The sequence below is a fragment of the Schistocerca gregaria genome, chromosome 1 (genome assembly GCF_023897955.1).
Source record: "Schistocerca gregaria isolate iqSchGreg1 chromosome 1, iqSchGreg1.2, whole genome shotgun sequence".
NCBI lineage: Eukaryota > Metazoa > Arthropoda > Insecta > Orthoptera > Acrididae > Schistocerca > Schistocerca gregaria.
Window position 1 is genome coordinate 353,638,314 of NC_064920.1, and position 72,089 is coordinate 353,710,402.

A 72,089-nucleotide genomic window follows, 5' to 3' on the forward strand; every position below is an offset into this window, starting at 1 on the left:
GAATATACACAATCTCGAAAACGTAGCTCACAAAAATATTACTACAGTCTGTGGCGGCCGAGGCCACAATGTGAGCAACAGCCTATGATGGGAAAGCAATCTGGATGGTGAGGCTGAGGCGGCGGCTCAACAGGGGAGAGGTTGCTGGGTAGAGATGGGAGATGGTGAAGTGCTGTATGTGAGAGCATGCAGCAATGAGGTGGAGAGAGGGTAGGGCATATAGGTGCAGTTGTGAGGTAGGACGGAGGGCAAAGGATGGGGAGAAATGGAATAGAAGGCTGTGTCGTGTTGGAGAGGAAGCAGGGAAGGGTGTAGGTAGGCAAAGGACAATGACAGACTGAGGCCAGGAGAGTTACAAGAAACCAGGATATATTGCAGAGGGTTCCCACCAGTGCAGTTCAGGAAAGCTTATGTTGGTAGGAAGGATCTGATGGCATAGGCTGAGAAGCATTAATTAAACTGAACATGGTGTTTGGCAACGTGCTCAGCAACTGGGTCTTTAGCTATTTGTTGGGTGCAGTTTGATGGTGGCCATTCATGTGGACTGTTTGTTGGTTGTCATGCTCATGTAGAACAAAGCACATGTTGCTGGAGCTTCGCTTGCAGGTAATGTGACTGGTTTCACAGGTAGCCCTGTCTGACAAGGGTATTGTGTAATTTGGTGGACTACAGAATACCATTGAGAGGGATGAGGAGGATAGTGGATAGGACATTCCTCATTTTCAGGCACTACGAGAGGCAGTAAAAACCCTGGCAGAGAATATGATTCAGTTGCTCTCGTCCTATGTGTTACCAAGTTGTGGAGGGAACACTTCTCTGTGGCCAGACAGTGGGACTTCCGGAGCTGGTGGGTGACTGGAGACATAAACCAAGGGTGATCTGTTTCTGTACAAGGTTGGGAGAGTAATTACTATCTGTGAAGGCCTCAGTGAGATCCCTGGTTTGTTTCGAGAGGGACTTCTTGTCACTACAGGTGCAAACTACCCTCCTATATAAAAGATACCACCCATTTACTTCACTAACTCTCCACAGTTCCCATTCCTTACCTACACAGCCCTACTTGTCACTACTGATGCCACCTCGCTTTACAGTAAAATCCCTAATGCCCATGGCCTAGCCGCTACTTAACACTACCTTCTCCAATGCCTGACGGATTCCATTCCCTGTCTCTCCAGTCACTCACCATCTTCCAAAGTCCCATAGTCCAGCCACAGAGCATCATTCCCACATGAAGTACCACCCAGGACCAGAGCAACTGAATCAAATTCCCCATCAGGGTTTCAAATGCCTCTTGTGGTGCCCAGAAATCAGGAATGTTCTACCCACTATCCCCCCCCCCCCCCCCCCCCCGAGATACTCTGCTGTCCACCAAACCTACACAATATCCTTATCCATCCCTGCACAACACTCGGTCCCAATCCCTTACCTCATGATTCATATCCTTGTAAAAGATGTAGATGTAAGACCTATCTCATACATCCTCCCACCACCACTTATTCCAATCTGGTCGAAAGCATCACCTATACTATCAAAGGTATGGCTACCTGTGAAAACATTCATGTGATCTACGAGCTGAACACCAACCACTATGCTTCATTCTATATGGGGATGACAACCAACAAGCTGGCTGTCTGCATGGTCAGCTGCCAACACTGTGGCCAAGAAACAGCTCCACCTCCCAGTTGCTGAACGCTCTGCTCAACACAATGTTCTTTATTTTAGTGACTACTTCACAGCCTGTACCATCAAATACTTCTTACCACCACAAGCTTCTCTGAATTGTGCAGGTGGGAACTCTACCTGCAATATATTTTACGTAGTTATAAACTTCCTGGCTTCAGTCTTCATTAGTCATTGTCCTCCACCCACCCATCCCCTCCTTGTTCCCACTCTAGCATGACACCGACTTCAATTCCACTTGTCCCCTTCTCTGACCATTCCCCCATCTCTGTCTAACCTTGCAACTACACCTAGCTGCCCTGCCCTCTCTCCACTTCATCAATGTATGCTCCCACAAGCAGCAATTTACCACCACCCCATTACTACCCTGTTGTTCCTCCCCCTCGCAGCTTCCTCCTCACCCCCACTACTCAGATTGCATCTCCCATCTCGCGCCGCAGATGCTCACAACCTGGCCTCGGCAGCTAAAGACCGTGGTCATGTTTGTGTGAACTGTGTTTGCGTGAATATGTGTATGTTGTCTGTTACACGACAAGGCCTTCTGGCCAAAAGCTTGTGCGTTTAGTAGTCTTTTGTCGTGCCTGTTTGCGACTCAACATCTCCACTATATGGTGAATAGCAACCTATTCTTTTCTAATAGAGTCTGTATTCTAGTCAATATTGTCATAAGCTCTATCTAAACCTACAAGCAGCATAAATGCCGTCTAAGTTTAAGTTATAGGGGCAATACTACTTAGTGTGCTTCTCTGCAACCAAAATTTACCTTCCCCAAGATGGCCTTCTAACACTCTCCTAGAGATAATTTGTCAGTATGTCACCATCACGACCATTTAACTGTGGTTCAGTAGTACTCATACTGAATTCTGGAATTGTGACTATTATGTTGTTCATGACATTTGATGTTATTTAAATAGTTTCATATGTTGCCCACAAGCTCCAAAAGTTGTCATGGTTGGTTCTTTCACAGATTTTAATAATTCTGCAGGAACGTTGTGTGCGCCATGTTATATGTTGTAGCTAAGGTCTTTCTAGGCTTTGCCAAATTGTTATAGCAGTATTGCATCATTAATCTCCAAGTTTTAATGATAAATATTCTTAGGATAAATTTGTTTTTCAGTCACTTTAACTCTGAATTGTAGAATAAAAAGAACTTCACAATATTTCTTAATCAAATTTACACAATCCTGTCTGTCTTCCCGATGGGAAGCTGTAAGGCATATGTTTTCAAATATATTGGTTTATCTACAGTCTTAAGGGATGTCTTCAATTGTGTAAGTAATAGGAAGAGTAATGGTCTATAATGGGGCACATGAGCTGTCTGCTTGGCAGCTCGTGAGCAGGTCCATCGCAGTGAATGTGTGCATCTTGTCTATATCACAGACAAAGCTTCTGAGCTATGACAGCAGACTCAAGCAGCCATTTTAAACAAGTGCAGGAACTGTTCACAAATAATATTCTTGTAGAAGATTCCCAAATTTTCTGGTGTTAAATCCCTCCATCTCAGCACAATTAGGAAGTCATTGAGTTCCAATAGAATTTCAGGAGACACCAATCCTGTGTCCACTGAAAAAGTAGTCGCAAAAATGTTAAAAACAAATGCAAAGTGATACAAGTCATTAAACTCATTGTTGACGTTCTGTCAGAGTCTGTAGCACAGGAACAAATGTGTCAAAATGTTCAGTGCCTTCATTTCCAGATTTTTGCTACTTATAATTAGTCTAATGTCTGGAAAGCGCACAAACATTTTCTGGAAGTTGCTTTGTCATTAACAGAAATTTGCAGTGCAAATGTTTACTAATTATTGAAATATTTGACGCTGTTTTGTTTTAAGAGAAAATTACTGTTGTGTGTGCTTGGTCAGTGCAGTTACAAATGCAATATCTAAAACTCAGCTGAGTTTTCAAATCCTTACTGACTTTCCTTAATGTCTTTATGCATGTTGCAAACCCTTTTGAAAACAACATCTCTACTCAACCAGCGTACTTCAAAAAATGAAGCGCATCGAAATTCTCAGTCACATTCTTCCAGAAAAGATGTATACTGCTATTTCCTCAAACCGTACAATCTTGAACATTATTAAAATTACTTGCTGCCGACACTTCAAGTGTTGGAGCTTGTTTCCTCTGATGAGAGTGCTCAATGTCATACCTAACTGTTTGTCATTGTAAACTTGCCGCAACATTGTATGATTAGCACTTTGTGTGAAAGTGCTACTTTCACCACCATCATTGTGCTTGTTTTTGGCGTGGTTATTGTGTCTCATGAAATGAGAAAATGAGTACATGTAGCATTTTTGATCCACAACATCAACAATGAAAGCCACACAAGTAATTGTGTTTGAAGGACTATCACCCCAAGTCAAGTGCAACATGCAGGAATATTTTGAGAGGGAGGCAGTAAAAGGGGAGATCTTTCCTGCTGGTTTTCCATCTACTTGTGCAAACTGCAGCCACTGGTAAGGTTAGTTAACTGACTGTACTTCACATTGGGACACACAAATACAGGAATAGTGAAAGTGAAGCAGGACCGCCTTGCCTTTATATGCTGGGCACGAAGAGAAGTATTCAGAAACATGTAAGAAATCTTAATCCTTTTGTGCAAGACACAATTTCCTTTTGCACAAGATGCAATTCAGCATCACATATTCAATTATCACAGATATCAGCCTACATTAGGTAAGCTTCATATGACATTGTGCAAGGCCAAACTATTTGAAGGCAGCAAATCATGATTTTGATTGGTTCTGCAGAGCCTTGATTTTAAATACAGAAATATTTCAGACCATAAAATGTTGATGGAACAAACAGACGTAGCTGCTTGGTGATGCAGATTTTTGTGTGAAGCAGAAGTCATTAATTTCGAAGACACCAGATGGATCGACAAAACATGGGTGAACGCTCTTCACACTTTTACAAAAAGTTGGGCTGATGACAAATGGAGAAGGCATGGTATTTCCAATGGTAAAGGAGGTAGAATTATTCTTTTGCATGCTGGTACCAACCATGTACTTAACTACGGAATCATCATCTGGGGCCAAAATTCTGAATCAATTAAGATATTCAAACTGCAGAAGAAGATAGTCAGAACAATTATGTTCAAAAAACAAAGAGACCCTTGTAAACCATTATTTAAGAAACTAAATATTTTGCCCCTCCCATGCCAATACATACTAGAATTATTATTCTTAAACAAAAAAGTATCAACAAAATTAGCAAAAATATGGATTACCACAATTATGACAAGATCAAAAACCTCTCTAAGAATACTTACCCACTCAACTAAACTGTACAGTGATGGTGTCAAGTGTATGGGAATAAAATTATATAATCATCTTCCAACTTTTATACAAGAAATCCAAGAAATAAATAAATTCAAACAGACAGTGAAGTCTCTTTTAATAAAAGACTGTTTTTATACCATCCAGGAATATTTGGAATCAAAATTGTCTTAGTGCACGATAATGTATCAAAGCTGAATGTTGTTAAGTCAGTTTTGTCACATCATGCAACAATTCTCTGTAAAGCTGTAACTTTAAGTAACAATTTTGTAGGTAATGTAAAATAATCATTCTTCTGTGTTCTTGTTTACTGTTTTAGACTCCTGTAAACTGTATATTTGTATTGACTTATCCCATATCAGTTGTACAAGCCATTGTACTGATTTGATCTTACCATGAAGAAACGAATCACCAAACATTTGTAAATTGGTCCAAAAATACTTTTTTACAAAGTTCAGAAATTCTGTCAGTAATTATTCTCAACAACATAGCATCCAGTTGTAAAGGAAGACATTACTCAGTAGTTATGACAACATAAAGTTACTTCGGATAATACACTGAGAAAAGTAGGAATATTAAAACTTTCTTCATTTTATAAGCCACAATTCCTGACATATGTTATCGACAACGTAGATTATAAATAAGGACAGTCATAAGACTTTTACCTTATCAGTGCCACTTAAGCATTCTGAACTTATTTGGGCTCAAATAGTGGGAGAAGTTGCTTGTGAAAGTAATAAGTTTACTGTGAGTGAAATTGAGAAAGGAACTATTCATGTCCTGGAAAATATCACATAAATGGACTAGAGGACTTTCAATAATGAAGGTCTTTTTAAGATAGTGTCATGGAACTTATTATTGCTTCCAGTTGCTCACCCACTTTGGAAAGTTCCAGCAACTCAAATGTATGATACTTCCCATTTTAGGAAAAATGCAACTGCCTGCAGCTAGCAGTTGGTGGAACACACACACACACACACACACACACACACACACACAGGTGCGAAACAGTTTCCTTACTTCGAAACAGTAAGCTTTATTTCCACACACCTTGTCTGTGTTGCTATAACACGTAACCATGTGCCAACCAGAACTGCTCTTTCAGTGGTAACATGTCAGCTCTGACAGTGAATGTGAAGAAAGTAAAAGCTGGACATTATAGATTGATCTTAGTGTTGAAACTGAAATTTTTCTGCTTTGAGTTTGTTTGTAGAAGTTGGCTTTAATTGCTGTAAACAAAGCGAGTGTGATTAATAGTTGTGGCATAAGTTGAGGCTTCTGTTTTCTCAGGTACACTGCACATCATGATGTTGTGATTACATTAGGGCACAAGATTAATTTCAGGGCTACAAAAAGCATCACAGTTCAGTCATCGAACACTTAAAATCAGCTGTCAACAGAGCATTTTGCATTTCTGTCATACCTCTTAGCAACCACCATTCACTTTTATTCAGTATGTATGCAAACTGCTCTCCTTGAAAGAGGAATTAATTCAGAAAGAGAAATTTCCACTGGATATAAGACTGCTGTGGCAGTCACAAATCATTATTTCAAAAAATGCTCCATCACTGAAAGGACACACTACTTCTGTTATTTTGAGTGCTGTGTGATAGCACAGTTTCATTGCAGCAACATTATGCATTACACATATTTCTTTCTTAAAGGGGAAGTAAACTCAAGGGCAAAACCACATTATGCATTATCAAGAATAGTAATAATTTCAAGAAATGGCTTATGTAACTACATGAATATTTGCTTCTTTCTCTCTCTCTCGTCTTATCTCAGGAAGATTGGATTTCCTGTTTTCAATTATCGAACTGATGACTAATTTCTCGAGAAGCAGTTATAAATTTTGCTTCATATTATACCTATTCGACACCTTATAGTCTTATCACAAAAACACTGTGTGCCATTTTTAATTTAAAATCAAAGTATCTCCAAACCAATGGCTGAAGCATAAGAATTCATAAGATTTTCGTGTTGAGAATCTAAAATTATTTTGGGTCATGGCCATTTTCTTCCTAGTTATCACTTACTATCACCTTGGACAGAACTATATAGCAGAGTTTACAGTCCATTATAAATAGAGAGAAGAGACTTATTCTGTACTGTGGCAAGGGGTATGTTAGTGTACAATGACAGTAACACACACCATCCTGTTGTATCCACTTGGCCTCCTCTAGATGTAGATCTAAGAACCCACCGCAGCACGAATGAGTGTTTTTTTGTCTGGCGTAACAGAAGTCGTGCAGAGATGGAGCAGGTTCCACAGGATACAGAGCTATGTCAAACCTGCCTTCAGACTGAAGACCACAATGCATGGGAGTAAGAATAGGTGAGAGTGATAGATGTCTAACAACTCATACTCCATATTTCTCATCAATGGACTGTTTGATACAGCATTTCAACCGAGTTCTGAAATACGGGTTATCATTCTACACATTGAGTATTTCGAAAATTGGGTGCAAAATGCATTAAGATGTTTATTCAACATAATTTTGAACATCAACTATTCCAGTGACACAAGGTCAACAGGACACGAGTATAAGCGGTAGAGGGGGAACTCTGGCAGAGAGAGATAATGTGTGTGAGTGCGCGCGAGCCCAAGTGTGCATGAACTTGGGCAATCATGGAAGATGTTCAGTTGTCTCTAAATATATTTATCATTATTGTACACTGACCTAAAAGCCAATTATGCTGAATGCAAAAACTTTGCACTGTAGCCTTAATAAATTTAAGTACAATGCTCACTGCTGCAGATATTGAACAGTCTCAATTTATTTTTGAAAACATTTAATAAAATTCATTTGCTGGTACAAAAGCACAAAATACAAGTAGACAAATCTGATGGCTGCCACATAAGATGGAAATTTCAACTACCACAAAAAATAGTTCTAAAAAATATCAGTTCCAACAACACTGAAAATATTCAATTTGCAACAACAACTATCATCATGATCTGGTACTGCGATCAATTTTGTAATTTGGATACCAATAAATGCCTGAAGATTTCTGGTGTATGCTCACTCAATCTTCTACTGAAATGTATTAAGGTTACAACCAGTAACTGAAGTGATGTCGGAAGTTGACTCATAATGGGCTATGAGAAACAACATTTATTATTTGCAGAAACTGCTAATGGTATTGAGATGACAAACACATTGCCTGTTATCAGGGTATTAATGGTCAACAATTCCTTCTAAATACCTATTTGACATGACAATACACAAAATATTAACAGCTTCAAATCATTTTCTGCACAAATATGAATTGGAATTACAATTAACTAAGGTTATATTGGGACTTTTCAATGAAGTTAAATACTCAATGTGTATCATTCAACATTTAATTAGTTATTGTAGTCAGTCAGTAATGAGTATATACCATTCAAAGTTTAACATCACAACTGTACATTACAATAGAACTATGGCGCCACACAGCTGCCAAGTAAAATTAATAAGTACATAAAAATCTGTACTTTTGATGAGGCTTACTAATGAGTAAAAACTCCAAAATATCCATTCCAGCTAGCCAAGCATTCTGAAAACAAGAAAAGTAACTGTATTCAAAGCATCTGATGTTTATTATGTTCACAATGAAATACTCTATGATGCTTTTAAATTCACTTATAATACTGAACTTTAACAGTAGCTTACCTCTTCAAATATAACAACAAATAAGAAAATTTCATAAATTAAGGTTTTTCACAAACTACTCAACGATACTACAGAAAACACTCAAAATTACATAATTGTTTTTATTATTTCATTAGACCCATTATTACTTTAAAACCTGCATAGGGTCTCACTTGTTACACTCTATGCTACTATTATTACTATCATATGAATGGAGGAACTACAGAATAGACACTATGTGAATGAACTCAAATGATAACTGGAGTTTTCAATAAATGAAAAAAAGCAATGTAGATGATATCCAGAACTATAGTGTATGTGAAATCTGATGTGTATTGCAGGTCAACAAGTCCTGTTACATTCAGGTCAACAAACTATGAAATCTAACCCACTTTTCACAGAGTAAATTTAGAAAGAATTCAATAATTGTTAGATTACACCTTTAGCAATGAATGAAACACAAAGACCATGAATTATCTAAACTACTAGACAAGCCTGCTGATAGCATGTGATACATTCCTTGGATATATTACCTTTTTTTCCCTGTGGTGGAGGAAAGACCAATTTGCTGATTCACAACAAAACCTGTTTCACGTAGTTACGTACTACTTCCTTCACATTGCTTTTCTTCATCATTATATTAAATATTTCAAGCTACTGGAATACTTTATGGAAAGGGAAAATGATTAATACTCTTATCTTTATCTACGGAAGTACTGAAACAACTAAATATTTAAATAAAGTGAAATTGACCATAAAGGCGTGAACGAAAATGCTTCTCTACAGGGTCAGATTGAGGGGAGAATGGGGGTATTCAGGGAATCTGAGCAAGACTATAAAAAAACCTATTCCTGCCATCTTAATTCCATAACACATTCCCAGCCAGTGTAGAATTTTGTGATGAGTGACACACTGCTGTACTTATTTATGAGGGGGATCAATGATTGGTTGGTTGGTTCAGACAACAGAAAATCTATACGGAAATCAGACACGCACAGTAAAAGCACACTGCAGTGGCTAACTATCTGCATGCTGAATTAGCATGTAACACACAGTTAAACCAATTGTCAATGTTACAAAAAGAGGAAGGGTTACAGACAAAAATGAGTTACTAGCTTACTAATGACCCCTTTCTTTTTAAATACTGTGGAACTTCAATTTTACATTCTCCAATTTTACAGTTTTCACAATTTTTCACTATAAATTCATAGCCCCTGTGCAAAAACCATAACATAAATGCTAAAAATTCCATGGTTTTACATTAAGGGAATATTTCAGGCTGTTGTGGAGAGGGGAGATTTGAGAGAGGAAAAGACGGCGTAATCCATGATTGGCATAGCCAACACAACCTGCAACATTTAGCTTCATCACGTAATTATGATAAAACTACTGTTAGGTTGCAGTGGTAATGGTTAAACAAGACTGTTGACACCAAGTGTTTCAGACCTAGCTAGTATGAGATGAAAGGGCCCAAACACCACATTTTCTTGTGCCACTTACATCTTAGTCTCATCTTTTTGGACATATTTCCAGTGAGCTATATTGAGCAATAATATCAATTGTCAACATTTTAAATTCAAACACCGAATCTCTAAGAATATGCTTGGTCATAATCAAGTAAATGTCACCCAGTTCTGCCTAGTGAACTCTTACTGGCTGGTGACACCCAATAGCCACAGCAACACAGTACCACATGTAAAATGAGCTCACCTTCTGGATGTGTGGAGAGGAGGAATAGGCCTTGAGCGATGGGAGTGCAGGTAGGGGTGAAAGCATTTTGTGAAGCGCTGAAAATATACTTTCCATGCAGATGATGTGCTATGACATGTCACACAGAAACAGAACAAAGGTTTTGCGACACCACGTTTTAAAGAACTTCGTATTCTAAGCTGACATGATACAGTTGCAACAACTGCACAGACTAATCATGTAAATACACACAAAGCATGTAAATACTTTGAACCACACATTGTAGGTCGTAAAGATTAGCAGCAGTGATAGAGGGCATGAATTGAAATTGTAGCACCTGAGCTTGCTTTCAAATTTACATTTTACACAGTGTACAGAAATTCACTGAGCTGACTTCTAATAAGCTTGTGACGAACTGGAGAAGTAAACTCAGTTTTTCACATCTTTGTTTCTCCTATAAAGCCTAAAATAACACTGACAGTGGAGAGCATACGAAATGCGTCTCCTAAGAAAAGTATTAAAAAATAACAGCAATGGTGACAAAGTATTTCACTAAACATATGTCCGCATTTATGCTTATGGTTTAACAATTTCACTGCTGTGATATTTTTCATTTAATTCAACATGTTCATTATTCTTTGCTTTTTTCTGAATGAGCACAAAGGATGATCTCTCAAAAATCATGTTTTGAACTTAGCACATCAGAAATTAGTTCGATTACCTTGTACCCAGATACAAATTTCAATTTCTTGATGAGTTTTTACTTGCTGTTACACATCTGTGATTTTTTAAGAACTGATGAAACCACAAATTATTGTATAAACATTGTATTGTACATTTAATTTACTTCACTTTGACAGATTTGATACAAAGTATTGGAGAAGATTGGGATTTTTGATCATATATGCCAATTACATATGCTTTTCATCATTTTTTTTGGGGGGGGGGGGGGGGAGTGGAGGAGGGAGTACATTTTCCTCAATTCTGCATTTTTCTCAATTTTGCGTTTTTTAAGACTGGACCGCACGAAAATGTAAAATAGGGGTTTCACTTTACAACACTTTTACAGATACTGAATATTCTCCATCTTCCCTTTACATAATTCTCTCTGCTCTGAACCTCTCAATGTTATAAAATTCATTCTTTCTTATACAAAATATTTATTTCCAATGAAATATCCAACATTAAGGACACTGTAATTCATTACCTCTTTCACCTCCCTCTCTCTTTTACAATTCTGAAGTAAACATGAATCCCAGCACATATGTGTAGGCACTAAATTTAAAGACTATTTTCGAATTTTGGGGAAGTATGGTTACAACAGAATGGAGTATCACTGATGCCTACATACAGATGGTTAACAAGGTTATGGAAACCCAGGCATTAGCTCATAGCCTCTTTTGTAGTGAGGGGTGGGAGCAGCTTTGTCTTTCATTATATGACTTAACTGAGTTAGAAGACGGCAAGTATAGCTTATAAAATACTATTTAAAAAGTTTTACATAGTACTTACTGCTTGAGGATTGCTAATTATCATCAATTCCCTCAACCCTCTTCTTGTGGCGTCTAATTGCCTCCTGATGACGCTTTATTTGTTCTTCATGGAAACTTATCTCATCCTCAAGGTCTGATTTTAATTTTGAGAGTTGTTCTTTTTGCTGCAAAAAATTAATATGGTACACATACTAAATATGAAAAAGCAATTTAGCTAAGCAATACATCTGACTAGAAGACAGACTGGTTAAATTACACTCCTGGAAATGGAAAAAAAGAACACATTGACACCGGTGTGTCAGATCCACCATACTTGCTCCGGACACTGCGAGGGGGCAGTACAAGCAATGATCACGCACGGCACAGCGGACACACCAGGAACCGCGGTGTTGGCCGTCGAATGGCGCTAGCTGCGCAGCATTTGTGCACCGCCGCCGTCAGTGTCAGCCAGTTTGCCGTGGCATACGGAGCTCCATCGCAGTCTTTAACACTGGTAGCATGCCACGACAGCGTGGACGTGAACTGTATGTGCAGTTGACGGACTTTGAGAGAGGGCGTATAGTGGGCATGCGGGAGGCCGGGTGGACGTAGCGCCGAATTGCTCAACACGTGGGGCGTGAGGTCTCCACAGTACATCAATGTTGTCGCCAGTGATCGGCGGAAGGTGCACGTGCCCGTCGACCTGGGACCGGACCGCAGCGACGCACGGATGCACGCCAAGACCGTAGGATCCTACGCAGTGCCGTAGGGGACCGCACCGCCACTTCCCAGCAAATTAGGGACACTGTTGCTTCTGGGGTATCGGCGAGGACCATTCGCAACCGTCTCCATGAAGCTGGGCTACGGTCCCGCACACCGTTAGGCCGTCTTCCGCTCACGCCCCAACATTGTGCAGCCTGCCTCCAGTGGTGTCGCGACAGGCGTGATTGGAGGGACGAATGGAGACGTGTCGTCTTCAGCGATGAGAGTCGCTTCTGCCTTGATGCCAATGATGGTCGTATGCGTGTTTGGCGCCGTGCAGGTGAGCGCCACATTCAGGACTGCATATGACCGAGGCACACAGGGACAACACCCGGCATCATGGTGTGGGGAGCGATCTCCTACACTGGCCGTACACCTCTGGTGATCGTCGAGGGGACACTGAATAGTGCACGGTACATCCAAACCGTCATCGAACCCATCGTTCTACCATTCCTAGACCGGCAGGGGAACTTCCTGTTCCAACAGGACAATGCACGTCCGCATGTATCCCGTCCCACCCAACGTGCTCTAGAAGGTGTAAGTCAACTACCCTGGCCAGCAAGATATCCGGATCTGTCCCCCATTGAGCATGTTTGGGACTGGATGAAGCGTCGTCTCACGCGGTCTGCACGTCCAGCACGAACGCTGGTCCAACTGAGGCGCCAGGTGGAAATGGCATGGCAAGCCGTTCCACAGGACTACATCCAGCATCTCTATGATCGTCTCCATGGGAGAATAGCAGCCTGCATTGCTGCGAAAGGTGGATATACACTGTACTAGTGCCGACATTGTGCATGCTCTGCTGCCTGTGTCTATGTGCCTGTGGTTCTGTCAGTGTGATCATGTGATGTATCTGACCCCAGGAATGTGTCAATAAAGTTTCCCCTTCCTGGGACAATGAATTCACGGTGTTCTTATTTCAATTTCCAGGAGTGTATATGCCTCACAGATCACAGTTCCATATACTGAAGAAAACAATTTATATACTTAATATTTTATGATTATGAAAATGTACTGAGAGTACTGTGTTTAACTTCTGTGAACCCATGTCTCAACTGAGAACTTTGTAATTGTTGTTTTATGAATTTTAGGAAATACATGGTACATGCAAATTCAGTGAACACAAGGATGAGATTGTACACTACCTTCAACAGTGCTAGTTTTGCGATAAGCTGTGGTTAGTGTCTCAGTACGTTTCATACTATAAATCCAATGGTCAAGTTACTCAGTGATTTACCACCAGAAGGAGGTTCTTGCTCATTGGTCTGAAGATGACCACAGTTGTGGTCAAAACCGATCACCGGAATAAACAATTTGTGATCAAGATTGTTTTTGACAGTAAATATTAGTAATAACACTGATCACTGGTGCTCCCACATTGTATTCAAAAGTAATCTTTTATCTCATTCCTTTTTGACACCCACCCACTACAGGTGGTAGGTGGTTCTTACACCAACAGGAACACGTGCAGGTATGAGCACAACAACTCACCATAGTTTCATCGTTATGGCACAGAAACACACAGATGACCAAAAGACACATATTCATTTCTATGCATTAGATTATTAAAAAGAACATAAAATTTCCCAGAAGGTTAAAACTGTGTGCTGGGTCGAGTCTCAAACTCTGAATCTTGCCTTGCCCTAACACTGCTCTTATCAACTGAGGAACCAAAGCATTATTCAAGACCCACTCCTCACAGCTTTATTTCTACTAGAATCTCTCTCACTCTCAGAAGTTCTCCTGTATACCTTATGCGGCTAGCATTCTGGAAATAAGGACATTACAGAGAAATCGTTAGCTACAACGTATGGAATTGGCTCGAGGATGCATCAGGATAGCTCAGTTGGTAGACCAAGTCCTTCTATCTTTAGGCCAATTTTAGTGTTGTTTATTTTTGTTGCATTTATTGTCCAGGCTATGTTGACAATTAAAATACACTATTTCCATTAGCCATTAGCCTACCAGCTAAGTGCATGACTTGAAACCTAGGCTGTGGAACTAAATCCATGTATAACCATAGATTTTTCATTTTAAAATCTGCATTTTAACCTAGCCTTCCCTTCTCAACAATGAGAGACATCAGAAACAAAATGTGGTTTGGATTCCGCAATAAATGTTGGGTTCCCTTTCCTCATTTGGATACACACACCCAAGTCACTGAAGAGCCATGCAACACCAGACCATTGACCCATATGGACTTATTGTAGAAAAAAAAGTTAAATCAATCAAATCTAATAAATTAAGGAACAAATAACTTTAAAGTTGCTTTTTCACTGAATTCAAATAGGATCTGTATCCCCCTTCAGAGTATCAACACTGCACAGCCATGCCGAGGTTGAAATAAGAACTTAGTGCTATAAACACAAACTCATATGGGTCAAAAGTAAGCAGCCAATACTAAGATGCTACACAGTATGTGTCAGTGTTTCCTTCACCTCTATGTGAAGTATCTGTCTTCATGTTTTTCAAAAGTTTGCTATATCCAACTATAAAAATTCCTTTTACCATTACAATGTACCCACCTTCAAACTATTTCAGTTTGGAGTAGAGGTAACAATTTTATCTGCAGATGTCACACTTACAGACACTTGTTCAAGAAATCTAAAAAATCTTGGAGAGATCTTTTAAGTGGAATGTCAGTCAAATGGCAATTTTTTGTACTATGTAAGTTTAAACATGAAAACTTCCAAATACAGCACTTTAGCTTGAAAAACAGGTACGCTGATGTGGCACCTGCTCGATCATTGCTGAGCAAAGAACGTGTGACATCAGACAAACATGTTTCAGGCAGTACAAAACACAGGGAATGTTCATTTTGACATTTACTCAGTATTATTATTACTATTTTGTGAAATGAAAATTGTGGTGACAAAATGATCTGTTGGTCTGACTGGCCGACAGAAAAAGAGCCAAGCAAGTGTTTTACATTGATTTACATGTTTGCAAACAAAGTGATGCATTTGGTTACCTTCATATTTACTTTTGTGTACTACAAAAATATGTAGCTTAATTGAAGTATGGCACTAAAAAAGTCTCCCAAATGTGTAGTTTTTGCTACAATTCTTTGAACAAAAGGGGTGGAAAATACATGGTCGGCAGATAAAACAAACTGGTTGACAGTCACCATTAGAGCATCAGTACTTAGGCAGGAAATGAATGCACTTTTTAAAGCTACACATTTATCTCTGCCTTGAGAGGAAGCCAAGATCCATTGTTAACATTAGATAGTTACCAGTTATCACAATTAGTAAACTACTGCCTTCAGCTATAATTTTTTTACATGGATATTGGAAGAATAGAGAAGTTCATGACATTTAGTAATAACTGCCTTTCACTGCATGCTGGTAACAGATCAATTTACCTGAAATTTTTCTGTCCCTACACATGGTCAGACAGTTTAGTTGTGTTCTGCTCGCCAGTGAGAGACTATGAGAGAGGGGTAAGACTCATTTGATCTCATATAAACATCTCTTAATAATACCTTCACTATTTGGCTGCTCTGGGTGTGCAATGGTGGCATTCCCATCTTTATCTCGAGTCCTCATTCCTGGAGAAGTGCTGTGAGCAGGAGAATGCAAGTCCACACAATGGCATCCATACTCTATAATAATATTGTGTTGCTGGATGGTAATGATACTGGTCAGTACTTGTTATCCCAGCACTGAATAGGTAAATGACTTTCTGCACTGTGAACCATTTAACTGCTATCAAAAGCCAGGATAGTTTCCTGTGGCACACAAATGTGTTGTTTTCCTCTAGAAATTCATTGTAGCAGTAGTAGTTTTCCATGAATAGCAAAAATTCTGAAGATGCTGTGTCTCTAGCATTAGGTGCCCATGGTCTGACCACCACCAAATGCACAATATCATGTGCATTATCTTTAAGTACATATACACTGTTGAAGTCATGTACAGTACATCGAAGAGTGTAATTGCAAGAACATCAACTTCTTCCAAATATTACCATTTCAATTCTGCGAATATATCTGTTACACATTCATATGGTCTACAAAAAATGTTATGATTCTATCAGCTCATCCCTGAATACATCTGATGTCTGCTGTGCTGTCTTCTTGCAGGCTTCACGCAATGACACAATACTCCAGAAATGGCCACACAATAGTGTTGCACATAATTTCTTCACAGATGCACTGCACTTCCCAAGCAACTTCAAATACATCCAAATCTTACATTCACCTTCCTTATTAGTGGTTTTTTGACAGTACCATTCTTCTTGCTTGCTGGTATTATATGCAGGGTGTACGAAGTGCAGGAACACTTTCAATTATTTATTGGACAAGAACTACAGATTGTACAGATGTCACACATATTGCATTTTGAAGAGGAACTCTGTTTTTTTTCTTGTTTTCCCCCCCTTCTTCAAACATTCGATATGTGAAACACGAATGACCTGGCAAACATCAATACGGTAATCGAATTCTTGCCATACCAATCCCAGCACGGTATCATCGCCTGTGGCAGTCACTTCCAGTATTCTTTCCCAGAGCTCTGCTGCATCATGTGGTAAAGGTGGTACATACAACAGATCTTTAATGTGTCCCCACAGCAAAAAGTCACACGGAGTGAGATTTGGTGACTGGGAAGGCCATTTCATGGAACAGCTGTCCCCTTCTGTAGCATGGTCGATCCATTGACACAGCAGCTGCGTATTCAGGTACTCACAAACTTCACAATGAAAATTGGGTGGAGTCCTATCCTGCTGAAAGATGTACGAAGAGTCTGATTGCATTTGAGGCATCAGCCATTACTGCAACATGCCCAAGTAGAAATATCCAGTGACAGTGCTCTCGGCGAAGAAGAATGGCCCGTACAGCTTTTTGACATGAGAAGGCATAAAAAACATACCTCTGGAGAATCACACTCAAATTAAATGGATTCGTGTGGATGATTTTACCCCAGATTCAACAATTATGCCTGTTCACTTTACCATTAGTCTGAAAAGTGGTTTGTAGCTAAAAATTAAGCAATCAACAATCCTCATTCAGTTGTTGCAACTGTGAACAAAACTCAAAACACTTGTCTTTGTCATCATCATTGAGCTTCTGCACTAGCTCCAATTTGAATGTTTTCATAGACAGCTTCTGGCTTAGGGCTTTCCACACTGTCATTAGAGCGATTTTGCGTTCACACCGATTTCTTTGGACACCTTATGAATGTCTTGTATGCGCTCCACATTCACTTCACTCACACTGGGATGTCCGCTTCTCTTTGATGGGCACAAGCAACCTGTTGTAACAAATTTGTTATGCCACTGGTAAGTGGCCTTCTTTGTTGGTGGCTTCATACCGTACTTGGTTCTAATAATCCGTTTAACAGCTGCAGCAAACTTTTTTTTGCCAAACTTAACAACGCAGAAAGCTCGCTCCGCACCTGAGTTCGCCATGTTTGCGACTAGTCCTGACTATTGGCAAATTACCAAACTATGCTGCTGCAATATACATGGGGGGGAGGGGGGGGGGGGGGGGAACTACCAGGGTTTCTCTTCAAAATGGATGGAGTACACAAATTGCACCTTGATGTGTAGGAGAGGGAAGACATAGTGATAGGAAGGGCATCCGACCATGATCTACCACTAACATTGCCAAATCCATATCAACATTCTGACCGCAAGATGATACGTGAATACGACAGGAAAAAGAAGAAAGGCCATTGCTGAAGTGATATAAGACTGTGGATTCCTTCAGGGAGGAATGGGACGAGGTGTCCCCTTCAGCTGTAGTTACCTTGACAGTACGGAATTGATTAGAGGGCAGCATGTTCCATCTCAAGTCTGTCAAGAGAAGTGAGGTCTCATTCGAACCCGCAAATACACACCCAGGATCATAAAAAAGAATACTGGGCGAATAACTGCTTCTTGGTCCAAATGGTCCGCCCGCTCACTCCTTGAATACACAACTGTCTTAGGAAAAGAAACAACTGAGCAGGCTGCAAAACTAAGGTCAAATAGAAGGTCATGAATAGCAGATATCACACAGTGACAAGAGTAAATAATCAATAAGCTGGTGACTGCTTACTGAGTCACAATAAATTAAAACGCACTTGAGGAGGATATTTTTAATATAACTAAGGATTCCATCAATGGATATTAGCTCTGTAGTAAAAAGACTACATGCTCCCAGCAACAGATGTTGTTCCTGACAAGCGGGAGATGCCCTATTCATGATTTTAGAGCTTAAATGACGGGTGTAAATGACGACACCACCCTGATCTTTATGAACAACAGGAACAGACACCGAAAGGTAATAAGCATTACAAACTTTAGGTCCCTGAAATATACTGATCCAATTTCGTTGTCTGGGTACTACCCTAGGGGCACAGGAGAAAGGGTGCAGGGAAAACACAGGGAGCACATTCTGTGGTGGTTAGGCAGAGACTTCAGCAAAAAGGCTTGAGGTGCTTACCAACTAGTAATCTCACTGAGGGCAGGTTTCAGTGGTCAATACCCCATGTGTGCAAAAAGAATTTAATAATGCTGACAACAAAATTGCTGGGTAGTGACGGCACGAGTTGGCACCCCAAATACAGAAGAGAGAAGATGCCTGCTTCGGAATGAGAATGTCTACAGGATCAATCTAGAAAGTGTCAATGGATTGTCTTACTTATGATGATTGCCTAGGTCCAACAATTTGAAAGCTGAAGGTGCTGCTGAGACACATAATCACAGTCCAGTCGACACGAGGTCATTGCTTGGTAAATATGGAGGACAGCAGCCCAATTTGCACCCCAAGAGGTGTGGGCAAGGAAGTAGATAGTGTTAAGCTTCCACACACAGCTAGCCTTTAGTTAATGAATATGAGGCAGCACTGACAGCTTTTTACCAAAGAGGAATCTCAAAAATATGGACCGTGCAATAAAGTCCAAGTGCTGTAGAGGTATTCATGTAAAACTGTGCGTCAGGATGGACCGAGACATGATTATAAATGTTTGATTTGTGCTCTTGCAATAGAGAATTGGAAGCCATGGGAAAGAACCCACATGGAGACCCTTTGGATGATACCTTTGAGTTGGCATTCAGTGAAGACCACAGACAGAGCTATATCAAATACAAAAGTCATCAACGTACAGTGTGGGGAGAACAGTAGCCTGATAGTCACTAACTAATCTGAGAGGTGATGAAGGATGTAACAATCAGCACAGAGCCCTGCGGGATGCCATTTTCTTGGCCTCACAGAGTGCTGAGTGAGGTACCAATTCTAACCTGAAAAAAACCAAAGAGATAAAAACTGATGGATAAAAAGTATAGGGAGCCTAAAAGCTCCAGTCATAGAGGGTAAGCAAAACAGGCATGAAGGGGTGTTGTATGCCTTATGCAGGTCAGACAGCAATGAAGTATCGGCATTTAGAAAAGTGTCAGAATGCTGGAAACAACCTAACCATAGTGTTACTTAAACATCAGTTGATAGTATCTGTAGTATCATCACAATCTGTTGTCTGATTTAACTATCCATAGTCGTATCACTTATAATGTAATTCTTTTTTAATTGGCATGTGAATAATTGTTATCTTGTTGAGTGCAGATGAAAAGTAGATTACATATAGGTATTTAATCAACATCAAATATTGTGGCAGCTTAGCAAATTTATGCTGTTTATAAATTATGCTGTTAACAGAGTGGTCGCTGTGGGGGAAGGGGATGAGGGAGACAATTTTCTTGTTTTTCTTCCAATAATGACAACTCATGGGCATATACATCTTGTGCCGATCAGATGCTTATGGTAAAAACTACACATGTAAATAACATGGATTCGTGGTCGGGCATTATACAGATTGTCATCTTCGAATGTGAGAGCTGGGTTGCTTGTAGCAAGGAATAAAAATGTAAGAAAGACTTATAACAGTTAGAGAAGGGAAAAAATGACATTTTTAAAGATTAGTTAAGAGTTTGTAATTATACTGTATAAAGCATTTTAAAATAAACACAATTATTATCATTATTAATTAAATACAGCTGCTACTCTGTCTTCTGTTTCTGAGTCCTCATTGTACATCCAAGTGTTTTCAGTTGTACATGTTAATGTATAAGATATTTGAAAACAAAAAACACTGACACAATCCTAAAACCCCTGCATTACTTCTGCCCCCCCTTTCTTTTTTTTTTAGAAACACTATCATTCATATGTTGACTGCCTGTGTTGTGTTCAATCAGCAGCGCTTGCTCCTTCAAATACACACCAGCTCCTGTAGAATTGAAGATAGTTGAAGCACAACCTGTCAAGTGTCAATTTTTTGTATTTGTTTGGTGGCTGGACATAGTCATTAAAATATACAGCTGTGTTTACATGGTATCTGCTTTCACAGTATTTCAGTGCATACTCATAAATAATGCACGTGAAATGTGAATATCTCAATGGATATGAGACAAAACAAATCTCTTCTTGTCAAGAGTTGATGGTGAATGGAAACATTATGTAAACTCTTAATCCTATACATATACCTTGAGCTCATGCCCATTAATGCTGAAAATGGTTCCAGAATGAAATTTTAACTCTGCAGCCAAGTGTGTGCTGATATGAAGCTTCCTGCCTGATTAATACTGTGTGTCAGACCAAGACTAACTCTGGACCTCGCCCTTCGCGGGACGGTTCGTGAACTGTGCTTAAGTAGCTTGGTCAGTAGAGCACTTGCTTACAAAAGGCAAAGGTCCCGATTTCCAGTTTTCATCCGGCACAGAGTTTTAATCTGCCAAGAAGTTTCTGAAGCCGTTTGTTTAAAACTTGTGCAATGAGTGAATTAGTTCACCGTATTTTTTTTATTTTTTTGAGATGACATCATTGTGTGACCTGATTAATAATTTTTCAAGCATTACAAGGAAGAATTGTGCCTCTAAGGCTTGTAGCTCTTCTGTTAGAATAACTCTAAGAGCTTCTCAATTCTTTTGTTTGCAACACTTGCATTTTATCTAGCTCATAAGTTGATTCATCACATTTCAAGGCCAGTTCAAAAGTAAAGAAGGAATTTTATTCTCTTTATCCACAAATTATCGCTACCGATACCATTCCATACAGAACTATCGACCATCTAGGTTTAAAAAAATTTGTTTAGAGAGCAGATACAAGTTGCCAGATAAAACCACACTTAAATGTTCATTGATCTCATAAAAATATGAAGAGAGAAAAAATAAATTAGAAAAAGCCCTTACAGAAGGTAATTTTTTTAGTGTTACAAATGGACATGTGGAAAAGCAATGCAAATGGAGGTATACTGGCACTAGCTTGTCACTTAAGAGGATGATGCTCAATGTAACATTGACAAGTAATATGTTGGTCAAATTTTTATGAGAATTATGTTTTTGAAATATGAAAGTAATTTTTCAGGTTACAAGGATTGAAACAAATTTTTTTGACAATATTGTGCAAAATTTTTGGACATACTGGCAGGTGATTTTAAAATTACATCATTCAGATTTTATTAGAATACAACACCCGTGATAAGACAGTAGTAGCGGTTACAGAAAACGCTACAATTATGAAAATGCTGTCGAAATCCTAAGGACTTTCACCCTGTTTCGCCCACTGCATCAACTTAACAGTCTCTATGGAAAGCTAAAAAGAATTTTGGAAGTATGAAGCGAGTTTGCTATTGCAATCAATGAAAGTTCAAAAGCACTGCCTACCCTCACAGCAGAAAATTACTTAGCTATACAAGAGATAACAAGTCTCCTGAACCTTTTGAAGCAGCAGCAGCAGCAGCAGCAGCAGCAGCAGCAGCAGCAGCAGCAGCAGCAGCAGCAGCAGCAGCAGCAGCAACGGAGTCATATCACTGCTTCCTTAATTATACGTGGTACTGCTCCAAAGTTGTCAGACTTGGAAAGCTTGACAACTAATGAAGCACTACTTGTTCTGGATTCCTTGATTAAATCAGTCAATTAAAGAATGAAACCATTTGACTGATTGTTAATATGCTTGTGACATTATTAGATGCCAGGTCTAAAAAAACATGTTTCAGATCATTTCAAGAGGCAGAGACACTGCACAAGTACTTCAGAAAGAGTATGCTACTATAATCGTATCAACGCCAAGAATATTACAGGTAAACAGAAGCATCTGTGAGTAGTGCAAATACATCTACTGATATGTCTAACAGTTCAAAATATGATCTACTTTTTCTGCCCAATTAGCAACAGCGTAACATCGATGTCTTTACACCAGCCAGTGATTTCGTAATTGACCTAAGTCAATATTTTGAAAAATCTGTAATAGACAAACATGCTTGTGCATTAGAATATTGTGGAAAATCTAATAGTATGTTGCGTGTAATTTGACTTCAGTTCTTGCAGAGTGTGCTTTCCAAAAGGCAGCACAAATAATATCTGAAAAATGCAATAAACTAAAGGACAAGAATTTATATACCTAACTTTTTACAAAACAACATTTTCATATCTTTTATTATTGTATTTTAAACAATAAAAATTCTTAGAAAGCTATTTTTCATTTGAAACACATGTACACTAAAACCAATAGTTAATCAGAATATTGACAGTATTTAAGAATACTATTGATAATATCGCATGTGTCAACTATTGACGTTTAAGTAACACTACCTAACGAGGTCAATTGTGGATTGTCACTCCCAGAAGCCACACTTATAAGGGGGACAAAGTGCCCCATGATTTGAGAACCCAGAATAAAACTCAAGCTATGATCTTCCCAAGGAGTTTGCAGAGGCTAATCAGTCAGTAGCTATCGACAGACATTGGGTTTTTACTTGGCTTAAAGATTGGGGCAACGAAATCTCACCTTTGCAAAGGGAAGGCATCTTCGAGCCAATTATTGTTGAAGACCCTGAGTGGATGTGGCCTTTGCAAAACATTCACATGTTGACTCATCTGATTATGAAGAGTCTAAAGCAGTTTCCACTCAGCAAAAGGTTCATTACATAATTTGGCGGAGCTGTGGGGAGGGGGCGATGGCAGCAAGGAGTGAAAGGCAGTACATCCAACTCTTATGCATTATAAAGGTGGACGTATAACAAGAGGACACTGATGTCATCACAAGTGGGTCGCAAGTTGTTTAAGGAAGGGCAGATGCACTGGTACAAATTACAACATGGAGATCCACAAGAACTGTTCACTTTATTGACCTCTAAGATTGCAGAGCTTGGTCCACACCTGGATGACAAAGGGCATGTTCACAAGGAGTATAGGTAGTGCTCCTTGCATTCCTTCTACTGCCTTTACATGGCGTGTTCCAAAACTAAGGTCCAGTAACCAACATTTAACTGATGATAGGCCTGAACTAAGTGTGCACATGCAGTGCTTTCTACAAACTCTTTAGGAAGCTACAGCAGTCATTTGGCAGTCAGTGAGAGCAGATCACAATGGCCAAGACAATCTTAGATCCTGATAGTTGTGAATTGTGCAGTTCAATTAGATTTCTGGAGGCAAAACGATCTTTAGGTGCTGAAATACATCTTGAGTTATGTCTAATATATGAACCAGAAATAATGAGTGACAAACAAGTTTGAAGTTGGTGTTGAGAATTTCAAAATGGCTCCACGAATGTCCAAGATGAACAGCAGAGGGTGGGCCCAGTATTTAGACCAATGACATTGTTTATCAAATGAACCAAAAACTCCAAAGTAATTGACGACTGACAATTAGTGGTCTGGCTAATGAATTCGAAAATGTTGCTCAAACCTCAATTTACTTGATTTTCATGGAACAGGCTGAATACCACAAATTTTGTGTGATGCGGGTTCTGAAAGTGCTCACTGATCAGCACAATGAACAAACAATGCTTAGTGCATGCCAGTTTTGGAGTGCTATAGATAAGATAGAGATGATTTGTTTTCCAACAATGTTACGGGTGACAAGATGTGGATGCCATTACACCAACACAGAATCCAAACAAGAGTCAATGCAGTGATGCAATGCCAGTTCATGCACATCAAATTTATACAGTCTCCAGTCTCAAACTGAAAAATGATGGCTATTTTTTTTTTTGGGGTCAAAAATTATGTCCTTTTGATTGATTTCATGGACTGTGGATCAACAATTACAGCAGAAACACATTGTTAAATACCAACCAAATTGAGACATGCGATCCAAAATTGATGCCATGGGAAACTGTCGTCTGGCGCAATCGTCCTCCATGACAATGCACGCCCTCACACCACTGAAAAAAACCAAGGAGAACATTCAATATTTTTGTTGTTAACTTTTTGATCACCCTCCATACAGTCTCGGCCTTGCACCTAGTGACTATTTCTTCTTCTTGCATTTGAAAAAGTGGCTGGGTGGACAAAGATTTCAAAACGACAACGAACTCTAGACTGGTGTTACCAACTGGTTCAATTGCCATGCAGTAGACTTTTATGCACAAGAGTTAAATGTGTGTGAATTCCAAAGGGACCGAACTGCTGAGGTCATTGGTCCCTAGACTTACACACTACTTAAACTAACTTATGCTAAAAACAACACAAACACACCCATGCCTGAGGGAGGACTCGAACGTCTGGCGGGAGTGGCTGTGCAATACATCACATAGCACCTCTAACTGTGCAGAGGCACAGGAGTTAAAAAAGCTGGTGCAGTATTACAAAAAAAATGTATAGATGTGAATGACAATTATATGGAGTACAGTAGATATTTTTTTAGCACCTTAGTTTTGGAATACATCTCCTCAGCACAAAGCCCATTAAAAGTGATGACAGCGGTCAGTGAAGGATATAGTTTGAGATGTTGGTGGCCCTTCGACGATTCTGAGTAGCTGTAACAATGTCCTTGGTCCACTATGCACCAGCATGTGATGGGGGCTATTGAAAGAACAGCAGTTCTAGCGGAACAGGTTCTTGTGTGGGAGGCAGCTGACATCTTTCACAACCTCGCTGATGCAATCTGACTGGTGGTCGACATGGAAGAGGGAGTAGCAGAACCGCATGCCAACTGGCAGTTTGTCCTTTGGAGAGCAAAATGTGGTAATTTGTTCAATAAGTTCTGACAAGGAACTGACAATCACTGGAAAGTAGTCATCATCACGAAGATCATCATATAGTGACCATTGTAGTGAAACCGCAAGACTGAATGTAGAGACTGAAATATCAACAGCTGAAAAGGTGCCTTGAAGAACAGTGAGAGGGTAGGAGTACTGTCATTCAAAGACAGAGATCAAGATAGTGAAGAAGATTGTCAATCTGAAGGCCTCAACTATATGAAGTGGAATTTTATCACAGGAGGTAGTATGCACTGAAGTTTCCAAGAAAAAGGATGGGAAACAGTTGTTTGATTAACATAGTGATTCAAAGTTAAGGAAGTGCACAGTCTGGATGAAAATTAAAATTACAGATGTTGCTGGCTGGGGGTTTGCACAGTCACTCCTATTGCTTCCAATGTGATATGGGAGGGAATGTACTCGCGCACAACATCTGGGGAAACCAAAGTATGGACCCTCCTGATGCTCTTTTGGGGCCAATACAGTTTCAACATAATGCACAGTAACTTCAATGGAGCTGGGAGCTGTCACCAATGAAGTGTGTTCCTTAAGAGACCAACACAGATTTGAGAACAAGAGGAAACTATTGGAGTTTACAATTTTAGTAAGAGCTTATCCACTGTGAATGTAGGAATGGAAGAAGAGCAGGCTCCCTCAGCCAGTGACTGGTGTCTAGCCTCTGACCTGCAGATTTCCAGAGAGAGTTATTGAGATGGTGCCTTGTCACTGGTGAGATAGAGGAAAAACTGCTTCTCTAGATGGGTGCGAGGAGTGGTTCCCAAAGATGATGTCACAGGAACCATGAGAGGGGAGGCCCAAAACCCCAACAGTCAAGTTTATTCGTGTGGCTTTTGGATGTTGATGCAAAGGGGATAAATACACCAGGTACTGCTGATGATCTGGTCACAGTAGTTGTAAGTGTGGGTATTACTTGTACTGGATACAAACAATATTTTTTCCCAACTTCAAAATATGACACACTGTTTGTAACGTTCAGTTCCTGGATTCTGCATTCCTTGGGTAGGTTAAGTCAGTTGGAGGATTACAGAGGATGGCTCTTTCTGCAACTGACACAAAAGTGGTAGTGCACTTAGTGAATGAATATTCATGAGGTGGCTGGCTACAGCCTCCACAGATCAACTTGCCTGTACACCAGGATGACAAATGCCTGAAGTGCTGGCATTTAAAACACCACACGAGACGGAAAAACTGATCTTTTGCTTGCAGTCCATTCATTAGAAATCGAGTCACTATACTGTGTGCATATGGGTGGTCAAAATCTGTCTCTGATAAATATTCTTCCGGTTTTCACAATGAAAGTATTACTAATAAAAACCGCAACTTCTCTAAGATGTATTAGCTAATTCTTCTTGATCTCCCATTACATCTTTTTTGCACCCTAAAGACCACTTTCTGAATCACCAGTGTTTACTGCAGTGTTACAACTTTGAGAGATAGCTTCAATTTCTCAGTTCCATTGCAGATTTCATGTCCTATTCACAACTGACCAAAATCACATTTAGAATTCTAGTAACTACTAAAAATTTCTTAACTGCTTGTTAAAAATATTCAAATTGTTCAGCATTCCAAGATCCACCTCAGTAATAAATCAAAAGCACATTTTTAAGGATAGGCTTAGTAAAGCTGATAATACTCACTGCATACTACCATGTAAAAAAAAGCATTGTCCAAATCAGAAGTGTTTGCATACCTTCCTATAGAAATATTCTTCTTCCTTGCCTGCTTCCCTCTTTCCAAAAGCTCCTCCAGCTTCCCTGATAGCACCTCCACCACCCCCACCCTTTCCGGCACCACTGCCCAGGTCACCCAACTGACCACTGCCATTGCTGTACTGCAATTGACTACAACATAAAAATGAAAATCCTTCAGAAAAATACAACACAATCATACAAACAGCAAACCATACAAACAGAAAACCTTTCTACTAGAAAAAATTGTGTAAGAATGTACATGGTAGACAGTTTTTAATAAAGTTTTGTGCACTTACAGATTTTGGACAGTCTAATCACATGCTACAGTGACCACTTTTGTCAGTCTTTGTAATTAATACCGTCTCAGCAAAAATCTTATTCATGTGGAAATGCACCAGGAACATATTTAGGGCACAACTACCAGTTAGGGCTGCACTTCGCTTAAATATTTACCAAGTATTTAAGTGGCAGTATAAAATATTTTGGTAAAGTAGAGGCCATTAAAGTTGATTTAGACCAACTTTCCTCTATGTAGGAAATGACTTGCAACCATTTTTGTAAAGAAAAGTGATGGAAAATTCTTTGTTTGTAGTGAAAAATCTTTATAAAGAGTACTAAACTACCAATTGTGGCAAGCTGTGCGACTTTCAGACAAACAAAACAGCATTCCTCTCCAAACGATGGACAATTAAGCTTCACACTGTTGCTGAAAGTGCTGTACAGACAGCTAATTTTTACAATTATTGGTAGTCACGGGCCATCTGCACTTCTGCTAGCATATTCAAATATGCATCTTTGGATTACACCCCACAAACTGGAACATCTCTATTCCTGGAGGTACATTATTGGCAATTTCCAGTCTCCAACTGCTGCGCAAATGGTTGACGATAGACATGTAACAATACTATGCTGTCCTGGAGTAATTGTCCACACAATACATATCTCTCTTCTGACTGGCACACCTGTTTGACTTCATGGCTTCAATACAAGTGAGCGTTTTCTTATATGAACAAATCATCCTGTAGAGGAGATACTGTGTATTAATTTCTACCAAGTGGCAAGCACACACCTATCCTTCTCTATAAGATGGAGGGAAGAAGTTCACAGTTTAATGCTCCATGCGCCACAAACAAAAATGTCATTAGAGGTAGGGAACAAGCTCCGATGGGGGGGGGGGGGGGGGGGGGGGAATTGGCAGTATAATTTTCAAATGAACCATATAGGCATTTGTTTTCAGTAATTTATGGAAACCACAGAAAAACCAAATCTGGATGACCAGAAGCAGATTTGAACCACACCCCTTCCAAATAAGAGTCCAGTGTCTCAACAATACACCACCAGAACCTGTATTCTCCACGGAGACAAATTCTGCATTGTGTACATCTCAAGTCTGTGCATCTACCACAATCAATGTTTTAGGGGTCTTAGTACAAAGTTTGACTACAAACAAAAACACTGATGGCAAATTCTTTATCATTCTTGTCATGACCTTCAGACAAGCCAATTCAATATTTTTAATAAAACATAACTACACGCAAAACCTCACATTTGAGGAAGGTTGGCGTAACTCCTCTTCTAGGCCCAGTGAATGCTTCCACTTTTGCACAACAGATGTTACATAGAAAGTTTCTATCCTGGTACGTACAGTGGTTGTTGTGGTCTTCAGTCCTGAGACTGGTTTGATGCAGCTCTCCATGCTACTCTATCCTGTGCAAGCCTCTTCATCTCCCAGTACCTACCACAACCTACATCCTTCTGAATCTGCTTAGTGTAGTCATCTCTTGGTCTGCTTCTACGATTTTTACCCTCCACGCTGCCCTCCAATACTAAATTGATGATCCCTTGATGCCTCAGAACATGTCCTACCAACCGATCCCTTCTTCTAGTCAAGTTGTGCCACAAACTTCTCTTCTCCCCAATCCTATTCAATACTTCCTCATTAGTTATGTGATCTACCCATCTAATCTTCAGCATTCTTCTGTAGCACCACATTTCAAAAGCTTCTATTCTCTTCTTGTCCAAACTATTTATCGTCCATGTTTGACTTCCATACATGGCTACACTCCATACAAATACTTTCTCTTCAGAAACGCTTTCCTTGCCACTGCCAATCTACATTTTATATCCTCTCTACTTCGACCATCATCAGTTATTTTGCTCCCCAAATAGCAAAACTCCTTTACTACTTTAAGTGTCTCATTTCCCAATCTAATTACCTCAGCATCACCCGATTTAATTTGACTACATTCCATTATCCTCGTTTTGCGTTTGTTGATGTTCATCTTATATCCTCCTTTCAAGACACTATCCATTCCGTTCAACTGCTCTTCCAAGTCCTTTGCAGTCTCTGACAGAATTACAATGTCATCAGCGAACCTCAAAGTTTTTATTTCTTCTACGTACAGTGGTAAGGGAGAAAATTCAAGCGGTCAATTGTACAATAAATGTTCACTGAGGTACATTAACTTATATGGAAGGGGCACTGGGCTTAAGAACTCTTGTAATGGACCATTGTTGTTTTTCCTAAAAACAGGCCCTATGTGTTGACCCTATTCTTTTAACTGGAGTAGGTTCTCTTGCAGTTTCTGTGAGTACAGGTGGTTTCAATTCCGGCATTCAAAACAAAAAACCTATCTCTCCACTGGCCACAAGAAACTGACGTATCACCTATGTAATACCATAGAGGCAAAGTGTCCTGGCTCGTATTTGCTTCAGTGACCTTGGGTAGAAAGGCTGCTGCTCCAATGAAGAATGTAGGTAGGTTACGGGTTAAACACAGACAATGTACGAGTCTGAGCTGAGGTTTGGATATACCTAGTATGGTCACGATTTTTTTTTTTTTTTTTTTGCAGCAACATAAAATGAATAATGCAAACCAAAGGAAACCTGAATACTGACATATCAAGAATAATAACTGCTAGTACTGAATGAGAGTGCACAAGTTTCCTACGTCACTCTGTAGGTGGAACACAATGTAGAGTAAATGTCAGTAACTTATTTGACAGTTGCAAAAATAATGATTACTGTTATGATGTGAACTATGCTAATGTTGGTAGACACAGCACGGGCTCGGATTCATACGGAATAACAAACCCATCACACACCCCTACACTCATGCAAATTTATTTATGGAAATCACACTTAAGAATAAGATTTCCTTGCCGCTATGTGTACCCTAGTAACTCATCAGCATGTATTTCAGTACTGCAAAATCTTGCTTCTTTTCATGAAATCAATTTTCATATGTGTCTTTCTTAACAAATGCTGGCTACATGATCCCAACAGGAATTTCTGAAACAGTCCAAGAACAGAAGTGTGTCACTTGTCTGTACATATCCCACAGAACATTTGTCCTTACTGTAGAGTAGTGACAGCGAACTTGCTGAGACTAAATGCCTCCACATTAAATTCGCTTTGCGTAATATATGCTAAAACGCTTACAGCAGAGTATGTAACTATGTAATTTTTTTTATAGTTTCCACTTGGTAATGAGGATCTTAAGACCTTTACTTCATGCACCTTTTCTCTTTTAGAGCCCAAAAAATAGTAATGACTGTCAACCGTGTAGAAATAAAACCAGTTGACTCTTAGTTAATTCCAAATTCTTTGTATTTTGCAAGGTACACTCGCAACTTCCCATTTTCATATCGGTTACTTCTAATAGAAGACCAAATATACCCAAATTAATATAGAGTTTCATCCCCAAAAGCCGCTCTCCGTAATTTTCTCTAGCTATTCTGATGCTTTTTCTGCGTTTGTACTGGAACACAGAACTTCGTAAGTACATCGCGTGAAAGAAAAATAGTGGGGAAATCAATTCGATACTTGTTTAGTCGTTTTAGAATAATTGTACCCATCTTTTAGTGAATACGTTAAAAATAACACGGTGGCACAATTTGTGAAGCGTTGAAGTACATAAATTACCTCATCGCCGACAAAGACGGCTGCAAACGCTTCGAAATCAGTCTTATGGAAAGCATTTCATCCACCTCTTATTTTTAACTACGTATCTGACCGCAAGTACCTTCGGCAGGGATCAAGTACGTCAAAGATACAAAACGTACAGATATTTCAATTTTGAAGCTTGAGTTTCAAGCATATATAATAATGGTCAAAGAGCTTCGTTTCCTCAACGCCACTTGGCGCGACCACAGTCTGTGTGGCACGACCACAGAAGGCCGCTCACCTATGGGTATTGGTTCCCTTGTGAAATAAGAAACGGTGCATCTGGGGATGTTAGTTTCCTCTTGGAACATATGCCGAGGACAAACTTTGTTGAGCTAGAACTTCTTCGTCGAGACTGTATCCGATCAGACGAATACATGTCCAATTTCAGCAGTTTCCAATTAAAACACGCCGAGCAGACATTAATGATATAACTGAACCAATTTAATCAATGATACTTATTTTACTAAGGTTTGAAGCTCCACTTTTTGTTCTTCTGTGTTTGCGATTTAAAAACTGGGTTGTTCTGGAACTCAGCTTCAAGCAAACATAATTAGTGTTAAAATTACTGTGAAATGGAGATACTTGAGGCACCAGGTATATTTGAACATAAAGGATTATTATTGTCATAATGACTACACTTGACATGTATTTGATTTATCACTTATTTTTCCGAGCTGCCAGTTTTCAGAAGCTTCAGATGACAATCTTCAGTTAATAGTTTGCATCTATTTTTTGATATGAATTTGATACTTTGAAGTTGACTTAAAAAAACTAAGTTCAAATCTTATTATGCTGAGTCAACTATAATGCATGCACAGAGTTTAATTTATGATGAAAACGTAGGCAAGAACATGCTGTGCAATATCCAAATAAAATGTTTGAATAGGAACTATGTTTCAGTTATGAGTACTTTTTCCTGTGCAACTGAAATATAAAAATTTTGGGCATACTTCAACCACACTGACAAGGGTAAAACCGTAATATGATGTTAAATTTTATAAATTACCAAATGTTTTTCCTAGTTAGGTAATTACAGGGTGTGGAAACAATGTGGGACAAGTTACAATCTTGACTGATCTACCTTCGTTTCTTCCTTGTATAAACACACACTGAATTTTTTGTACTTACAGAGATATTCCATCATTCGCCTTCACCGAGGAGATTATTTGGGGCCCTTTCTTGAATTATAGCTTTTTGATCTACAACATAGCGACAATGAATAAACATATAGGTTGTCCATTTATATTGACAAATTTTAATACTTGAGCTGAATATGTTTTTTAAATCAACAATATAAATAGCACATAGTATTAGAGTTTGTATTTCTTTTGGCACAGACCTTTTGTCAAAATATGAGGCCCTTTCATTTTGTTATTCTGCTTACAAATACACTCCTGGAAATTGAAATAAGAACACCATGAATTCATTGTCCCAGGAAGGGGAAACTTTATTGACACATTCCTGGGGTCAGATACATCACATGATCACACTGACAGAACCACAGGCACATAGACACAGGCAACAGAGCATGCACAATGTCGGCACTAGTACAGTGTATATCCACCATTCGCAGCAATGCAGGCTGCTATTCTCCCATGGAGACGATCGTAGAGATGCTGGATGTAGTCCTGTGGAACGGCTTGCCATGCCATTTCCACCTGGCGCCTCAGTTGGACCAGCATTCGTGCTGGACGTGCAGACTGCGTGAGACGACGCTTCATCCAGTCCCAAACATGCTCAATGGGGGACAGATCCGGAGATCTTGCTGGCCAGGGTAGTTGACTTACACCTTCTAGAGCACGTTGGGTGGCACGGGATACATGCGGACGTGCATTGTCCTGTTGGAACAGCAAGTTCCCCTGCCGGTCTAGGAATGGTAGAACGATGGGTTCTATGACAGTTTGGATGTACCGTGCACTATTCAGTGTCCCCTCGACGATCACCAGAGGTGTACGGCCAGTGTAGGAGATCGCTCCCCACACCATGACGCCGGGTGTTGGCCCTGTGTGCCTCGGTCGTATGCAGTCCTGATTGTGGCGCTCACCTGCACGGCGCCAAACACGCATACGACCATCATTGGCACTAAGGCAGAAGCGACTCTCATCGCTGAAGACGACACGTCTCCATTCGTCCCTCCAATCACGCCTGTCGCGACACCACTGGAGGCAGGCTGCACGATGTTGGGGCGTGAGCAGAAGACGGCCTAACGGTGTGCGGGACCGTAGCCCAGCTTCAGGGATACGGTTGCGAATGGTCCTCGCCGTTACCCCAAGAGCAACAGTGTCCCTAATTTGCTGGGAAGTGGCGGTGCGGTCCCCTACGGCACTGCGTAGGATCCTACGGTCTTGGCGTGCATCCATGCGTCTCTGCGGTCCGGTCACAGGTCGACGGGCACGTGCACCTTCCGCCGACCACTGGCGACAACATCGATGTACTGTGGAGACCTCACGCCCCACGTGTTGATCAATTTGGCTGTACGTCCACCCGGCCTCCCGCATGCCCACTATACGCCCTCAAACAAAGTCCGTCAACTGCACATACGGTTCACGTCCACGCTGTCGCGGCATGCTACCAGTGTTAAAGACTGCGATGGAGCTCCGTATGCCATGGCAAACTGGCTGACACTGACGGCGGCGGTGCACAAATGCTGTGCAGCTAGCGCCATTCGATGGCTAACACCGCGGTTCCTGGTGTGTCCGCTGTGCCGTGCGTGTGATCATTGCTTGTACAGCCCTCTTGCAGTGTCCGGAGCAAGTATGGTGGGTCTGACACACCGGTGTCAATGTGTTCTTTTTTCCATTTGCAGGAGTGTATAATCTAAGTATTTGGCTTATGATACATAGAAATACATTTGGAATATTTAGAGTGTTCAATTTCTGGATCAAAATTCGTCGATGACATTGTGATAAGAACCTGGTACATATATGGATACATAAATTAAATATCCGTTCAGTTCCTCTCAATAGTCAATATGGTCAGGTTCAACAAGAGATCTTACAAATGCTGGATTGTGTTTGAGGCAGCAGTTGATAGTGTACTAACTTCTATCCTAGGCAGTTTTTGAAACAGACATTCAGAAGTTGTGCAGGACAAGAATGTAATTGACTTTTATGTTGTCACTTAGCTGGGATCCTTCCATGTATTTAGAAGTGGCACAACGACTTACATTGTCCAGTTTCCTGGGAATGTGAAAAACTTAAAGCAGAATGGTAAGTGCTTTTTGTGACATACTGGCAATTATGGTATAATGAATTTGATTGAAAATGCTGTGTCATATGAGAGCTTCAGAAATTTCTCCAGCTCATTGGTTGTTAATGGGTTAATGAGGACACTTCTTTGTTACACTATGGCATGTAGGTAATTTGTTCTTATGACACTAAGATGGAAGATTTAATCTCAGCAAATTGTTCATTTCGTTTCTGTGGTGACCTAGGGGGCTTGAGTTTTCTCTTTAATGCATTAACCTTTGATAAAACTATGCTAATATGGGATATTTTTGTCTTTCTATCATTCTGCTTTATTTTTCATATTCTGAGAAATTGTTTGATGATTGCATTCATCTTTTTAAAGCCACTGAAAACTTTTTTCCGTGGTGCGCTTTTAAAAAAGTCTGAATGCCTGTTATCTCTTTGGATCCATTCTAGAGCACTTATAGCCCTACCATGACACTAGTGCCTGTGTGCTAGTTGTTAAACCTTTTTTCTTCAGGACAGATGCAGTCCATATCATTACTGAGATTCAAAAAGATGTATCATTTATCACATGTGTATCGAATGTAGTTTGTAATACACTGAAGCGCCAAAGAAACTGGTATAATAGCATGTCAACTCAAATACTAAGATATGTAAACAGGCAGAATACGGCGCTGTGGTCGGCAACGCCTATATAAGATAACAAACAGCCAGATGTAGCTGTTAGATTCTCTACTACTGCTACATTGGCAGGTTGTCAAGACTGAAGTGAGTTTGAATGTTGCTTTATAATCGGCGATGGGACATAGCATCTCCAAGGTAGTGACGAAGTGCGGATTTTCCTGTACGACCATTTCACGAATGTAACATGAATATGAGGAATCCGGTAAAATATCAAATCTCCCACACCACTGCGACTGGAAGAAGATACTGCAAGAACAGAACCAATGATAACGGAGAAGAATTGTTCAACATGACAGAAGTGCAACCCTTCTACAAATTGCTGCGATTTTCAGTGTTCGGCCATAAACAAGTGTCAGCACAAAAACCATTCAACAAAACATCATCTGTATCGGCTTTTGGAACTGAAAGCACACTCGTGTACCCTTGATGACTGCATGACACAAAGCTTTAACCCTCATGTGGACTTGGCACACACTGACATGGGACTGTTGATAACTGGAAACATGTTTGCCTGGTTGGACGAGTCTCATTTCAAATTGTATTGAGTGAATAGATGTGTATGGGTGAGTAGACAAGCTCATGAATCCATAGACCCTGTGTGTCAGCAGAGGACTGTTCATACTAGTGGAAGCTCTGTAATGGTGTCGGACATGTGCAGATTGAGTGATATGAGGATTCTGATGCGTCTAGATATGACTCTGACAGGTGACATGTATGTAAGTATCCATTCTGATCACCTGTGTCCATTCATGTCCGTTGTGCATTCCGACGCCCTTGGGCACTTCCAGCAGGACAATGCGACACCCTGCACGACCAGAATTGCTGTAGCAGGGCTCAAGGAACACTTCTCTGACTTTAAACACTTGCACTGGGCACCCAGACAAGAACATTATTCAGCATATCTGGAATGCCTTGCAACATGATGTTCAGGAGAGATCTCCATCCCCTTCATTCTATTACAGATTTATGGACAGCCCTGTGGGTTTCATGGTGTCAATTCCCTCCAGTCCTACTTCAGACATTAGTCGAATCCATTTCATGTTGTGTTGCAGTACTTCTGTCTCCTCACGGTGGCCCTACACAACATTAGACAGGTGTACTGATCTCTTTGGCTCTTCGGTGTATGCTATCTTACTATTTTTCCATATTATTTTTTAATACTCAGCTTCTTGTGTGGTTTGATACTAATTGTCGAATTTTGTGAAAGGCCTATAGAAATTAATTGCTATGTGATTAGAGCCCACTGTGTTCGGAATTACTTCCCATTCAAATTCCTTGCATGTAGTTGCTGAACATGACGTTAAATCTACAGCTGAAGTTAATTTTTCAGTTCAAAACAATTAGGATGATTTACTGTGTGATATTCACATGAAGTTTCCAAAATTATGTTATAGCCACAACCTCACAAACATGTATGGTGCTTCTAGTTATTACATATGTGGATTTTATACTGGGAAAGGGTGAAACCAAAGAATAATAATGGCAAGGTCAAGGATAAAACCCACTTTATAATTTACAGCAGTACAACCCGATAAACGTCCATACAGCCACAAAGCTCAGAAAATACTACACTCCTCTCCAGACATTTCACTAATGGTCACTGCTGCACTGGTCAGAGAGGCTTATCTCCTCCCCTCCGACTACCACTGGTGAAATCACTACATAGGACCCCCCTCTCCCCTCACCAAAGTGCTGGGGAAGGAGGTATTGAGAAGCCATTTGTTGCTGTGATCCTGTCTACACACTTGCGTGTGTAACGAACATCTTCTGGGCCGGCTGCTATGGCATGGCTGTATTTCTTTATGAGCAAGGAGAGAGAGCACGATGATGTTCACCTATATATGGGTGGTATTGGTTGAGGTGGTTCGGGGTGGATGCCATAGTGGTAATGATGATGACGATCAGGGGCGCCGACTTATAAAAAATACTGGGGGAGGGGGGGGGGGGGGCATACTGGAGGTCTTGCCCCTGGGAAGTTTTCTAAATTTTAAATTAAAAATATTGAGTTTTAAAGTTTTTTAAAGCATTTTAGAGTCATATGATCAACATTAGGGCCCCAAAACTTGTACTCTCGATAATGCGACACTCTGGCAAACTCAACAAGCCCAACACATGTTTTGACTTTGAAAAAAGAAACAAAACATAAACACACATGGTCTTTTCGTAAAAAGCTAATTTAATTTACAGTAATAATCATGCTTATAGACTATTTATAGATATGAAAAGCCTGAAATCATATTTAAAATAAATCCTAAACTACCACTAAAAGAATAAAACATAAAATATTGCTGTCACACAGTAATAGCACTTTGATTAATAAGTGAAATACCTAATTTAAGCTTACTTCGAATAAGGCTCAGGGTTCATTAAATAAAAAGAATATATCAAAGTTAATGCTTTAATACAGTCAATAGAGAAAGAAATCTGGCGTTCTATGGACCGGAGCGTGGAATGTCAGATCCCTTAATCGGGCAGGTAGGCTAGAAAATTTAAAAAGGGAAATGGATAGGTTAAAGTTAGATATAGTGGGAATTAGTGAAGTTCGGTGGCAGGAGGAACAAGACTTCTGGTCAGGTGACTACAGGGTTATAAACACAAAATCAAATAGGGGTAATGCAGGAGTATGTTTAATAATGAATAGGAAAATAGGAATGCGGGTAAGCTACTATAAACAGCATAGTGAACGCATTATTGTGGCCAAGATAGATACGAAGCCCACACCTACTACAGTAGTACAAGTTTATATGCCAACTAGCTCTGCAGATGACGAAGAAATTGAAGAAATGTACGATGAAATAAAAGAAATTATTCAGACAGTGAAGGGAGACGAAAATTTAATAGTAATGGGTGACTGGAATTCGAGTGTAGGGAAAGGGAGAGAAGGAAACATAGTAGGTGAATATGGATTGGGGCAAAGAAATGAAAGAGGAAGCCGCCTAGTAGAATTTTGCACAGAGCACAACTTAATCATAGCTAACACTTGGTTTAAGAATCATGAAAGAAGGTTGTATACGTGGAAGAACCCTGGAGATACTAAAAGGTATCAGATAGATTATATAATGGTAAGACAGAGATTTAGGAACCAGGTTTTAAGTTGTAAGACATTTCCAGGGGCAGATGTGGACTCTGACCACAATCTATTGGTTATGACCTGTAGATTAAAACTGAAGAAACTGCAAAAGTGTGGGAATTTAAGGAGATGGGACCTGGATAAACTGAAAGAACCAGAGGTTGTACAGAGTTTCAGGGAGAGCATAAGGGAACAATTGACAGGAATAGGGGAAAGAAATACAGTAGAAGAAGAATGGGTAGCTCTGAGGGATGAAGTAGTGAAGGCAGCAGAGGATAAAGTAGGTAAAAAGACGAGGGCTGCTAGAAATCCTTGGGTAACAGAAGAAATATTGAATTTAATTGATGAAAGGAGAAAATATAAAAATGCAGTAAATGAAGCAGGCAAAAAGGAATACAAACGTCTCAAAAATGAGATCGACAGGAAGTGCAAAATGGCTAAACAGGGATGGCTAGAGGACAAATGTAAGGATGCAGAAGCTTATCTCACTAGGGGTAAGATAGATACTGCCTACAGGAAAATTAAAGAGACCTTTGGTGAGAAGAGAACCACGTGTATGAATATCAAGAGCTCAGATGGCAACCCAGTTCTAAGCAAAGAAGGGAAGGCAGAAAGGTGGAAGGAGTATATAGAAGGTTTATACAAAGGTGATGTACTTGAGGACAATATTATGGAAATGGAAGAGGATGTAGATGAAGACGAAATGGGAGATACTGCGTAAAGAGTTTGACAGAGCACTGAAAGACCTGAGTCGAAACAAGGCCCCCGGAGTAGACAACATTCCATTAGAACTACTGACGGCCTTGGGAGAGCCAGTCATGACAAAACTCTTACCACCTGGTGAGCAAGATGTATGAGACAGGCGAAATACCATCAGACTTCAAGAAGAATATAATAATTCCAATCCCAAAGAAAGCAGGTGCTGACATATGTGAAAATTACCGAACTATCAGTTTAATAAGTCACAGCTGCAAAATACTAACGCGAATTCTTTACAGACGAATGGAAAAACTGGTAGATGTGGACCTCGGGGAGGATCAGTTTGGATTCCGTCGAAATGTTGGAACACGTGAAGCAATACTGACCTTACGACTTATCTTAGAAGAAAGATTAAGAAAAGGCAAACCTACGTTTCTAGCATTTGTAGACTTAGAGAAAGCTTTTGACAATGTTGACTGGAATACTCTTTTTCAAAATCTAAAGGTGGCAGGGGTAAAATACAGGGAGCGAAAGGCTATTTACAATTTGTACAGAAACCAGATGGCAGTTATAAGAGTTGAGGGACATGAAAGGGAAGCAGTGGTTGGGAAAGGAGTGAGACAGGGTTGTAGCCTCTCCCCGATGTTATTCAATCTGTATATTGAGCAAGCAGTGAAGGAAACAAAAGAAAAATTTGGAGTAGGTATTAAAATTCATGGAGACGAAGTAAAAACTTTGAGGTTCGCCGATGACATTGTAATTCTGTCAGAGACGGCAAAGGATTTGGAAGAGCAGTTGAACGGAATGGACAGTGTCTTGAGAGGAGGATATAAGATGAACATCAACAAAAGCAAAACGAGGATAATGGAATGTAGTCAAATTAAATCGGGTGATGCTGAGGGAATTAGATTAGGAAATGAGACACTTAAAGTAGTAAAGGAGTTTTGCTATTTAGGAAGTAAAATAACTGATGATGGTCGAAGTAGAGAGGATATAAAATGTAGACTGGCAATGGCAAGGAAAGCGTTTCTGAAGAAGAGAAATTTGTTAACATCGAATATAGATTTAAGTGTCAGGAAATCATTTCTGAAAATATTTGTTTGGAGTGTAGCCATGTATGGAAGTGAAACATGGACGATAACTAGTTTGGACAAGAAGGGAATAGAAGCTTTCGAAATGTGGTGCTACAGAAGAATACTGAAGATAAGGTGGATAGATCACGTAACTAATGAGGAGGTATTGAATACGATTGGGGAGAAGAGAAGTTTGTGGCACAACTTGACTAGAAGAAGGGATCGGTTGGTAGGACATGTTTTGAGGCATCAAGGGATCACAAATTTAGCATTGGAGGGCAGTGTGGAGGGTAAAAATCGTAGAGGGAGACCGAGAGATGAGTTCACTAAGCAGATTCAGAAGGATGTAGGTTGTAGTAGGTATTGGGAGATGAAGCAGCTTGCACAGGATAGAGTAGCATGGAGAGCTGCATCAAACCAGTCTCAGGACTGAAGACAACAACAACAACAACAATAAAGTTAATATAGTTTGCCAAATACTTTCAGTCAAAAAGTATGTAAATAGCAGGTTTTAATTGGGTCTTACACCCTAAAAATATTTAAGTATTTGAAAATAACTATACAGTACTATAGTAATAATACAGTACTGAACTTCTACTAATATTTCGAAACTGAAAATTTGACATTATGTATGTATTTAATCCTCTATTTTGTAAAATTTTTAATATTGCTGTAAATGCCATTATTTGGGCTAGAGCGTCTTTAGAAAGGTGCAAATGTCGACCATCTGACTGGATCATTGAATATGAAGTCTTTGATGACTTTTCGGATATCCAGTTCATCCAAAACATCTTGGTGGGCATGAAGAACAGTCAAGTTGTTCAACTGCTTCTGTCCCATTGTTGATGGCAGATATCACTTCGGACATCTAATGTCGCTAAATGACCATTCTGCTGTTGCTGTCGTGATTGGCACCGCTTGAAGAAACTTGATGCACTTCACTACTTCACATAAAATTTCTCCAACTGCAGGCTCTTGTATAATGTACTTTCTTACATCACCCATGTTTTTTAAGACCAGTTGTTTCTTTTATTAGCGGTATAGGCTAACATATTCAAGTGTAAGCACAGTTTCTCAATGTCTAGGTCATTTTTGAAAAACTCAGTTGATTTTTCCAGATTTGTTCACCTCTGTTTACTAAATCTCTTGCTCACCTACAATGACCTGTGTGAGTCCAGTTGAAGCAAACCGTTCAGCAGTGCAAGACTGCACCATTTCACAAACTTTAATGTAAACAGCTTTGTAGTATTCCTTTCGGGTTTGGAGAGTGTGTGGTGAGCTGGCTTCATTGTTTTCATACTTCTTTGGTATACATCAATTCTGAGGAGGAGAAGGATCATCAACTTGTGAAGGTTTTTCTTTTAAACACAATTCCCAAAAGTGTTCAAAACTATCATGCCTTCCATTCAATATACAAATGAAGTCCTCATACATTTTTTCCAAGATCAGCAACGCATGGAACTGTTTCATCCTTTCTGGGTTCATTGCACAGCAGTAAAGATGTAAAGAGAAATAGGTCTTGAATTGTAATATCGACTCAAAGTAGCCTGCACATTTGTAACCTGCCACTGTTTTGTCTTCTACAGTTTTTCATTATTCTCGAAATACTAGAAGCTCGCATAGTCCACTGAGTCAGGAAAAGGGGTTGTAGACCAGCATGGTTGTTGCTACTCTCAGGCCATATACTTCTGGAAAGTCCCATCCTTTTGTTGGATTCCGTTATGGTGTTTATTAAGACCTTGGCTAAAGCACTAACATCCCTCATAGATGTAAGATGGCAGAGACTGTCTATAACTGCCAAGTCTAACTAGTGAGCAGTGCAGTGCACATAACGTGTTTTTTGTTGTATATCCAAAACTAGCTTTTTTAGTCCTTTGAACTCACTTCTCATATTCGAGGCACCAGCATAGCACTGTCCTTTTAAGTTATCCATTGACAAATTAACACGAGCAAAAACATCTTTTAAAATACTAAACAGAGTTTGTGACTCAGTGTTGTGGGTCTCATACAAGCCAATAAAGTCTTTGTTGATGATTAAGGAATCATCGACAGTACGAATACAAAATGACACTTGTTCGTGAATCGAAGAATCACTTATTTCATCAACCATAATAGAAAAATGTTCAGTGTTCTTGATTGAAGCCATTACCTTTCTCAACACAGACTTTCCTAGTAGATCAATGATCTCGTTTTGAATATCGTGGGACGTCTACTTACACGCCGATCGCTCTAACCAATCTTCAAACTCAGATATGTCATTCTTTTGGAGTTCCAACAACTGAAAAAAGTTTGAGTTTACATCTTTGTGCCCTCAAATTGCTAGTCCTTGTTGGCATAGAAATTGCACAGTAGTAAAAATTGGCTCAAGAGCAGAACGGTCTTTCTTTATATCACTATCTAAGTATTCATTGTCTGCCTCCATAGCGTAGTGGTAGCGTTATCGCCTATCACGCAAGGGGGCCCAGATTCGATTCCCGGCAGGGGACTGTGTGTTCTGTGTCCATCATCATTGACATGCTAATAGCTGAAGTGGCGTCAACTAAAAAGACTTGCAATACGGCGGCCGAACCCTGAAGGAGATATCCCAGCCAATAAATGCCATACAATCATTTCATTACACTGTTAATTCAATTGGGAGGCCACACTTAGTGATAGAATTTAGTTTCAGAACACCTTCTTTATGTGTAACCATGTTTTCATGAACATGTAATTTTTCTAAAGCCTTTTTCCAGTTAGAAAGCCCTATGGAAGTAAATGCATCATTTGGAAGAAAATTGTAGTAGATTTTTTGCATCTATCTCTTTGCAGACGTCTGAAATGATCTTCCCTTACAGGATTGTTCAGGTTTTGGCTGTGGACCGTTCTCACCTGAAGACGATGAAGCAATTGATGACACAATAATTGTTGGAGGTTGAATTGCAGTATCATCAACTTCCAAGCGCTCCTTTTTGGTGACAAATTTATCCATTGCAAACTTAATTCACAATACACTAAGAGACTAAAGTAAACAAATAATATATAGTCATATAAAATAGTCCACTAGACAATAAAGTCGGAACACTAAACATGTCTGGATCATGCACTGAACGAAACTATCCACACTGAATGACTCCAACAGCAGGGTGGCGTTTATATAGCCGAGGCGTTGCAATGTCTCGAAATGTCGAGGCGACACGAGGCAGAGGGTTCCAGGCACTTCAGCTCTAGTCCTTTCGATGTTGCGGCCGCTGCAATGCTGACCCACCGGCACCAGACTTTACCTGCAGGTTCGCGCACTGGAACAAGTTCTAAGTGTGTCTGCAGCACCGTAACACTATCATGATTCACACCCTCTTTTTCAGTTAACCTACTTACTGCCATAATAATTATTTGTTTTAACTCATTATTGAATGTATTTTAAAAGATAAGTGGCGTCAAACAAGGAAAATAAAAAATTCTAACATAATTTTGTGATTTTACAAAACATAATATAAATAATAATTTTCTTAAATTATTGGGGGATCAACCCCCCTCCCTAAAAGAATTTTTGAGGGGGCTCAGGCCCCCTCAGGCTCCATGAAGTTGGCGTCTGTGATGACGATGATGTTTGGTTTGTGGGATGCTGCAGGGTCATCAGTGCCCATACAAAGTCCCAATCTTTACACAGTCCAATGCAGCCACATTCACAAATGATGATGATGATGAAATGGAGAGGACAACACAAATACCTAGTCACCAGGTAGAGAAATCCTCGACCCTGCCATGAATCGAACCGGGGACCTCATGATCCATAGGCAGCAATGCTAGCCAGTAGACCATGAGCTGCAGACACAGTGTAAATGATCTATGATGCTTGGCAGTAATGCAAAACTGATTTGTGTGTGTGGCAAGGAAAGGGAGGTGCGATATCGGCATCCATAGGAATTGTAGTAGGTGCTCATGGTGTTTTGGGGGATGAAACGGTGAGAAAACCCTCAGTCGCATGTTATCATGGCTGAAGTTAGTAAACATCAGCGATATGTCTGCTTATAAGGCCAGTGTTGACCTCATGTTCCTCATGATTCCCTTCAAGCAGGAGGAAGTTTTCTACTAGCTTGACCTGAATATCATCCAGCAGGCATTCTTGTATGACGAGTTTTACTATGAGCATGTTGTTGACATTTGGAGTGGAGGAAGCGCTGTTGGAGTCTGGAGTGACATGTATGGTGACATCAGTTTTTTATCAGTATTCATGATGGTGTACAAGATCCGTCTGGGTTTAACACACTTGACAGTCATGGTGGTATGCTTCCCTTGGAGAATGGTTTTGGAAGTATTGGTACCCTCCTTTAACGACTATGTATGGGCCAGGGTAAGGTGGCCACAGTATGAATCAGATGGTGTCAACCTACAACATAATGGAGTCACAGACTGCCAGTGCTTTATGAATAAAAACTTTTGGTGGGCTGTGCACCTGTGCTGGTGTTGTTGTTTAGCCCTTTTCATGAGAGAAGGAAGCACTATGGTCTCTTGTGGCTGTACAGGTATCACAGTTTTTGTGGGGAGATTGAGTCCCTCGCCATATAGAACCTCTGTTAAGGAGGTGTGGAAATCTTCTTTGTAAGTGGAGCATACACCTAGCAGCACCTAAGGTAATGACTCAGTCCAGTGGCCAGCATGACTCATTAGCGCAGCCCTCAGTTTATGATGCCAGTATTCCAATTACCTGTTCCTTTGTGGTGTACACTACAAAGGTTACACAGCTCTTTAAAAGTGCCTGTTAAAACTCACACCCTTGGCAGCTGAAGTGTGATATCCATATTTCAGCTTATGCCCCGCCATCGTTTCTGCTGTTACATCCATCAGGGGTGTGGTTTCTACCCTATGCATAACATGGTTGATGACTCACAGTATGTAACGAAAGCCCTTGGAGCTGGGAGACGCCCTACCAGATGAAGATGGGCATGCAAAAATCTTTTCGAAAGTGACTTAGTGGCAGCTGTGCGTATCAACCAACTTTGCTGTGCTGACAAGCTGTACACGTTTGCATCCGTACTCAGCAGTCTTATTTGACATTGGAACTGGTTTGGTGCAAGTCACATTGGCGGTTGTACGACAGAATGAGGCAGATTGTGTAATTGGCCAAATATAGTCTTTCTTAAGGGTGTATACACAAGATGTTGGATCTCGTTTTGTGAAACATTGCACAGTACTTGTGTAGTGGACCCAGGGACTGAACATCGTTCTGTATGTAAGCTAGTTGTAGTGTCGCATTATTTGTTTGTTGTGTTGTTGCACGTCCATTAACTGGTTATAGTCGATATCCATGGAAAAGACTTTTATTCTCGACTGATTGTCTGGCATGATGTTTCCCAGTCTGCGAAGGTGTTTGGCATCCATTGTAAACTGCGCTATGTAGTCCAGATGACAGAACTGTCATGGGCAGTTATGTTTCAATGGGTTGCATGTAAAGTGTACCAAAGGCTGGTAAATGATCCAAGGTCTAACCTCGACATCAGTTTTAAACTGGTGGACAACCTCATACACCACCAACAGTTCTCTACCACAGACTGACAGCTTGTGTGAGAGTGTCAGTTTCTGGGAAAAGAAGTCTGGGGGTTGCTGTTTGCCCACCACTTCCTACTGCAGCATTGCTCCAGTGGCGAGGTCACTCAGTTGTGCATTAGGTAGTGGGTGCGTTAATGTCATAGCATGTGCTAAACTGTCCTTGATTTGGTCATTTGGTCAAAAGCGTTTGCACTTGTGGAATACACTCGCTATTTTGTTTTCCAGCTGTGTTCTTCACTTCTAGTACATTGTTTAATGGTGACAGAATGGCAGCTGTGTGAGAGAGAGATGTCAGCAGTTAAAGATATTCAAATTGAGAAAATGGCATAGTTCATGAAGTCCTGAGGCTGAGGTAGTTGCTTGATGAACTTGGTTCATTGTGCTGTAGATCTAATACCAGTGGTATTGACCAAATGCATGAGGAAGACTACTTCAGGTTGATGGAGCTGGCACTTGTCATTAGAGATGATTAAACCTGAGTCCTTAAGAGTATCAAGAACTTGTCTCGGATATACTTAAAGCTCTTCCTGTAAGCAGAAAAAAGTCAAAATGTCATCCACATATGTAAAGCAAAAGGAAAATTTGAACAATGTACCTTCCACAAATCGTCGCCATGTATGGGTCGCGTTTTTTGGACTGAAAGGCACGTACAGGAACTCTTCTAGTCCAAAGAATGCGGTAATGGCTGTCTTTTGAATGTCCTTCTGACTTATTGGGATCAGCAGCTATGCTTTTTTTCAATTCAGCAAGCTGAACAATGCTAGATTGTGGGTGAAATCTTGTATGTTTGGGATCTGATAATTATAGTGTGAGATCCTGTCTTTGCATAGTAACTGTAGCATCTTACTTAGGCACCAATTTGATAGGTGAAGTCCACGGACTATCGGAAGATCTCACAAATCTGGCCTGCAATAGTTCATCAACAGCTGCTTTGGCTGCGCAGAGTTTACCTAGTGCTGGTCTCTGCACCTTGTGTTGGACTGGAGGTGTGCGAGGGATGGGGTGGTGGTAATGTTATGGATAGTAGCATTTCATACAGCATTCTGAGTAAATTGCAGTCGTGGATGTACTATGAGAGGTGCAACACCCTCAGTCGATGTGGAAGGAACACAAACAGGATGCACTGTACTAACTTGAGTTGGATGTAGTGCAGGTGTTGCCATGTGTACTCCATTGTATTTGTCCCTGTCAGATGACACTCTGGGTGTGTTGCCACGTTGCAGTTGGTGGAATCAGAATGTTGAGATTATTCCATCGTAATGTTATCCAAGGCAGAAAGTGTAATAACGAGTTCGTCCATCACTGGACGAATTGTTTGTCATGTTGTACCACTTTCCTCAAGTAGGCATAACGTCTATAATCTCATGTTGAGTAATGTTGGTTGCACTGTTGTAATTCCAACACTAATGTAATGCCGTCTTTCAGATCTCATCGGCATTGTTCATGTGCGTCATCATATTCATTGCTCTCTGAGAAGCGGTTTGTGGCAGCTTGCTGCAGCAGTGGAGGTATGGAGCTGATGACGGTTGAAGTGGAGTAACGGCTGTCCTGAGATTGGAGTGAGCTACTTGTTACATCCAGAGACAGACAAAAATGGCAATGATAATCTGTCTTGAGCACAGGTTTCTTGATATCTGCAAAGAGGATCATGGAAATGCCTCTTTGAAGCTAAGATCTAAGGTACAGGCTGAGAATCTGTAGATGGGAATACTGGAGTCATTGACCACTTGGAGTTGAATGAGAGGTATGTCTATTGTTGCTGATAAGTGTTCAGAAGGTGAGGTACTCGCTTTCAAACCTGTGTCAACGAGAAAATATTGAATTAGGATGCTACCAAGGACATAGAGTCTGCCACATTGTGGGAAGAATGCACTCGTTTTGTTTATGTGTCACAGAATTAGATACCTTGAACTCCTGTTAAGATCTGGTGCACCTAGTGTGGATCGCTCTTACCACTTTTGGGTGCTTACATTTTGTCCAACAGGTCCATGCTGCATCGCCAAATTGTGTGAAACCAGCAAAGCAATGTTCTTGACAATAAGTCAGTGTGTGATGTGTTGTTTCCAGATGTGTGAGGTCTTGTTTTGATTGTCTGGAGGTCACTAACTTGTGGGATGGGGTTGCTGTTATGCTCTATGGTGTTTGGTGTGGTCAGATCAGTTCAACTGCTTCTTAATGCTTGGTGCAGCATAGCTGTTGTGTGCACCAGTGTAGGGAACTGTTGTTGGTGGCACTGATACATTGTCTGTGTTGCAGTACTATAAAAATCCTACCTGTACACTTATGTCTCTTCTTTTCTTGTTTCTTGATCCCAGCTTCTTGAGATCTCTTGTGAAGAGTCATGATAAGAGTTTAGTAGTGGCATGGGACAATCTGTTGTGAGTGAATTCGTTCCAAATTAATAATTTGTCCAGTTAATGTGAAATAATAATGTATGGTAGAAGTGTTCAGGTAAACATTATTACACTTCCACAAGATTTTAATAATTCCGCCTGGCCCAGTTTATCCTAGAATTGGAAGCTGATTCAATGAAGTAATGCCCCCATTCAGTTATATTGGCATTTATTACCAGTTGTGATGTGAAGTGCTGCTTGGCAGTGTTGGTGAGTATTCAAAATCTACTTGCAATTAATGTTATTTATCAATAAGAATAGTGTTCGTCAGTGAAATGCAATATCAATGAAGTTAAACAACAGCTGGTAATTCAACTTTTGAAACCGCTGGTTTATTGGCATTTCTGGAAAAGAACACTCTTATACTCTCATTCGATCAGCAAATTCCATGTAACAGTTTGGATGTGTAATGGGATTTATTACGTCACAAATCGTTCTAATGAATGAACTGATTTGCATTACAGCGTTGCTAAGCAATGCGATCAACAATGTGATATGTGTCCTAATTACAACAGAACCTCAATATTTTGAATCAATTTGCAGTTCGTTTTTATCAAAAATCAGCATTTGTCTCGAAGAGTAATTTCAAACTTCGTGCATTAAGTCCAAGCATGTTTGCAATTATTACATGTGATTTAATGGAAAGCTCAATCACTTGCTACCGTGTAACGTGTTTCAAATCGAGCACGCAGGTTTCAGTTTGCCCTGATAGGCTAAATGACTATTTGTAATAACATGATTTGTCTGTCTCACGTGAAGTCTAAATGAAACTGGTTTTTTGTCTATTTGGCTCAAAACTACAAAATGCAATTCACCACACAGGTCAGCAATCTGTGCACGTGCACTTTTAGCACTAACTGGTAACTCGTCTAAGGGTAAAAGCTGCACATAAATTCACACTTTTTACATGCATACAAAAATCAGAACTCCTTTATATTAAACAAATAAATTATGGATGCAATTAATTAAACATTTCATATTCTAAGTAAATTTCAACAACTTGTATTTCATAATCAATAAAATTTTATCCCATGAAAGAAATTATTAGTCTGCTAAAACGGATTCAGATTACTGTCAGCTCATGTCTGGACGATGCCGTCACGAACTGATACTTGCTTGGAATGAACGAAATACCTGTACTGAAAAATATTATCAATTAAGTAATTGACAGACTTCTACAACAAATTTGGTACCACTTGCATCGCTACACCTGCCAATATTGATTTCTGTTTCAGTGAGTTATGCTCATGTGAAATCATTGTCAGTTGCACTCGGTATGATAGTTTGACAATTCACAGAGTCCACTGCGTGTGGTGAGGCATGAGATTAATGTCAACAAGTACACATAGTTGATGTTAAAGTTGTGAAGGTGTACTGATTACCAGACATTCATTTCGTATGAGATTTTAATTTGTGTCCCGGTATATGTGAAAGACATTGGAGTTGTGCTGACTTAATGGCGTCATATTTGTTGTTATTTGGGGGTGCCATAATGATGTCATTGATAATGTCTGCTTCTTCACCTAGGTGGCATAATAATATGACAAATTTTTCACTGTTGCAGTGATGATGAACCACATTGCTATTTGGTCCAGATGGTATGGCGGTAATTTAAGGTGTAAACTAAGGAATTCAGACATGCCAATGGTATATGGCTATGCTAGTGGTCATGTTGGCATCTAGTGAGGCACAAAACTGGATGAGCTCTCAATTTCTAGATGCAGCAAAGTTATAAATCTGATGGGGATGTCTGTAAATTGTCCAACTGTTTGGACCACATTCTGTGGTATGAACTGGTTGACCAGATCCGCAAGCAGTCCAGTTGGCACGATAGCAATGGAGAATATGCTGTAATATGCATTCGTGGCAGTTTGTCACACTGTGTCTTGATTGTATTAATGGGCTTCACAAGCATGAAAGAAGTCACTCAGTAGATTGTCTATAGGTACTCATTACATGGTAGTGTAGGTAGCATTGTCATGATTGGCAGCACTGCAGTGAGAAATATCATTTTTGTTCTACAAGTGTCGGCCATTAAAAATGTTGATGTGAAGCACTGAATGGATGTATCTGGAAGTCTCTGTCCTGTAGTAAATATTCTGGTACACTGTAGATGAAGATGGCTGCAGTGTTGCAGAATGCAGCAGGGTTTGTTTTTGCTGCACACAGTCCTTACAGGCCACCAATGTGGATTTTATCCCACTTATAATGGCACTGTTGCGGATAAAATGCACTTTATTTTTTACAGTGGTACAACGCAGTACACGTCTGTAAAGGTGTAAAGCTCAGAGCTCACTGCTCTCATCTCCATATATTCCAACAGTGGCTACTGCCACCCTGGTCAATTCTTCTGCTGCCTCTATCGCTGGTGGAGTCCCTATAAGTAATTGTAAGTGTGTACTATTGTTCTAGATGAATAACGAGATTTTGCTTACAGTATGTAAATGTGTTTTGTATGTCCTGAGGATGAGTTGTTCTTTGGAGTACCACCATCTGAAAATTACCTTTGTGGCCCACAACTACTGCCATTTGCCATGTTACTTTGTTAACTATAATTTCTATCCCACCTTCTCCATGATTCCTGCAGTTTCAGTATATACAGTACCCTGAAAATTAATGTATGTCTTGAGTCTGTAACAAGTTTTTGATATAGCTGGAACTACGATTTTCCTCTCTCACAATTAATGACCTGAAACACTTTTATTTGCTGTAGTAAATCTGGCGTTCTGCTGCAGTATCCTAAGATACATAACTGAGAAAGATTGCATGGCTTCTGTGTTTTTAGGTTCTTGGTGAAATTACATGAGCATGTTCACTTATTGTCATTATTATATTTAATATACCTATATTCAGTGCTATTCTGGGAGAGCATATTTGGAGCTTTCCATGTCCTATCGGTATGGCCAATATGAGTCTGATAGTAGTGGCAGCACTGACCGCTGGGTGGGGTACAAAACATGCTAATAGCCTCACCGCCGACTTTGTGATGATTGTTCAATATTTTGTTTTGGTGGAGGTAAGTAATTGATCTTTGTATTAGTGGTGCATGGTAGTGAACTGTGTGGGCTTTTTGATGAACAACTGTATTCTGCACCTTAGGAAGAAGCATGGATGGGAGTTCTCACTCATTGCAAAAATCTGCTGAAGGTCTCTTATTTTTCTTGTGTGCAACAACTGCCTCTGCTTCTTGGATGACCATATTATTGCATGTTCCTATTTTTGGAACTACATTTGTTTGATGTGCTCTGTACTAGATTTGTTAGTTGCTGGCTGTTGGCCACGACAGTAGATGCCTATTAAGAACTTTGACATACATGGCTGTGATGTATGTGGTCCACCACACTTCCCACAGCATATGAAGGTGTTGAAAAGTAATGCCTCCGGATTTTTTATGTGAAAACTCTTGAGGCTTTCTAAGCAAAACGAACGTTATTTTGAATTCTATATCTTTATTATTCACGTATACATATTTTCAGCGCTCTGCCGCTGAAGGACTTGAATTGTAGTGCATAAAATTGTGATGTGTAACTTAACTACATATGTCGGTGTGTAAGAAACAGCTTTCCGTAATCGAGTTTCGAATTCAAAGTGTTCATCCACACCTGACTTACCATTTTCTTCAGGATGTCAGTGCCAAACTACACACAAGCACTGCAACACCTGCAACAATCCGATGCCTTAGGTTCCGTCAACTTCCATACAGTCCTGACTTGGCCCCTTCCGATTTTCATCTGTCTGTAATACTTAAAGAACATCTTCAAGGACTTGATTTTGATAGTAATGAGACAGTGCAAGCAGAGGTGAGGTTATGGATCCGTAGGCAAACATTCTCCAGTGACGGTTTCAAAAAAACTGGTCTCTCATTTGGAGAAATGTGGTCATCACCATCGTGACTTCGTTGAGAAATAAATATGTAGACATGAAGAATAAAGATGTAGAATGTTAATAACGTTTGTTGTATTTAAAAAACTTTAATAAGAGTTTCAATATAAAAAATTGGATGCATTACTTGTAACATGCTCTCGGTTTTGACATATACTCTGTCTTTTTACAAGACATAAATGTAGACGATTGAAGTATTATTTGACTTACACAGGTCGTGGTCTTACTTTCCATTGCAAGCTGTATGTAAAGACAAAATTTAATATTTTTGAGAGTCAAATGGGTATAGACATATTTGGAAATTCATATATTTTCCTCATGCAGTTCTCTTAAAGTCTCATCTGTTATCTACAGTTTTGTAAACATGGTATAGTTCTTTCAATAGCTTCTGTTAACCCCCTCTATTTATGCCCTTAATAACGTCTAGTTTATCTACTAAATGCATTGATGTTTTTAGCTTCTAAGTTCTCATCTTTCCGTTCATTTAATTCTTGCTTTTCAATGATTGCTCAGAGACAAATCTATTTTATGCCTTTCAACAGTCAACTCTAATTTAATGTACTTTAGTGTTGTAATGCGAAAGTATTTTACACTATCCTTTAATTAAGGGACATAGAGATGAATTAAAACTTCCTGACAGAATAAAACTGTGTGCCGAAACTCGGGACCTTTGCCTTTCATGGGCAAGTGCTCTACCAAATGAGGTAATTTAGTTTACTGAATTACATTTTGTGATGTCCAACATTTGGGTTATGCTATTTACATAAACAAAATACAGCCCTCTATTTGTATTTCTGCATCGATTTTTTATTGAATTTTTGCGTGATGTTACTTCTTGCTCTCTGGATTGTGGAGGAGTATGTTTAATTTCCGATTTGCTGACATAAGTTGAAATTGTTCATTTTTGCTACAGTTTACTACTTTGGAATCTGACCCTTGGATTTGACTGTTCCCTAAAGGCTGTCTGGCACTACACATAAAAGGAATGGACTGGTAGGCTTTGTTATGATGAAACTGTGATGTGTTCGCACTATATGCAACGTCAATAGGAAGTCACTTCGTTTATTCCAGTATGTAACAGTAAAACTGATACTGGGAGATGTTATCTGTTATAAGAAAATGTCAGAGTATAGTATTAGAATTTTGGAACTAGAAATGATACAGTTTGCTACTGGACCAAACAAACTTCACAGTGTATGTTCTTCACAAAGTTTGTGTGGTAAACTGCTGAGCAATGAAATAGCAGGAAAAGTTTCAGCCAGACATTTAGAAACATCATTTATTTGCTAGCAAAATATATTCATACAAACCTGTCAAACATTATTTATAAGGCTGTACACTGTCCTTGTTTCCTCCACAGCAGAAGCAGTCTTAATAAAACACTGTCTTTGTGGGTGAGGGGGTTTGTGTGTTCCAGTGAAGTGAAGGGCCATAATGGCAGTGGTCTAAATACTGGCTGAATGTCCCATGATGGGCAGGTCTCCACAGAGGATCCAGACAAAGAGTGTACCACCGCGTGATACTTGCTTTCTGCAAAGCCTTGGCAGGTATCCTCAATTACAAAATGGCATCAGTATCTTTAGTTTGCATGAGCAAACATCACTACACAAAATTTCTGCTTATTGGTTGACTTTCAGTTGAAAGTTTGAATAACTTAATTGGGATGGTAATGGAAATATGGCGTTGCTGTGAGAAACCATGTTAAGAATTATACACTCCTGGAAATGGAAAAAAGAACACATTGACACCGGTGTGTCAGAGCCACCATACTTGCTCCGGACACGGCAAGAGGGCTGTACAAGCAATGATCACACGCACGGCACAGCAGACACACCAGGAACCGCGGTGTTGGCCGTCGAATGGCGCTAGCTGCGCAGCATTTGTGCACCGCCGCCGTCAGTGTCAGCCAGTTTGCCGTGGCATACGGAGCTCCATCGCAGTCTTTAACACTGGTAGCATGCCGTGACAGCATGGACGTGAACCGTATGTGCAGTTGACGGACTTTGAGCGAGGGCGTATAGTGGGCATGCGGGAGGCCGGGTGGACGTACCGCCGAATTGCTCAACACGTGGGGCGTGAGGTCTCCACAGTACATCGATGTTGTCGCCAGTGGTCGGCGGAAGGTGGCATGCGGGAGGCCGGGTGGACGTACCGCCGAATTGATCAACACGTGGGGCGTGAGGTCTCCACAGTACATCGATGTTGTCGCCAGTGGTCGGCGGAAGGTCCACGTGCCCGTCGACCTGGGACCAGACCGCAGCGAGGCACGGATGCACGCCAAGACCGTAGGATCCTACACAGTGCCGTAGGGGACAGCACCGCCACTTCCCAGCAAATTAGGGACACTGTTGCTCCTGGGGTATCGGCGAGGACCATTTGCAACCGTCTCCATGAAGCTGGGCTACGGTCCCGCACACCGTTAGGCCGTCTTACGCTCACGCCCCAACATCATGCAGCCCGCCTCCAGTGGTGTCGCGACAGGCGTGAATGGAGGGACGAATGGAGACGTGTCGTCTTCAGCGATGAGAGTCGCTTCTGCCTTGGTGCCAATGATGGTCGTATGCGTGTTTGGCGCCGTGCAGGTGAGCGCCACAATCAGGACTGCATACGACCGAGGCACACAGGGCCAACACCCGCCATCATGGTGTGGGGAGCGATCTCCTACACTGGCCGTACACCTCTGGTAATTGTCGAGGGGACACTGAATAGTGCACGGTACATCCAAACCGTCATCGAACACATCGTTCTACCATTCCGAGACCGGCAAGGGAACTTGCTGTTCCAACAGGACAATGCACGTCCGCATGTACCCCGTGCCACCCAACGTGCTCTAGAAGGTGTAAGTCAACTACCCTGGCCAGCAAGATCTCCGGATCTGTCCCCCATTGAGCATGTTTGGGACTGGATGAAACGTCGTGTCACGCGGTCTGCACGTCCAGCAAGAATGCTGGTCCAACTGAGGCGCCAGTTGGAAATGGCATGGCAAGCCGTTCCACAGGACTACATCCAGCATCTCTACGATAGTCTCCATGGGATAATAGCAGCCTGCATTGCTGCGAAAGGTGGATATACACTGTACTAGTGCCGACATTGTGCATGCTCTGTTGCCTGTGTCTATGTGCCTGTGGTTGTGTCAGTGTGATCATGTGATGTATCTGACCCCAGGAATGTGTCAATAAAGTTTCCCCTTGCTGGGACAATGAATTCACGGTGTTCTTATTTCAATTTCCAGGAGTGTATATAACAACATTTATTTCCTAAAAAGCATGAAAAATACTCCTTAACTATGAGTGATAATATTGATCTCCCCCAAGTGTCGGAAGGGCACTCAGGTGTGTTTTGAGTATATGACTATTGTGTCAAGCCATGTAGTGGCTCATATGGAGCTGTTGCACCACAGTGTCCTCTCTTGTTATCTTTCCATTTTCTCTCTGTGACTGTGTGGCAACAGGCACAATCTACTAATAAGTTAGTGAAAGACCCTTGGTAACCAGGACAACAATGATGTACATGTGCCTTACTGCTGAGGAATGGGCAGTGTTATGTAGTGCAGGTGAAGACAAGCTATTTAAGGGATAAGGTCCTGAAATAAAACCTTGGCAGGTGTCTTGACAATGAGATGGCAGCCCCACCAAGACACTCAAGGACTGTGAGCTAATAACCTGCAGCACCAAAAAATTCAAATCACAGAAACTAAAAGCAGAAATAATCGAATAGGTCCTTTTTCTCCAGAAAAGGAAAACGCATATTGGGTTTTGGAATGTAAGAATGTTGAGAGAGGTGGGAAGATTAAGACAAGTCTAAAAAAAGATGGATAACCTACTGGCTGTATATATTTGGGCTAGCATTGGAACTGTCCAACCTGACATGTATAAACCTGCCCTGAAATCTTTTATACAGGAAGAATACAACAAATGAAACATAATGTCAAAATTTTAACTGATAAGGTTCACTACAAGTGTTTTAAAGAAATTGGCCTGGCATGAGTAGGGCCTGCACACTTAGGATTCCATACAAACTTAACTGTACAAACAGTTCATCCATTGTGTGAACCGAGAACATCGACCATTTCTGCCAGTTATTGACATTGACATGGACAAGATATCAGTCCCTGGGAATCAAAGATTTTCGAAAATGCCTTAATTTCAATAACATAAATGTGACATGGTCATGCAGGAGGCTGGTGACCATAACTATAACAATCAGTAAAAGGGTTTTTGGTGGTGTTGCCACAGTCATACAATACTTTTCAAAAGAGTAAACTGCCCTGTGAGTGTGTATTGCCATATTTATCTTCTGTACTTCTAGATTTCGACTTATGTGCTATTATCAAGTAATATGCTAAAAGTTGTTAGACAATAATTATGCGATATCTGTTAAGGAAGTTCAAAGCTGCATAAAAACTCAAGTTGAGATAGTACAGAAGATTTATAAAATAATATACAGTCAAGTAGCGTTTACATTTTTAATAAAATAATGATCAGTCGTTCTCCATTCAGGTTGACTGACTCGCAATGGTAAAAGTCACACATTAGGCAAGAAATGACTTTATTGCCCATATGACATGTTTCGGAATTTATCCATCATGAGATAATCAGGAGCGATTACTGCTTGTTGATATGGCGTTTCCGTGTGACTGCTACGGTCGCAGGTTCGAATCCTGCATCGGGCATGGATGTGTGTGATGTCCTTAGGTTAGTTAGGTTTAAGTAGTTCTAAGTTCTAGGGGACTAATGACCACAGCAGTTGAGTCCCATAGTGCTCAGAGCCATTTGAACCATTTTGATATGGCGTTTCAAGTTGTATGTGAAACAAACATTCCTTGCTTGATATTTGACTTTTACCATTTTGATTCAAAAATCCAAAATGCAGAACTATTGATTTTTTAAGTTCAAATTTGGCTTTGGATAACAAATGACAAAAGAAATATTTTTGTGTAATACAATTACAAATTAACAATTTTCGAATTTGTTCCTTTAATTGTAAAGATAAACCTTGCTACCTGCAAAATTTCATGATTCTATGTGATTGGGAATTATCATATAAATTTCAATGAGTGTGTTTGCAAGAATTAAAATAAGTGACATAAATGGCCATATTTTTGATTGCATTGACTTAGAAGCTAACATTTATGAAACTGCCACTGGACCTTAGACCTTTGTATGTGAAATAAATTTCAATTTGATATGTCCACCAGTTCCTGAGAAAAAAGAGGTCTTAAGGGACTGATGAACAGACAGTCAGATAAGAAATGAAATAAATTTCATGTGATATAATTGCACATTTACTGCTCGGTGATTTTTTTCCTTGTTTTTTTAGCATACTTCATCATTCTAGGCCAACAGGAAGTACCCAATACTTTTTGATGACTGAGTTTGTAAGTATTAAAATATGTAACACATATTACAGTATCTTTTCATTACACTGCCTTCTAAGCTTCAATTTTTTAGGCCTCCTAAGGGTCAAAGACCTTAATATATAACATAAATTTCAACTTGATAAATTTACCCATTCCTAACATAAACAGGTGTTAACAGAGAGAGTACAGATAAGAAACGGCAAAAAAGAAAAACAATCTTTCATGTGATATAATTATAAATTTACAATTTTCGGATTTTTTCTGAGTTTGTGAATGTTAAAATGTGACGTAAATGGCTGTATCTTTTGATTTCGCTGATTTAGAAGGTTTAATGTGTTATACTGTCAAGGGACTTTTAACTTGTTATATCTACCTGACCCTGAGCAAAGGGGTTTTTAACGGTCAGACAGACAGATAATGAAGTAATCCTACATGAGTTTCGCTTTTACCGACTGCGGCACAGAACTTTAAAAATGTCGAAATTTGTCAGATTCGTACCTCGCCTGGCGGCTGGAGAAATATACACCCCTGCCGTAGACATAACAGATAGCGCATAGGCAACACTGTGGGCACGTATCCTGGGTTGACAGAATATGGCACAACGCAGTCGCAATTTGTAAAGCGATTTTTAGTTTCGATTGATGGTTTTCCTGACACACATGTTCATAGATACTATTCGCTAGAATTTGCACCTCTTTTACTATCAACAATAATTAGTAGTTGCCTTGGCAGTATCACTAATTGTTAAAACAAGAGATAAAACTGAGTTAATGAATAATAGCAAGTCTTTGTGGGGGTGCGCCGTATTAGTTTAATGTGAAATCCAATTAATGTTATCAACTTTGTAAGAATGAAATGTGAAGAACGTGGTATGCAGTCGAAATCATCAACTTCTCCTGAAGAACTACATGTGTGTTATTGTAGCATTCATTGGTTAATTTCTTGGATATTCATTCCAACGATGTCGACACATTGTGAAAAACTGTGGAAACATTTGACGGATCAGGAAATAACTCCTAAGATTCCTTGAATTGCGGGTCGAATGATGATTGTCGTGCAAGGTGAAGTCCAAACAAAACCAGACTACTTTCGAAGCCCAAAAAAAACATACACAGTAATAGCTTTCAATGGGAAATAAAACAATATAAGTTTTTGGCTTAACGAACAATGGAGAAAATGCTTAACTTACACAGTGTGCGAAGTCAGTTTCGTTTCATGAAATCTGAACATGAATTGCATAAATGGAAGAAAACTTTACATAAAATAGGCGCCAAAATAAAACTCACAGAGTGTGAAAGAAAAAAATGTTCCAAAGATTTAGAACTGCTCGTGACAGTCAATGCATTGTCACCGAGCGTCTATGAGATGGAGCGCCCTGAATTGCAAGTGAGATGAACATGATTGATGTCCAGGCTCCCCTGATCTGATTTCAGGGAACTATATAGAAAAGACAATTTCAAAATTATTAAGTTTACTTCAAGTAAACGTGAATAGGTGATGTCATTAACAGATAATACTGCGGAGAAATTTATAGCAGATGTGAAGACGAAACGTCAGTCAGCACTTTTTCATTTCGAATGAAAAGACCGAGTCACTCATGCAGTCGATGAATGATATGACAGATTCGTATACAAGAATGCTAGTGATAAGTATGAGTATTTCTGTCGCTTTATCTCTGTCTTCAGGGACATCAAGACAAATTAGGACAATTTTTTTTTAAGAGACAGTTTCTTGTAAACAGCTTGTAATATCTGTAGCAAAATCTGGAGAAATGGGAGGGAATAATTTTCAGTGTTATGTCCGAAACGTCTTTTTACCATTTGCAGTAAATAATCCATTGCTTTTGTTGGACTGTTGGCGTGAACATAATGCTGCGTCTATGTTTAGGGGGCCGATGGAGAGGCTGCTAATATAATTCAGATCTCAGCAGGACCAAATAGTGTGATTTAGTCTCTCAACAAAAAAATTTCGACAGCTCTTTCTCATTTCAAGTTTATCAGCGGGACAGTATTAGTAAACTTTAAAATTTTTCCATTGTCTATTTGTACCACCACATTTACGAATTTGATCAAGTATCACTGGTACGCAGCTCAATATGCAGAATAATGGCCACAATCATTTCTTGCGCCATTGCAGTTCTGTCCAAAAAAATTAGTAATTATTGAGACGTGCCTGAATGCATTAAAGTTTCGTTTATTGTGTTTGTCTTTGTAAGAAAAATGTTTTTTATTGTCATCCAATAAACACTTTGCATTTTTGTGACGACTGTAGGGAATGAACAAGGAACTGTGTCATTGTTAGCCAAATAAACATTATTGAAAAATTATCATTCGAACTCTGTCACAGATATTTTATATATTATTTAAATCAATGAATTAACGTCCCAATAATGGAAGTCGACTATTATGTACATTATACACATACATTGACTTGATTTTCTTTCCTCTGCTACTCACTTGTGTAACAGTTACGTCTTCTACAATGCAGTTGTCGATATGAGCTGCAAGTCAATCAAAAAAATTAATGATTTGAGACATTATGTGCTCAAAATTCACCTGTGTGCACTTTAGACTATGCGCTACGAGGCGCTACATCCACTTCTGATGGCGGCGTCGCACTAGGCGGGAAGGGGTGTAGAAACTGCTCTTATAATCAGGGCTGTACAAACCGCCTTTCTTCGGGCGGCAAAAATGAGTAACTCTAATATCTTTTTTTAAAGAAAATTACTTGCAGTGCGCCTTAGCATCTAAAATTTTGCTAGTGAATTTCTTTCAGTACAGTCTTCCTGTGTGAAAACCAGATACATACAGAAGACCACGTACATGAGAGAAAGCAGATATGGGTGGTGCCCACAATGAGAAAGCAAAGCAAAGCAACTGAGAAGGCCCTGGAATGGAACCTCAGGGAACAGGGAAGAGAGGCAGGCCCAGGGATACATAAAAGAGGACGGTGGAAGAGGAAGCAAATAGAATTGGAAAGACCTGGTCGGAAGCGAGGAAAATGGCCATAGACGGCGATGTATATCGAGTAAATAAGTAGACAGTGCCTGTTTAGCTTGGTCCTTTTTCTTCTAAGTACCAAACAATGTAAAAAAATTTCACTGTTGAAAAACAGCCACCAAAGTGCATTAGTGTTGTTCGTGTTTAGTGTTGTTACCAGGTCTAGAAGGCTATATAAGGGGCATGGACAACGTCCAATGATGAATGATAACTGTGAAGGATATGGTGGTCTGCATACTCGTGTGAGACAGTGTTATTATCCAGACGGAGTTTTTCCTGTTAGTTGAGGTGTGCAATACCAAGATTTGTGAGGTATTTGGACATGCCGGTGGCCTGACTTTAGACTGTATGGGAACGTGAGGGCAAGCATACATGTCGTCTAGTTACCGATCGACCACGTATACCCACCACAACGGACGATCGCCATATTATGTACCAAGCACATTGTAACGCCTTCACATCTGTGTCACCAACCCAACTACAAGCAACGGTCTCACTGCAATATTCTTTGTTGTGTCGCAGTATTGTAGCAGCCTGACTAGGGAATTACCGTCCGATGCATAGGTTTGCATTAACACCATGACACGGACACTTACATTTGGATTGGTACTGGGACCGGGAAGCATGGACTGATAACGAATGGCGTCGCATCCTGTTTGAGCGATGAATAACGATTCTGTACTACTCCACGTGGCAATCATTGGCGAGCATGGCAGTGAGTAGGGGAGAGGTTCCATTCTCCCAATATTTTGGAGTGGCATAGCAGTGTTATTCCTGACGTCATGGCTTTGGAAGCTATTAGGTATAGCTTCAGGTCACGGCTAGTAGTGATGGAGAGAACGCTGACAGCACATTGGTATGTTATGGACATCCTGGGTTCTCGTGTGTTACTGCTCATATGACGGCCTCGAGGGGCTATTTTCAACAGGACAATGCCCAGACACATATGGCCCATGTTCCTATGAATGGTTTGCGTACTTCCATGGTCAGCATGATCCACAGATCAGTCCCCAACAGACATCAATTCTGTCCTCGTGCCAGTGTCCAAGACATCAAAGACCGCTTACAACAGTTCTGGGCCTGTTTGCGTCAGGAGAGGATACAACGGTTTTATGACACCCTTCTCAATTTCATGCTGATACATGGGCTCATGTTGCTAAGTTCTTTATACATTGAATCCATATTTGTGAAATAACATCACATACCTTCTCAACGTGTGAAGTTGTTTTTCATTTCATCCACCATTCTTTCTAGGGGTTTCATTTTGTTTTGGTAGGCAGTGTAAGTAGCTGCTCTGTGTTGGTTCTGGAACACTTTGATCTTCAAACACCTGCTGATGTTATGAAGTTGTTCACATACACCTCATGTGCCCCTACCCTTAAGTCATAATTTCCACCTTCCTTATCAATGATGGCATTATCATCACGTGGCAAAGCCTGCCCCATCTCTCTAGTGAATCAAACTTAAAGATGGCGGAATTAGCCAGCGATGTCAGTGGGAAATTTAAAAAAATCCAATATGGTGGAACTAGGTCACCTTTCTCCTCCCACTCTCTCCCATTCCTCCCCTGTCAGTCACTATGAAATGTTAAAATGAGGCAGCCAATCGCAAAGTAAGTGTGAAATTACAAACTTTGACTTGAACTGGCACCAAGTTCATAAATATATGTTATCTCTCAAACTGTCAGCTGAAAGTCAATGATATTTGCGAAATATACATTTAGATAGTCTTGTTTTCATTTCAAATATAAATTGTCAACTGTCGATATTTTATGAAAGACTGTTAATAAAGGTTGCTGAAATTAAGAAAACATAACAATTTCATATTAAAGACAAAAATTAAAAACTAAATACTCTTTATTTGGACTATGTCCGTTGTTTTATATCACTGATATAGATATGTATCGTAGAAACATGAAAAAGAATCATTTTCATAGCATCGAGCACACCATACAAATACTGCATTTTTACATTTGCCACTGCACTATTACAGTATGAACGTAACAAAGCTGATGTGAAGTCGAGTAAAGCGATTTGGTCCGAGAAATAACAACACTGTTAAACTGCCAGACGTACTGGAACTAACGCACACAGCTTTTCCACATGTCAGTGCCGAACTTTCTCGGGATACAGAAGGCAATTAAATAACATTCGAAGCTATATTGTTTCTTTGCCTGACTATTTTTTCGTCTGAACTGCAACTGCTCACATTATTGCAGGTTAGTTGGACCGCTGGTTGACCAGTGCTGTCCAAGTTTAATGCTCCTGTGAAGCTGATGTTCCGCACATTATCGTTCAGTGTATGTGCGTGTAACACAGCATAAAACGTATCCTTATGATCGTACTTGGCTGTACCGGGCACAACTTGGCTTCCACTCCACGTGAAACGAAATCCAATGAGATTCAAGCCTATATTCTCAATTCTTCTGTGGAATCGACTATGATTCCTCAGCATCTGTATCCAAGATCCAATACGAAACTGCGTGCAATAATTACGTGAACTGTTTCCAAATTTGCAAAATGCCCATTTTACAGGTATCTTTCAGCCACTGTAAACTTCAAGCAATAATCGATACTTCGTGAAGTTAACTCCTCTAAAACTTCAGCATCCTTAAGCATGATTTATATGGGAGTGAACAAGCAATCTTATTCATTTCCATTCGCTTGTATTGTTTATGCTAGAGGAAACAGAAGAGAACGCGAGAAAAACGAGCATAGCCCATGAACACAAGTGATTGGCACACGGGATACACCACTAGATAGTTTGAGCTACGATGCAAAACTTTTGGATTTTTGCCCGTATTATTCTAATCACATTTTCGTTCTCTCTCATTGTTACAGGTAAGCATTGCCTCATACTTTATCACGTGTTGCCATCTTACAGCAGAAGCCTGGAACAAATAGCCCTAGCAAAGAATTGCAACATTGTAAAATTAATTCAGGATGTGTCGACACTTTGTCTTTTTGACGACTTTAACTCTACTGACAAGCCTCTCAATGAGGCATCTGGATATTTGTGCAGGAATGGCAGCCTAGTCTTCCTCAATGACCGAAACCAGAGAACGTAATAATTTTAGATATGAGGTTTCTAGCAAAGTCGACGTTCTAACTCACCTCAAAGGTGTTCCATTGGGCTCAGAATGGAACTAATGGCAGGTTGGTCAATTTCAGAAATGTTATTGTCCACAGACCTTCCTCTCACAGATATCGCCTTATGACTGGGTGAATTGTCATACTGTCACAAAAAATCATCAATCTCCGAACTGCATCTCAGCTGCACACAGTATAACGTTCTGTGAAACGTCTAACTACCTCAAAAAAAAAAAAAAGACATGTTGAAACGTAGTCAGCACTGTTTCAGAAAATATCGTTCTTGTGAAACACATCTGACCTTTTATCAGACAAAATAATGAGTGCTATTGTCAGAAGACCTAAGGGTAAAAGGTTAAATGGTAAACAATTTAACGGTTAGATAGTAAAATGGCTAGGCATAAGCTGTTAAATAGTTAAACGATTAAGTGGTAAATGTGGAAATGGCAAAGAGTACACGCATGTCATTTATCATCACTACGAATTACAAAATAATTTAGACAAAATATCTGTATGGTGTAAATAGTGGCAATTGACCCTGAATAATAAGCTCGCATATTGTTTACACCAGATAAATTTTTCTAGTGCTCATTTGCTTATGTTAACCCAGGTTATAGAATCTTTAGAATCCGAACTCTGAGTAAGCCTTACCCTTTGGAATTCTTTATGTAATGTCTCAGCTCCTCACTCAACTGGATTTTTGTTCAAATGGTTCAAATGGCTCTGAGCACTATGGGACTTAACAACTGAGGTCATCACTCCCCTGGAACCTACCTAACCTAAGGACATAACACACATCCCTGCCAGAGGCAGGATTCGAATCTGCGACCGTAGCGGTCGCGCGGTTCCAGACTGAAGCGCCTAGAGCCGCTCGGTCACATTAGCCCGGCCTGGATTTCGGAACACAGTTTGTATAGAATACGTTTCCTCCAGCAAATAAATGTCGATGTTTTGAAACTGGTATGATCCAGTTCGCCATGATTAAGATTTAATTCACAAAGCATTCTCGAGGGCGAAGACAGAGACTAATGGCAGGCTTATTTCTTTCTTGTTTCTTGGAATGTAGAAGAGGAAGATGAAGATGAAGCGGAGGACTTGACTGTTGGAACTTGCCTGGAGCTAATAAAATTCCGGGAATGTGCAAGTGCAAGCTCTGATCCAGCAAAAATTCACACGCATCCCTTCACTGAACTCGACGATTCTGAAATACTTGGAAGAATTCAGAACTGTTGATCTGGGAGGTCGGTGAATAAAAACAGAGCTTCATCTTGAGGAAGGTACTGATGTCTTATCATCATAGCTGCCAACATCATTTTTCTTTCAAGAGTTCATGTGAAATTTATATATACAGAGGTGATGGAAGTCATGTGATGCCTCCTCATATCGTGTATCGTGTCAGACTTCCTTTCGCCCAGTGTAGTGCAGCATCCCGATGTGGCATGAACTCACCAAGTCGTTGGAAGTTCCAGAAATTCGCGTCGTGCTGTCTCTATAGCCCCCTCCCCCCATAATTGCGAAAGTGTTGCCAGTGCAGGATTTTGTGCACGAACTGACCTCTCGATTACGTTTCATAAATGGTCGATGTGGTTCATGTCAGGTGACTTGGGTAGCCAAATCATTCGCTCAAACTGTCTAGAGTGGTATTCAAACCAATCGCAAACAACTGTGACACGATGACTAGGCACATTGTCATCCATAAATATGTCCGCCCCTGGTAGCTGAGTGATTAACGCGACGGATTGTCATACCTACGGCCCGGGGTCGATTCCCAGCTGGGTCGGAGATATTCTCCGCTCAGGGACTGGGTGTTGTGTTGTCCTTATCATTGTCATTTCATCCCCATCGACACGCGAGTCGCCGGAGTGGCGTCAACTTGAAAGACTTGCACCAGGCAAACGGTTTACCCGACGGGAGGCCCTAGCCACGCGGCAATTCCATCCATAAAAATTCAATTGTTGTTTGCTGCAAATGGCCTCCATGCAGCCATACATAACCATCTCCATTCAATAATTCATTCAGTTGGACCAGCTGGATTCCACATAAACACAGCCCACACCACTAAGGAGCCACCATCACCTTGCACAGTGCCTCGTTGACAACTTGGGTCCTTGGCGTCGCAGGGTCTGCGGCACACTGGAACCCTACCATCAGCTGTTACCAATGGAAATCAGAACTCAACTGACCAGACCACAGTTTTCCAGTCACCGAGGATCCAACCGATATGTTCACAATCCCAGGGGAGACTCTGCAGGCGATGCCGCACTCTTACCAAATGCACTCGCTTCGGTCGTCTGCTCTCATAGCCCATTAGTTCCAGATTTCGTCGAACTGTCGTAACTGATACGTTCGCCGTGCGTCCTACATTGATTTTTACTATTATTTCAGGCCGTATTGCTTGTCTGTTAGCACTGACAACTCTACGCAAAAGTCGCTGCTCTCAGTCGTTAAGTGAAGGCCGTCGACGACTATGTTCTCTGCGGTGAGAAGTAAAGCTTGAAATGTGGTATTCTCCGCACACTCTTGACTCTGTGAATCACAGAATATTGAGTTCCCTAATGATTTGCAAAATGGAATGTCCTATGTGTCTAGGTCCAACTACAATTCCGTGTTCGAAGTCTGTAACTCCAGTCATGCGGCCGTAGTCGCGTCGGAAAACTTTTCACACGATTCACTTGAGTGCAAAGGAAAGTTTTACCAATTCACTGTCCTTTTATATTTTGTGTTCGAGGTACTATCAACAACTGTATATGTGCTTATCCCTGTCTCATCACTTTTGTCACCTCAGTATACAGGGTGATCCATTGATCGTGACCGGCGAAAATATCTCACGAAATTAGCGCCAAACGAAGAAACTGCAATGAACGAAACTTGTCTAGCTTGAAGGGGGAAACCAGACGGCGTTATGGTTGGCACGCTAGATGGCGCTGCCATAGGTCAAACGAACATCAACTGCGTTTTTTTCAAATAGGAACCCCCATTTTTTATTACATATTCGTGTAGTACGTAAAGAAATATGAATGTTTTAGTAGGACCACTTTTTTCGCTTTGTGATAGATGGCGTGTAATAGTCACAAACATATGGCTCACAATTTTAGACGAACATTTGGTAACAGGTAGGTTTTTTAAATTAAAATACAGAACGTAGGTACGTTTGAACATTATATTTCGGTTGTTCCAATGTGATACATGTCCCTTTGTGAACTTATCATTTTTGAGAACACATGCTGTTACAGCGTGATCACCTGTAAATATCACACTAATGCAATAAATGCTCAAAATTATGTCCGTCAACCACAATGCATTTGGCAATACGTGTAATGGCATTCCTCTCAGCAGCGAGTAGTTCGCCTTCCGTAATGTTCGCACATGCTTTGACAATGCGCTGACGCATGTTGTCAGGCGTTGTTGGTGGATCACGATAGCAAAAGTCCTTCAACTTTCCCCACAGAAAGAAATCTGCGGATGTCAGATCCGGTGAACGTGCGGGCCATGGTATAGTGCTTGGACGACCAATCCACCTGTCATGAAATATGCTATTCAATACCGCTTCAACCACACGCGAGCTATGTACCGGACATCCATCATGTTGGAAGTACATCGCCATTCTGTCATGCAGTGAAACATCTTGTAGTAACATCGGTAGAACATTACATAGGAAATCAGCATACATCGCACCATTTAGATTGCCATCGATAAAATGGGGGCAAATTATCCTTCCTCCCATAATGCCGCACCATACATTAACCCGCCAAGGTCGCTGATGTTCCACTGGTCGCAGCCATCGTGGATTTTCCGTTGCCCGATAGTGCATATTATGCCGGCTTACGTTACCGTTGTTGGTGAAGGACGCTTCGTCGCTAAATAGAACGCGTGCAAAAAATCTGTCTCCGTCCCGTAATTTCTCTTGTGCCCAGTGGCAGAACTGTACACGACGTTCAAAGTCGTCGCCATGCAATTCCTGGTGCATCGAAATATGGTATGGGTGCAATCGATGTTGATGTAACATTCTCAACATCGACGTTTTTGAGATTCCCGATTGTCGCGCAATTTGTCTGCTGCTAATGTGCGGATTCGCCGCGACAGTAGCTAAAACACCTACTTGGGCATCATCATTTGTTGCAGGTCGTGGTTGACGTTTCACATGTGGCTGAACACTTCCTGTTTCCTTAAATAACGTAATTATCCGGTGAGCGGTCCGAACACTTGGATGACGTCGTCCAGGATACCGAGCAGCATACATAGCACACGGCCGTTGGGAATTTTGATCACAATAGCCATACATCAACACGACATCGACGGTTTCCACAATTGGGAAACGGTCCATTTTAACACGGGTAATGTATCACGAAGCAAATACCGTCCGCACTGGCGGAATGTTACGTGGTACCACGTACTTATACATTTATGAATATTACAGCGCCGTCTATCACAAAGCGAAATAGTGGTCCAACTAAAACATTCATATTTACTAAGATGGTATCTGTTCTTTCGGACATGTACGAAAGAACAGATACCATCGGTGACCAAGCAGCTCGTTAGAATGAAATTACAATGAAATGAACACCCTTAGCTGCTTACAGTCTAGGTATGTCAACGCCTGTAAGCAGCAAAGGGTGTTCATTTCATTGTACTTTAAAACATTCATATTTCGGTACGTATTACACGAATGTGTAATAAAAAATGAGGGTTCTGATTGAAAACAAAAAAAAAAAAACTCAGTTGATATCCGTTTGACCTATGGCAGCGCCATTTAGCAGGCCAACTACAGCGCCATATGGTTTCCTCCTTCAAGCTAGACAAGTTTCGTATCCTGTATATATAGTCTCCTATTAACAATCGTACATTACTTATGCATTTTTCATTCATTGTACCAGTTTCCGCGAGCAGCTGAAGAGAGAACAGTGATTGTCTATCATCTATTGGAAAGAAATACTACAATTCGACATGTGCGGCAACTCTACAAAAAATGGTTATACAGTCTATAGATCGTTTTTTGTCATATCTACAAATGCAAACAATTAACCTACATTGTTTTCATTCAGTATTACATGCTCTGAAATTAGCTGTGGTTTAGTACCTGCCTCCTAATCGAACAGCGAAGACTTTGGAAGCAGCTGGAGCAAGCAGTTGGAGAGGGCACTGACCGACAGTAAAACCCACCGAAATACGGCATGCATGGCAATTCTCTGCAGTAAAATGTAAGTCTTGTTCTGCTTACGCAATCGATGGTTTGGCGTTTGTATGCATGCTGTATTCCTTTGTAATATCTATGATGCAACTCAGATACGTTTTTCATTCAATATTGCAATATCTGCAAAAAGTACTCAATCGAGCAGCGGAGTGTCTGTGGTCTGGTACCCACCTTCTGATCGAGCAGTGAAGAATTTGCAACCAGAAGCAGAAAATCTGTAGTGGTCGAAGACCTAAGTCTCTTAGCAAGAAACCTGAAGCTACCTTTTTATAGTTACGCTGATACCATATTCATATTAGGATCAACTACTAATATCAATCATAGCAGTGGTTCTGGTTCATATTGAGATCAGCTCCATTTGAACAAATCACTCAGCATTACCTACTACATACACCACAGTGAAAAAAAAAAAAAGACGGAAGCAAGTCACGAAGAACAATTAGCCTTTCATTCAGTAGAGGTTTGCCATATTTCCAGGGAATCATTTGAGGAAGGCGATATTAAATAAAGAGTTCACAGACATTTCACCAGCGTGAGTCATAAGCAGGACGTGTTCGATTAACTGCTATCGATGATTTTGTTTCACACTTTTCTTATTCTTATGCATACTTATTTGTTGTTCATATGTTTCAAAGTATAGAAATGTGTCGAAGTGTATAAATAAACCGTCAAAGCTTTACTAACGTATAGAATTTGTTCATATATACAGCATACACAGCTGCAGCAGACAAAAATATAAAATAAATAAAATAAAAAAAGGGGGGGGGGGGGGGAGCGGGCGGGAGCCAGCAGAAAAGTGTTCCTGTCAGAGCACGGAGACGGAGAATATGTTGCGCTTTAAAAGAGACTAACGGAAAAGCGGTGAACTAGTTGCCTCAATCCTCATTCTGCTTTCGTCACCGAAAAATTTGGCAAGCGATCATATTCGCACTCTTTGACAAGAAAGAGAGTAGCATTGAGTGACGATGGAAGACAGAGGACACAGCGCCACTGGGAAAGAGAGAGGAGACAACGGTGGCGAGAGAGAGAAAATGACAGTAATAGGGAAAGAGATATGGTTGAAGATTGAAGCAGTGGGACCAAATGAGAAATGAACAGCGGAAATGAAAAATTCAGATGAGTGGAGACCATACATAGGCTTGAGGAATCTGGCCGCTCTCAGATCGGCGAACTTGAACTCGTGCGTACGGCGGGGAGGGGGGTGGGGCGCATTTGCATCGAAGTTTTAAGCATGTAATTATAAAGGAAAACATAAGTTGGACCGCCCAGAATTTTTGAGCTGCCGAGCATGGTGGAAACAATGTCAGAGAGTAAGAAAGGCACAAGGAGACGGTGTAACTGAGAGAAGAGACAGTGCCAGTGAGCTATATTGTAAATCAATGGAAGAAAAAAGAGACACAGAGAGAGTCGTAGTGACAGAGATATGCTGAGTATGAAGGCTTAACTGCAAAGAGAGAAACTAGGAAAAAGATTTATAATGTACTGTCTTAAAAGAGCACTAATATGTTTTCATGCCAAAAATTTTGGTGAGTTAGGCAGCTGGTTCCTCACTCTTCTGTCGGGCTCTTTTAAAGAGAAACCTATTAGCCTTGTTTGTGCACCGAAAGGAGCGTTTTTCCGCTGGTTCCACAATATGAACAATTACGATGAGCATTTCTTAATCACGAACATTTGTGAACAAGAGACAACAGATGCTAACAAAGAGGTTAAATTGATTTCAAGTTGTCTTCTCTTCTGCTGCAGAATAAGGAAAATCATAAATCTCTTACGAAAAGTATTGCTGTATTGCACCAAAAGCGGTACTGCAATATGTCGTAAATTACCAGTCTAACAGTTCGCTAAAGTTCTTGACATACTTGAACAGTGTGCATGATACATAAAATCAGATGGACTCCAGATACACTCCTGGAAATGGAAAAAAGAACACATTGACACCGGTGTGTCAGACCCACCATACTTGCTCCGGACACTGCGAGAGGGCTGTACAAGCAATGATCACACGCACGGCACAGCGGACACACCAGGAACCGCGGTGTTGGCCGTCGAATGGCGCTAGCTGCGCAGCATTTGTGCACCGCCGCCGTCAGTGTCAGCCAGTTTGCCGTGGCATACGGAGCTCCATCGCAGTCTTTAACACTGGTAGCATGCCGCGACAGCGTGGACGTGAACCGTATGTGCAGTTGACGGACTTAGAGCGAGGGCGTATAGTGGGCATGCGGGAGGCCGGGTGGACGTACCGCCGAATTGCTCAACACGTGGGGCGTGAGGTCTCCACAGTACATCGATGTTGTCGCCAGTGGTCGGCGGAAGGTGCACGTGCCCGTCGACCTGGGACCGGACCGCAGCGAGGCACGGATGCACGCCAACACCATAGGATCCTACGCAGTGCCGTAGGGGACCGCACCGCCACTTCCCAGCAAATTAGGGACACTGTTGCTCCTGGGGTATCGGCGAGGACCATTCGCAACCGTCTCCATGAAGCTGGGCTACGGTCTCGCACACCGTTGGCCGTCTTCCGCTCACGCCCCAACATCGTGCAGCCCGCCTCCAGTGGTGTCGCGACAGGCGTGAATGGAGAGACGAATGGAGACGTGTCGTCTTCAGCAATGAGAGTCGCTTCTGCCTTGGTGCCAATGATGGTCGTATGCGTGTTTGGCGCCGTGCAGGTGAGCGCCACAATCAGGACTGCATACGACGGAGGCACACAGGGCCAACATCATGGTGTGGGGAGCGATCTCCTACACTGGCCGTACACCTCTGGTGATCGTCGAGGGGACACTGAATAGTGCACGGTACATCCAAACCGTCATCGAACCCATCGTTCTACCATTCCTAGACCGGCAAGGGAACTTGCTGTTTCAACAGGACAATGCACGTCCGCATGTATCCCGTGCCACCCAACGTGCTCTAGAAGGTGTAAGTTAACTACCCTGGCCAGCAAGATCTCCGGATCTCTCCCCCATTGAGCATGTTTGGGACTGGATGAAGCGTCGTCTCACGCGGTCTGCACGTCCAGCACGAACGCTGGTCCAACTGAGGCGCCAGGTGGAAATGACATGGCAAGCCGTTCCACAGGACTACATTCAGCATCTCTACGATCGTCTCCATGGGAGAATAGCAGCCTGCATTGCTGCGAAAGGTGGATATACACTGTACTAGTGCCGACCTTGTGCATGCTCTGTTGCCTGTGTCTATGTGCCTGTGGTTCTGTCAGTGTGATCATGTGATGTATCTGAGCCCAGAAATGTGTCAATAAAGTTTCCCCTTCCTGGGACAATGAATTCACGGTGTTCTTATTTCAATTTCCAGGAGTGTAGTTAGGACATATTTTGCAATTATCGAGTTTGTAATTTAGTTAATGAGAAGGAAATTTTTCTATGTGAGTATGTGATCGACAAATCTATTTCAACTGGAAAATAACCTATTCTCAATCGAAAAGTTTTAAAGTTTATTAGCAGGTGAAATGGTACCAGAAGCCGAGTACCAAAGCGCTTGCAATATGCAGAATGTATTCAACTTTAAAACACTTGGAGACTGTTCCGATTTATATCTGAAAACTCGTATGTTTCACCTTACTGACGGGGTAATGTTCGTTTCACAACACTTCCGGCAATTCACGTGCTATGTCGACGACCGAATGATCGGCTATCGACTTCGTGACAGGGAATAATATGAATATTATTGCTCATCGAATCACTCGCAGCAATTTAAGGTATCCTCTTGGGTTTCTGCCTAGCCACACATGGAAGTAGCTACATATTCGGAAACAAAGAGACATATTTTTGTGAGATGAAAAAATGCAGATT

General features: G+C 40.6%; 1 protein-coding gene across 1 annotated transcript; it reads right to left on the minus strand.

Annotated features, from left to right (window-relative positions):
• Nucleotides 1-8,285: 8,285 nt before the first annotated feature.
• LOC126345513 (ATPase inhibitor, mitochondrial-like) lies at nt 8,286-31,262 on the minus strand. Its single transcript, XM_050002108.1, has 4 exons — nt 31,104-31,262; nt 27,179-27,329; nt 11,794-11,938; nt 8,286-8,497 (listed from the first exon to the last, which is right to left on the minus strand). Exons 1-3 carry the CDS (start codon nt 31,157-31,159, stop codon nt 11,807-11,809), a joined length of 339 nt encoding a protein of 112 aa, XP_049858065.1. The 5' UTR covers nt 31,160-31,262; the 3' UTR covers nt 8,286-8,497; nt 11,794-11,806.
• Between the last annotated feature and the right edge of the window lie 40,827 nt (nt 31,263-72,089).

What these genes read in the sequence shown, in the direction of transcription:
- LOC126345513 (XM_050002108.1), bottom strand. Translation starts at nt 31,159, where the DNA reads ATGCTTTCCATAAGACTGATTTCGAAGCGTTTGCAGCCGTCTTTGTCG. An exon ending in CCGTCTTTGTCGGCGATGAG is followed by an intron (nt 27,330 to 31,103) that starts GTAATTTATGTA and finishes TTTATGTTGTAG; the next exon opens with TCAATTGCAGTACAGCAATG. An exon ending in AAGAATATTTCTATAGGAAG is followed by an intron (nt 11,939 to 27,178) that starts GTATGCAAACAC and finishes AATTTTTTGCAG; the next exon opens with CAAAAAGAACAACTCTCAAA.